The sequence below is a fragment of the Diplotaxodon limnothrissa genome, linkage group LG7 (assembly GCF_057381915.1).
Source record: "Diplotaxodon limnothrissa isolate DT_005_m linkage group LG7, D_limnothrissa_male_GT1.1, whole genome shotgun sequence".
NCBI classification, from domain to species: Eukaryota; Metazoa; Chordata; class Actinopteri; order Cichliformes; family Cichlidae; genus Diplotaxodon; species Diplotaxodon limnothrissa.
In genome coordinates, this window is record NC_140602.1 from 46,005,636 (window position 1) to 46,075,575 (window position 69,940).

At 41.0% G+C, this 69,940-nt stretch overlaps 7 protein-coding genes across 7 annotated transcripts; 6 read left to right on the top strand and 1 right to left on the bottom strand.

The window, feature by feature from the left end:
* The first annotated feature begins 3,414 nt into the window (after positions 1-3,414).
* On the top strand, positions 3,415-17,049 carry myo1hb (myosin IHb). The gene is made up of 32 exons (XM_085359762.1): positions 3,415-3,471; positions 7,213-7,374; positions 7,759-7,874; positions 9,017-9,215; positions 9,316-9,396; positions 9,553-9,732; positions 9,835-9,933; positions 10,014-10,127; positions 10,245-10,316; positions 10,401-10,520; positions 10,799-10,866; positions 10,953-11,058; positions 11,164-11,244; positions 11,320-11,411; positions 11,509-11,603; positions 11,794-11,840; positions 12,025-12,105; positions 12,194-12,299; positions 12,414-12,531; positions 12,649-12,762; positions 12,861-12,937; positions 13,019-13,087; positions 13,206-13,290; positions 13,412-13,574; positions 13,657-13,740; positions 14,314-14,407; positions 14,638-14,693; positions 14,802-14,937; positions 15,039-15,109; positions 16,457-16,554; positions 16,678-16,777; positions 16,853-17,049. The coding sequence occupies exons 1-32, from the start codon at positions 3,415-3,417 to the stop codon at positions 16,877-16,879; spliced, it is 3,168 nt and encodes a 1,055-aa protein (XP_085215888.1). The 3' UTR covers positions 16,880-17,049.
* Positions 17,050-19,887: 2,838 nt separating this feature from the next.
* LOC146628971 (sushi domain-containing protein 2-like) lies at positions 19,888-29,862 on the top strand. The gene is made up of 16 exons (XM_085359764.1): positions 19,888-19,977; positions 20,295-20,493; positions 20,654-20,805; positions 20,906-21,073; positions 21,164-21,338; positions 21,727-21,928; positions 22,873-22,958; positions 24,291-24,559; positions 24,640-24,774; positions 24,884-25,039; positions 25,865-26,113; positions 27,092-27,275; positions 27,635-27,729; positions 27,811-27,990; positions 29,578-29,674; positions 29,814-29,862. Exons 1-16 carry the CDS (start codon positions 19,914-19,916, stop codon positions 29,848-29,850), a joined length of 2,448 nt encoding a protein of 815 aa, XP_085215890.1. The 5' UTR covers positions 19,888-19,913; the 3' UTR covers positions 29,851-29,862.
* A 2,124-nt stretch (positions 29,863-31,986) lies between these two features.
* On the top strand, positions 31,987-33,986 carry LOC146628972 (heat shock protein beta-1-like). Its single transcript, XM_085358249.1, has 3 exons — positions 31,987-32,400; positions 32,497-32,560; positions 33,806-33,986. The coding sequence occupies exons 1-3, from the start codon at positions 32,016-32,018 to the stop codon at positions 33,984-33,986; spliced, it is 630 nt and encodes a 209-aa protein (XP_085214375.1). The 5' UTR covers positions 31,987-32,015.
* Positions 33,987-38,684: 4,698 nt separating this feature from the next.
* Positions 38,685-44,211, top strand: taok3b (TAO kinase 3b). The gene is made up of 7 exons (XM_085358250.1): positions 38,685-38,870; positions 39,015-39,143; positions 39,254-39,457; positions 40,654-40,893; positions 41,399-41,611; positions 41,732-41,914; positions 44,050-44,211. The coding sequence occupies exons 1-7, from the start codon at positions 38,685-38,687 to the stop codon at positions 44,209-44,211; spliced, it is 1,317 nt and encodes a 438-aa protein (XP_085214376.1).
* A 4,377-nt stretch (positions 44,212-48,588) lies between these two features.
* m17 (IL-6 subfamily cytokine M17) lies at positions 48,589-49,752 on the top strand. Its single transcript, XM_085358251.1, has 3 exons — positions 48,589-48,672; positions 49,029-49,177; positions 49,291-49,752. Exons 1-3 carry the CDS (start codon positions 48,618-48,620, stop codon positions 49,750-49,752), a joined length of 666 nt encoding a protein of 221 aa, XP_085214377.1. The 5' UTR covers positions 48,589-48,617.
* A 2,826-nt stretch (positions 49,753-52,578) lies between these two features.
* Positions 52,579-55,229, bottom strand: tescb (tescalcin b). Its single transcript, XM_085358253.1, has 8 exons — positions 55,166-55,229; positions 54,461-54,530; positions 54,255-54,335; positions 53,955-54,094; positions 53,800-53,861; positions 53,437-53,544; positions 53,313-53,360; positions 52,579-52,656 (listed from the first exon to the last, which is right to left on the bottom strand). Exons 1-8 carry the CDS (start codon positions 55,227-55,229, stop codon positions 52,579-52,581), a joined length of 651 nt encoding a protein of 216 aa, XP_085214379.1.
* Positions 55,230-56,281: 1,052 nt separating this feature from the next.
* On the top strand, positions 56,282-57,799 carry LOC146628976 (uncharacterized). The gene has a single exon (XM_085358254.1). It carries the CDS (start codon positions 56,594-56,596, stop codon positions 57,797-57,799), a length of 1,206 nt encoding a protein of 401 aa, XP_085214380.1. The 5' UTR covers positions 56,282-56,593.
* The last annotated feature ends 12,141 nt before the right edge of the window (positions 57,800-69,940 follow it).

Consider the following 69,940-nt stretch of genomic DNA (forward strand, 5'->3'; position numbering starts at 1 on the left):
TCAACAGCTAACAAAAAGTAATTGGAACTTTATTAAATCAGTGCCGTTGCTTTACATAATCACGTGAAATCAGTTTAGAATTTTTAAGTGTAACTTAAAAACTTTTTTCCAAACTGGTGTGATCATCCGCTCTCTATAGAGCACCAAGTAATTAGTTTGAAATGCATCTGCCTAATCAAAGATCAGTAATCGAATACCTGCACTGTAATTTTGTGGGGAGGAGGGTGAGAAGGGGTCTTTGGGTGGATAAAGTTACTGCATCCTTGTATTACATAGCTGCACACGCACACACAGTCATGCACACACAGTCATGCACACACGCATCTACATGCATGCACTATCTTCCTTAAACACACAGCATAGCTGTTCAACACTCAGGTGAAGCGCTGAATGAGTGTTTGCTGCCTGCTCCATGAAAGTTTAAGTAGACCAGTCCTTCCATAGCCAGGCAGCTCATTACAGCCTCATTACCAACAATGCAGGGACTCCAGCCCTGCAGGAAGCAGCAGTGCCACCCTCCTCCACCTCCACCTCCTCCTCCTCTTAAGCCAGTCTGTCCCTAGTTGTGTTAACAGGACAGCTCCAAGCCAGTATGTGGATTAAAGACCAATGAGCATCAAAGCAGAGAATCTATTACTGGTTACGTACCTGTGCTGACTTGAAGAAACTGCACTATGGAAGAAATCTTCAATTACTAAAACTGCTGTCCTGGGCTGTGTCTGCCCGACTTACATACATGTGGACTGAAGTTCAGTGACATTTGGATTTATCAAGTTCATCACAAAAGACTGACCCAACAATGACGCACAAGCCTTTGGAAGTAAAGGAGGTAACTAAACTTGGATGCAGTTGTGTCAAAGCCACAGTCATGCAGTGTTTGTATGACTGGAGCAGTAAAATTAGACAAAATGAGAAAAAAATGGTCTCTCTCTAAGGGTTAAAGATGTGTTATGATTATTATGATCACTCCAGCATAATAAAAGACGACTGTGTAATATCAAATATTTTATTGGCACAGAATATGGTGGTGTAATAGCTATCCCTGTTTTTTTGTTTCCCCCCCCTCACACAGCCTGTATTAATCTTCTTTTCAGCTGATGGAGCAGTTCACAGTTTTTTTTCTAATATTTTTTTGTTTTTTGGCAAAAAAGCTCTAAACACGCCTCATAAGACTTCCTCAGCAAAGTGGCACATTTAGTGCCTTGAGAGGCCGATACTTCCCCCAGGAGTGTAGAAAAAGACTAAAATAGGTTTCAAGTAAGATGTGGTGGATGTGTGTGTGTGTGTTTGTGTTCATGCATTTGCATTTCTCATGGTGTCGAGACATAAATCATATAAGGGTAAAGACATGTTTTAAAGTTAAAGTTACAGGATGAAAAGAAAACTTAATGCAGTTTTGAACAGAATCCAGAAATTATTACTAAATATGATGCTGTGCAACTGTAACCATATGCTGTATATGTTGTATAATATCAGAGGCATCAAAGCTACGCAGTACTTGCTTGCTCTTCTCTCTACCAATACGGGCAGTAAATACTGGACACTATATGCTAATCCGTATCAATATAACAGAGTATCTCCTCTGTTAGAGGACAAGGTGAACAGTTGGCTAAAAGGCTGTGAATTGTGTATTCACTTGTTCCGCCATAAACAAAAGGTTTGCTTACTGTCCCCATGAGTAATGCATTTTTAGTAAAATCTTTATTTGCCAGAAATGCAAGAACGTTTCCAAAGATAGCGCTGTGGCTTTGTGGCTTGTTACGGCTGCTTGTGTGAAACAGTACCAACAGAGGAGGTACAGTACTTGACCGGTGTGGTGGAGGCCTGTTCAAGGTCAGGTTTCTTTAGACACCTGGAGCCCCTTAAATGTGTGTTGCCCTGGGTGATGCACGGTGTCAGTCAATGGCCCACGAGGAGTGCTATCTCTTTCAGGAGCCTAACTGCCACTTTGTGGCTGGGTAACAGGATCCTGCACCATACTGGATAAATAGGGACAATGGAGCGCCCTCTCGGGTGATGGTCAACCAGTCAGATAAACTTTCCTGTTCAAATGTGATGTTTACAATAGGTGCTCATTTCATATTTCATACAAGCTTGCTGTGTTTTGTTTGTTTACACATTTTTTGTTTTGTTTTTTTAGTGTCCAGTTTGAATCAGATGACAGTGTGCCAAGAAAGCCAACCTGTTATCTATCGCCTCTTTGCTTTTTCTCCATCCTCTCGCAGCATAGTTCGGTTTTCCTGCCTGATTTGTGTTCAGCAAAGGTCAGATTTCCTTTGAGTGGCAGAAAATCCCTGCCCTGCACTTGCTGCCCAGTGAAACATCCAATAACAGATGCCTACAGAGTGCCAACAACAGGAGACTGCCCTTGCAGTTTCTGGTTTTACTACTACTGCTGTTATATTTCAGTCTACTGTCTTAAATCAGAGTCTGATAGAAACTAAACAGAAGCATATTTACAAATGTTTCTGATAAAAATATATATATATTTTTAAAACTGGAAACTGTTTTGCAGACATTTTTTCAGCTATCTTAATTTTGTCAATCTCTATTTAAAAAAACCTCTTCTACATGCTTTGCAGTCATTAAACCATATAGCTGACTTTGGTTAAGTTTAAATTCATTATTTTGCTTAAGGTGGATTCTCTCTGGTTACTCATTCTTCTTCTTACTGTCCAGTGAAATGCATGCTAGATTGATTGGTGATTCTAATAGTCACTCTGAGTTAGGCCTGTGTTATTGTGATGACTCAGCCTTTCACCCTATGACGTCAAGAATAGGCTCTGGCACCACTGCCACCTTAAAACTGGACAAGCAGCTGGATGGCTAAATGGATGTTGTTTACTGTGATTAGTATCTCCTCATTTTTGCTGAAGTATACCTTTGTGCAGTTTTTTTCCCCATTTCTTTTAAAGGATGGACGCAATAATCAAGTTTGTAGTACAAGAAAACTGAGGGACTAATTAAAGGAAGATTTTACAGGAATGTTGTATGTAACACGTTAGTTTAAAGTCTCACATAGTTGTTGAATTGGGTTGATTTTGATGCATCTACCCAATGGATTGCTGGAGAGATGTGGCATTTTAATCCTGAAGGAGACTACAAATTAAAAAAACAAAACAAAAATAAGATGTAACACTTCCCTTCAAGGGAACAAGTGTACCTGAAGTACATCACCAAAATACCCCATAACAGAAACACTGGGTCCTGACACTGTCGGGGTCAAGGGTTTCAGTCTTTCCTTTAATTTGTCACCCATGTTGCATCTATCTACACATGCCCCCGCACACAGATACATATTTGGAGCGAAGCTTCCTTTGTTGCGCACTCACTATATTATTGATGGTTTCCTATTGAAGGAAGCAGAGACTGTAATCTATCAGAGTTTCCTGTGTTCCCTTCAATAAAACCCAGATGTTCAGCTCAGTTCAGAAAAGGTACCTGGAGGCACGCACACTGAGGATCTTAGTGGTAAGCAGCTTTATGCGAACAATCTTTTCTCTGTTTTAATGATCTCATAATTACATAATTCATTTTATTTTGATGTGAATTTCTGCTGGGTCAGTAGATCAGCAGCTTGTTTCACTGGAGACTGTCAGTGTCAGTTACTTTGACTTAGTGACAGGTCAACTTGGCAGTGATGAGAGCTGAACTACTGAAGCGCAGTGCTGGACGGCTCTTTCATAACATCGCAGCACCGTAATTAAAGTGCATTGCTGATCGTTTTACCTCGCATAAAATTCGTTGTGCATTAAGCAGCGGAACATATCCTGTATTTATGCATACTAAAATAAATGTTACTACCCGTGGGCTTTTGAAGTTGATCAAATTTATATTTGTGTCAACTTTTGCTTAATACCTTTTTTCTTTTATTTTGTCTTGTGTTTTTAAAGAGGCATTTAGCATTACTATCAGCTTACTATTTAGGATACATGGATTTTTTGGTGCTCAATATATCCCTGTCATGAACAAGATTAATGGCTCTTAAAAAGAAACAGCAGCAGATTAGATAGTGGTGGCTGAATTTAGATTTATCATGAGCACAGAGGATGTGGCCAAGGCCAGAAATGGCTCTGACTGGAAGTCACAGATATAGGGACAAACATTCAGGAAATTAGGTGCCCATTGGGACATTTACCATATATCCTAGGCTGACAAGACTGTAAGTATGTGTGTGTGCATGTGCTCCTCACTGATGAAAACCTCAACAAAAACAGGATAATTTTTGAAGACACAAAGGAAAAAGGTGGGGCACATGTTCCATCCATCCCATCCAAACAGCAGGGATAATAATAACACATTATCTGTAGAGTAGCTTTTGTAATGTTGTTTGACTTCAGCTGCGTCAAATATACAGCCTGTGGATCACAACTGGCCAACAAGCCAGAACTGTCCAGTCAGCAGTGGCGTGTCTAGAAAATTTTTGTTGGGGGGGCCAGGTAGGGGCACAGATTTGGAGAGAGGTGGCAGATGTAATTGGCAGATAATGTTTAAAAATAAATTCTACCAACCGTTAACCATAATTCAATAATCCTGTAAACCTAATAACTGAATGCGCTTTTAACTCTTATTAGAATGAGATTTTAACCACTACGGTGCAAAGTTTTTAGATACTGCGTTGATAAAGTACAAGAGATACAATCAGTGCTTTGTCAGTGTTTACTCAGCATTCAAGGACAGCAATATTTGCATAGTATTTTTACTGACATATAGTGCACATATGTTTTGGGCAAAAACATTTTTAATATTAAAATATGAACATTTGTAACAAACAATTGACAAATTAGCCAATTCCAATGTAAAACTTTATCTGCCTGTTAAAAAAAGAAGATAATCTTCTCACAAACTGGTGTTTGATTTTGAAACAGGAAAAAAGTGGGGAAACAAATGAAAAGACTAACATTTGAATAAAACCTGAAAGCAAGTAAATACTTTCTATGCTGCCTTATCGTAAACTTTGGTAATATTGATAAAGAACAACACTGGCTGATGATGAAATACAGTCAGCTGGCATGGTGACACTGCCAGTATTAACCTGCAGGGCTGGACCGGGACAGAAAATCGGGCATTTTGACTACAGACCGGCCCACCAGGTATTAAAGCCATAAAGCCTTTGAATGAAAACAAATGCTGTTGTGACAGTGATGTACAGTCTTGTTGGTATATGTATGATTTCTATACATTTTACGTCAGATAAAAACTTTGGTTGTAAGATTTAGAGTTACCAGCTGTCAGCTGCTTAAAAAAGGATCCTGGTGTTTATTGTCTCTCAGAAACAGTTCATAACTTCCCTTCAACTCATCCATGTCACCTAAAAGGTAAACCTGTTTCTCCATCACCTGTTCAGCTCTGATGATCCAGTAAGGACATCTCCTGGTTTCATCTTCATGTTTCCCTCTCATCACATAACCAAACCGATATCATGACCAGCAGCTTTACAGCTGTGGCTCCAGCAAACATCAGCTGATACTAGAAATTAATATTAAATAAATTCTAACAACAGCTGATCAAGCTTAAACGTGCTGCTGTTGTTTAGAGCGACATCCGCTGGTTTCCTCTTTCTGGCGCAAAGTGGGCGATAAATAAACAAGAGAGAAAAGCTGATCAGCTGATCATTGATCAGTTTAATGATTGAAGTAGCAACAGGGGAGGCAGGGGGAGAGAATGAGAGAAGAAGAGGCAGCTGTGCAGCATAACGACAGAATAACTCCTTTGTGTCTTTTTTTCATTATAGCGAAAGTCCGGGACAAACTGCGTCTCTTCTCAGCTCAATACGAAACGTGTAATATTTTCTCTGAATGAGGGACCATTCCATTTTTTAAGGAGCCGTTGGCAACTCTACTAACTAACCTTATGAATAAAATAAAGTTCACTATCAGTAACATCATAGCACCCACCCAGCTGTATAAAAACTCCGTCAAGCTGGCTAGATCGCAGTACGAGTTATTGTAACTGACGGTAAAAAGTCAGCACAACGAAAATAAACTCCACCTAAACTTGGTTTATATCTGACCCAGATAGACTGCAGGTCATAACTTCTTACCTGGAGTTCAGTTCACCTGACACTCGGACTGGCGGCTGCCTCGGGTCTCTCCTCCTGCCTCCCCTTCCCTCATCCACCTGCTGGCCTCTGTGGAAGCTCCGCCATAGCCACCACCAAACAACTGAGTTATTTTTACACATCGACCTGCATCTGGCCAATCCACCACCTCTTATTGTTCATGCCATTACAAAAAAAAAATAAAAATAAGTCACCGGGCATATCCCCGGTATGCCCGATGGCCAGTCCAGCTATGTTAACCTGCAACCAAATCTGCAGCTCCATACAGCAATGTTACGACTTAGATTATATCTTATAACTCATAACTCTTATGTTAGCTGCCCTCAGTAGCATACTGTCTGAAATATTCGACGGCTGCAATAATTCTTTAAGTGTTATTTTTTCCTTGGTATTCTAATTTCACCGAAGTTTACTAAACTCAACAAACTTAATATTACTTACCGGGACATTGATTCTGTCCTCATTTTCTTTCACCGAAAAATTGTTTCCTGCAGTGCCGTCTTTCGTGCTTGGCTCTCCTACCTTTGCTAACGTGATGCACGTAGCGCAGAAGCCGATGCTGCATTCACTTACACTCGGATATCTCAGCTTCACCGTGAAAACATAATCGGACATTTGATATTTGATTGAATTTTATTGTTTTGCCTTTGGGGTGGCACCTGGGGTGGCCAGTCTGGTTGGGGGGGGTGGCCTGTGCCCCCCCAGGCCACCCCGCTGGACACGCCACTGCCAGTCAGGACAGCTGGATGGATTTGCAAAGCGTGAGAGGTGCAGTGCCCGAGGGGGGAGATTTTGCACGATTTTGCATGAGGAAACATTCTGTTGTAAATTAAAGATGGATCAGTCATTAGAGTGGTTGTGGTCGCTGTCAATTTAAACAGCCAGATGTGGGAATCTTCATCGGTTTTATAGCCTTCTTACTGATAAAGACATTAACCACCTGTCTCATCATCTTTCTACCAAGTAAAAGCCATGAAACTAAGCGCCAATAAACTGACTGATAAACATTGCAGATGGTTTTTCATTTGTTTTGTAAATTAATGGTTTGATAATACTGGCATTGGTGCTTTTGCTCACATTAAACTAAACTAAAATGAGCATGATACCCCTTTTGTATCTAATTTCACTGATGGGTTGCTTCTTTGGCCTAGAGCCTGGAGGAACGGTGTAATCGTATCCTGAGAAACATGGAGGCCTCCCTGACAGCCCGGGATCGCGTTGGCATCCAGGATTTTGTTCTCCTGGACACCTACACGAGTGAGACTGCCTGCCTGGACAACCTGAGGAAACGGTTCCACGAGAATCTAATTTACGTGAGTCTTTCCTGTGTGGTGTCATTTTGGGTAGCCTTTCACTTTCGCTTACTCTAATTAAACATTATGCCCTCAACCTTCAACCCCACAACGCCCTAATGCTGCGTTGTCTTCTGCTGAATCGGGCTCTGCGTGTTGCTGAGTCAGCAGCTCTGGTTCTTTTCATTTGCAGAGTGAGCACTATAAAGGTCAGTGCTACCCACTGGGTCATGACAAGTGATTAACTGAACTTATTTCTTTTGCTAAAATTACTTATCATTGTTAAGCTACATGGACAGCACATTGCCGGAAATCTTCTCATAATGTCACGTAATGTTCAAGGAAAACAATCATCAAAAGCAAGAGTTGCAGACCATAAGTTATTTTCCTTGTCTTTCTCCACAGACTTACATCGGGACTCTTCTCGTCTCAGTCAACCCATATAAAGAGTTAGACATCTACAGCAAGAAGCAAATGGATACCTACATGGGAGTCAACTTCTTTGAGCTGCCGCCTCACATGTAAGAGTTGTTTCTGGCATGTCATTTGTGTAGACTGTACATAAAAGATGTACTTAGCTACCGTGACGTCAGTGGTTTGTGGATTAGCACTCTGAAACTTCAGATTGGCCTTTTGACCTTTGATAACTTTGACTTGATCATGTTTTAGAGAACAGGGTGGTGTTTAAGGGATCAGCTAACGCTACCTAGTTTGGTTAGCAAGGCGCTTCTGTAGACTGGGTCGTAAACTGATATTGTTTCCTTCATGACAAAAAAGGAGCACAGACATTTCAAACTGCAATCCATACTATTTATCACATAGTTAAGGTTACAGTTTGGACTCATCCACCCTGGTACTGTGTATTCAAAAAGTTATCACAAAACCACAAACACTGCTGTGCTTCAGTAAAGTGGCTCCATTTAGCTGAAGGCAACAGCTAGTCACTTGTGCTGACATCCACCATCATCCATCCATCTGTTCATCCATCCATCTGTTCATCCATCCATCCATTTTCTGCCACTTGTCTAGGCCTAGCAGTATAAACAGAGTCCAGACCTCCCTCTTCCTGGCCACAAGAAAGAAACCCAAACCATTTTTTGTTCCAGGCTGTAAATGTGTTTAATTCTGTTCTAAAGCTTCGTGTGAAAATTCAGTTTCTTAATGATCAGATTTATTTGGCATGCCTTTATTCCATATTAAAATATCTCAGCAAATGAAAGAACAAATGGATTTATGATTCCTGGCAAATGAATGAATCCTACTGTCTTTGCAAATCCCTGACCTACCTGTAGATCACGCAAAGTTGACATTTGGTTGATAGACTTTAACCATCTTGACAATTACCGAATGGACATTGATGGCCCCCAGAAGACTGAACTGGATGATTGTAATACATTAATGTGAGATACAATATGACTAAATCAGCCTCAGTTATTGCATTTTCTGGTGATTAGTAAATACAAGTACGGTAAAATGAAATCTTGAGCACTGTTAACATGTAACTGGTAGAAATACCATGTTAGCAATATGACTGTGAATATGCTGACAATCACAAAAGCATTATAGCTCAGCTTCAAAGAACTCTTTGACTTGATGGATTGCCTCATCTTAAAAATAAAAAAATGTGATTTTGTTAGCCTCTGACCTCTCGCTGTGCTTTCAGTTATGCGCTGGCAGACAATGCCTTCCGCACAATGATGTCTGAGTTCAACAACCACTTCATCCTCATCTCAGGGGAGAGTGGGGCCGGAAAAACAGAGGCCTCAAAGAAAATCCTTCAGTTCTATGCTGTCAGCTGTCCAAGTACCAAAGTCCTCAACAATGTCCGTGACAGACTGCTTCTTTCCAATCCCGTGCTTGAGGTCAGTGTCCTGGATGTGCGTGGTAAAGCTTCTGCTATGCAAGATCCTGTGCAGTTTTTTTAAAACACAATTTCTTCCTTGTTTTGTTTTCAAATTTCAGGCTTTTGGAAATGCCAAAACCTTGAAGAATGACAACTCAAGCCGCTTTGGAAAATATATGGACATCCAGTTTGACCACCAGGTAGACAAATCTAAATCATGTTGCAATGCCTAAGGTGAAACCTTAGGTATTTAGTCTTCCAAATTATAAAAAACAAAAACAAAACAAAAAAAATAAAACTCGTGTCTAAAACCTTAGGCATTTACTACATGTTAAAGATTACCTTTTCACTTTCAGGGTGGTGCAGTTGGGGGTCACATTCTCAGTTACCTGCTGGAGAAGTCCCGCGTGGTCCACCAGAACCACGGAGAAAGAAACTTCCATATATTCTACCAGCTGGTGGAAGGAGGAGAAGAAGATCTGCTCCGCTGGCTTGGTCTAGAGAGAAACTGCAAGCACTACCGCTACTTGGTGCAGGTCAGGGAAATAATGCACTACATTCATGCTGCTTATAACCCCCCCCCCCCCCCCCCAAAAAAAGCTGACATCTTTACTGAACTTTTTAATTGATTTTTTCAGGGGAATTGTGCCAAAGTCAGCTCTATCAATGATAAAAGTGACTGGAAGACGGTACGGAAGGCCCTGTCTGTTATAGACTTAAGCGAAAGTGACATTGAGGTGAGGATGCACATTAAGTCTTTGTACAGTCTTTGTGTTGGAGATTAATTTAAAACCATTTATCTCTGGATTTCATACAGAACCTCTTTGGAATAATTGCCAGCGTGCTCCACATGGGAAATATAAAGTTCGAGGCAGATGCTCGAGGATACGCCATGCTTAACAACAACCAGGAGATGCAATGGGTGTCAAAGGTAAAATCCAAGAAAACAGCACGTAGTATAAACAATTTGTCCCCCTTCATGCAACTTACTGATGATACCGCGAAGAAATTTGATGCCACATGATTTGGTTTTCTATTCTGGTTGCAGTTGCTGGGGATTCCTAACCAGGTGCTACAACAGGGCTTAACCCACAGAAAGATCGAAGCCAAATCAGAGGAGGTAGCATATACATTAACTTATAAAATAATTTTAACTTGCTTGAAATGCTAAATTACCTTAATTGACATTATTCTGATCTTAAAGGTATTTAGTCCTTTCTCTGTGGACCATGCAGTGTATGCCAGGGACGCCCTTGCCAAAGCCATCTACGGCCGCACTTTCAGCTGGCTAGTCAACAAGATCAATGAGTCGTTAGCTAACATGGTGAGCAACAAAGCAACCCAACTTATTGTTCTCACAGAAAGAGGGAGTGATTTGGGCTAACAAGGTTAGGAAGCAGTCCTGAGGTAGTCTACTGACAGATTTTGAATCTGCAAACATCTGATTTGAATATCTGGCAGTCTTTTTGGGCACAGTGTAATTTTATTGGCTCAAAGTAAAGTCAGCACATGAGCTTGAAATGCTTTAGAAGTGCTTGTCTACAGCATGTCTGATCTCAGTGTTAAAACCCTGTCCTATTATATGTGCACTTCTATATAAAGGACTCCTCCAGGAAAACCGTGATTGGCCTTCTGGACATCTATGGGTTTGAGGTTTTCAGTGTAAACAGGTGAGATCATGCACAGAGAGACTGATTCTTCAGTAGAAAAGGTGTCAAATTAAAGACAGTGACAATGACTAATTTCTGTTTTATAGCTTTGAACAGTTTTGCATCAACTACTGCAATGAGAAGCTGCAGCAGCTTTTTATCGAGCTGACCCTGAAATCAGAGCAGGAGGAGTACGAGATGGAAGGAATCGAAGTAATACGATTATTCAGTCAATTTGCTTCACATATGTGGGCTCAAGAACAGCTGATTTACAAGAAGAAAATAATGTTCTTCTGTTTTTTTCTCTCTTTTACACAGTGGGAGCCTGTGCCATATTTCAACAACAAGATCATCTGTGATCTTGTGGAGGAGAAATTCAGAGGAATCATTTCTTTACTGGTAAAAAAAAGGCATCACATCAAATACTGTGCTGATGAACCAAAACATGCCATAATTCCCGCTGTCCTCTCATAGGATGAGGAATGTTTAAGGCCTGGAGAGGCCACAGATCTCACCTTCCTGGAAAAGATGGAGGACAAGATTGGTGGCCACCCTCATTTTGTCACGTGAGTTTTTACAGGTGACATGTGGTGAATTAATGTTGTCAACAAACAATCAAACTACAAGTATAATACAAATCTACACTAACTACATTTCCTGCAGACACAAACTTGCAGACCAAAAGACGAGGAAAACTCTGAAAAGAGGAGACTTCCGCCTCCTCCACTACGCTGGGGAAGTTACATACTGTGTTGTTGGTAAGACGTTAAATACTATTGATATTTTTTTTCTGTTATAATGCCACTGAATTAGTCAGTGTAACAACAGAAAAATGCTGAAATGCGTCAATAGTGTCATAAACCCGGCGAACTGACTACATGTTTACAGACGTACTACAGAGCAAATAGCTTCACTCTTGAAGCTTCTTTTTGTTCTTTAAACTTTCAGGATTCTTGGACAAAAACAATGATCTTTTGTATCGAAATGGGAAAGAGGTAATTTAACTGTTATGTAATTTAACCCAGTAAAGATGACAGTTTGGTGGATGGTGATTCCTCATTACAAAAAACGTGACTTCTAGTAACCCTATTAAATAATGCAAACAGGAACTGAAATGATGCCTACAAATGTGTAACTGCCTAACCTTTTAGATGCTCACAGTTTTCCTGTTCTCCTTAGGTTATGCGGCAGTCCAAGAACGCCATCATCAAACACTGTTTTCCTTCTACTGAACCGGATAGCAAGAGGAGACCTGAAACTGTAAGAGCAATACAAGATATAGAAACTCGGTGTCTCACCAATGTCAGTGAATTTAGGAGTAATCGGCCACTTTCCTGTGACTCCTCAGGTAGTGACTCAGTTTAAGAATAGCCTGGTGGGTCTGACTGAGATCCTAATGATGAAAGAACCCTGGTACGTCCGCTGCATTAAACCCAATGAAGCCAAGCAGCCAGGTGAGGCCTTGAGTATCAAAAATCTGGTATTTCAATAAAGAGACATCCTAGTCAGTCTAGATTTAATCAGCACATGCTGCTGCTGACCTCTTAGTGTTGTGGTGTCTCCTGCAGGACACTTTGATGACGTGTTGGTAAGGCATCAGGTGAAATACCTGGGACTGATGGAACACCTGAGAGTCAGGCGTGCTGGTTTTGCTTATCGTCGCAAATATGAAATCTTTCTCCAGAGGTAGCACGCTGGCACTCCTCTAACCTTCAGTTAGTTACGTTAATCTTTTTCATGCAAAATGAAAAACAAAAACAAAAATCAGGATTCTTTTGTCTTCTGCTAACCTTCTGTGCTCAGGTATAAACCTCTGTGTCCTGACACTTGGCCCAACTGGAAAGGAACTGCAGCAGAAGGTGTGAGGTGTCTGATCAAACACCTGGGCTATAAATCTGATGAGTACAAGATGGGAAGGTAGGCAGAACGGATGAGTATCATATTTCAGATGGGTACTGCTGACTAACCTGGAAAAAGACATTTTTGGAAATCTCTCTGTTTGCCTTCATCGCAAGGACAAAGATTTTTATCCGCCACCCGAGAACTCTGTTTGCAACAGAAGATGCTTTTCAAGTCTGCAAACACAAGCTGGGTGAGATATTGCGCTGAAAATGTATTTTTGTTTCTATAGTAAACATCAACAACCTTTTCAACCTTTTAACCTTTACTGCAGCAACAAGGATTCAGGCAAAGTACAAAGGCTACAAGGTGAAAGGAGACTATCTAAAACAGAGAGAGGCTGGTAGGCCATGACATTTGTTTATAACCTATTAGTTAATGGTCCAGAACCATCTTGATTTATCAGCTCCTACTACACTTAAAACACGTTAAACAAACAATGTCTTGTCTAATCAAAATAGCCACAAAGATTGAGACCTGCTGGAGAGGGATGATGGCTAGGAAGGAACGTCAGAGGAGAGCATGGGCTGTCAAGGTCATCAAGAAGTAAGTTAACATGTTTGACAGTTAAATGGCTGCTGATGCTTGCAGGTCGGTGTAATGGCTGTGAGAGAGCCATTTGGGAACTTTTATTAAGTGAGGTTACCGATCTATTGATTTGTTCCAGGTTCATTAAAGGTTTCATGAATAGACATCAACCGGCCTGCACTGACAACAGCGAGTACCTGGCCTTTGTGAGGCACAGCTACCTCACGCGGCTCAAGGAAAACCTTCCCAAAACCATCCTGGAAAAAGACTCTTGGCTCACTCCTCCTCCTATATTGCAGGAAGTGAGTGATATTTAAATGTCAGGCTGCATTTTTTGTAATATCACATAACAGAGCCCGTTCAACACTCCTGTTCATCCTCCAGGTTTCCCAGGTCTTGAAGAAGATCTACATTCGCCACATGGTGAGGAAGTACGTTCGAGGGATCACTCCCCAAAGGAAAGCACAGGTACAATCCGTCGTACGTGAGCAGGAAGTTCAATAAACGTATAACATAACCTAAACTTGCTCTGCCTGTCACCAGTGTTTTTTATACCTACATTCTTGATTTCTTGATTTTCTACATATTTGTCACACTTAAATGTTTCAGATTATCAAAGAAATCCTAGTATTAGACAAGCATAACTTGAGTAAATACAATTTTTTTTTTTCATTTATTAGGGCAAAAAATCTCTCCAAATCCACCTGTCTCTATGTGACATTGCTCCCAAACCTAAAACTGGTTGGATTAAGGTTCAGGCTTTGACTAGACCACTCCAAAACCTTTATCTTGGTTACTTTTCTGAGCCACCCAGAGGTTGACATGTTAGGCAGTGGCTCTCACTGTGGTTCAGTGAAGTCCCAAAGCCAAAAATATCGCTTTGTAATTCTTTCCAAACTGATACATGTCAATGACTTTGTTTCTCATTTCTTCTTGGGTTTCTTTACATCATGACATGATGTGTTATTTCTGGAAGCAGTTTGTGCAACAGATTTCCAAGGTTGATCTTAAAATACTCTCTGTTAAACATCTTCTTTGCAGCTGCTGTTAAAAGCACAGACCAGCGCCTTGTTCAAAGGGAAAAAAGAAAACTATCCCTTCAGTGTGTGCAGACCATTCGCAGACACCAGGATCTGTAAGACTACAGTACCATTAAAGTGGACTTACATGCATAAAATAGATAAGACTACAGTAGTTTATGTGATTTGAAATGGAAGACAGAATATATAACACTAATCTGCTACAGTTTGACGAATGCATGGACTTGTTTACTGGCAATTATTGTTGTTTCTGCAAACCCTCTCCTGCTGCTAAATATATGATGGACTGAGCGATTGCTGTTCTCACTGTTCTCACTTTGTTAAGGTGCACAAGATATAAGCATCAAGGTGCTTCAGATGATTCAACATGAGAAAGTCAAGGTAAATTATAATATTAGTATTTAGTCAGCACACTGTCTTTGACGTGTGTGTGGTTGTCTGTTTGTTTGTTTTTTCACCTTCTCTGATCTTTGAGCGGGACCTCCACAGTACAGCGTACCTGTGGTGAAGTACGACAGGAACGGGTTCAGACCTCGACTCCGGCAGCTCATCTTCACCCAGGAAGCTGCCTACCTGGTGGAAGAGGCTAAGATCAAACAGCGGATAGATTACAGCTCACTGAAAGGTAACAAGTGAGGAGATAAAACAAAGAAAACATTGTTATCTGCAGTATATAAACATACAGTTATTTTATCAGTATTTTAAGGTTAACCTTGTTTTTGCAAGGTGTGTCAGTCAGCAACCTCAGTGACAACTTCCTGATTCTTCATGTCACGTGTCATGACAGCAAGCAAAAGGTACCTGCACACCGCTGTCCACAGCCATCTTAAAAGTTTTAACATTATACCGTTTATACTCTACAGATGGGCAACCAATAAAATGAAAAACAAAACTCAAATGTTAAACCCTAAAGTGAGTGGATGTGGAAGATCATGCTGTAGGGAGGGCCAGGGAAGGATTACCACAAATCAGTACAAAGTTGTTCTAAGTGGTCACTGTTACCCTTTGGTCAAACATTTCTGTACTAAAGCAGTGGTCTCTTCCAGCGTGATAATGCCTTCAATCAGTAGGACACAAGAGTTCGCTAAATAGCTTAATAAATATGAAAATGATGTGAATCATTTAGTGTCTGGACTTCACAACCGCTGGCACCATTATTAAAACACCAAGGACATTTAAAAACATTTTGGAGTGTTTTTCTTATAATAATCACTTTCAGGTCTTTAAATTTAAGATGAAAAATATCCAGTATATGTACAAAAGTACTGGGCTAACTACACATTACAGCTTGAGGAGCCATGGAAACCCTCACCATGAAGCTCCCAGTGCAGTTTTTGTGCTGATGCTAATCCCAGAGGAGGTTTGGAGCGTTGCAGTTACTGAGTCAGGAGAACAATGGCAAATTTTATGGAACACGAGCCCCAGCAAACCTGCTCTGTAACTTAATACAGTCTGTCATGGATGAGTCACTGTTGATCCTTATGGAAGCTTGTTTCTGCATCTGAATTTTTTTCTTTGACTCAAAAAACATTTTTCCTACCAGTAAGTCATAATTTTGTATTACTATCTCATAATTTTAATGTAAGAACCCAAATTTTTATGGTTTTTGTCTGTTTTTTGGGGTCAGTTTAAAAAAAATTTCTCAGTAGTTTGAGTTAGTAATTCTCAGCCCAACACTCAGCCTAAATTTGAATTGGTAAGTCAAAATCTTAAAATAACAATCTGAAATTTGGACTTTTCAGTGACAAAAACAAACATTCATATTTCCTAAATGCTTCCACTTTTGTTTAAATACTTAATAAAGCTGATCTTGGGATATCTAGGAAGAAAGAAATTTCACTACCTGACTTGTTACAATGGTTGGGTCCTATTATCACACAAGTGTCACACTTGAATTCAGTGAGCTCTTTAAAACAACCTGTTATTTCACAAATGTTTGTAAAAGCTGACTGTGGTAAAGGAACTGAAAACACCTGAATTCAAAGATTAAAAGGTGTGGCCCGGTACTTTAGTCCATATAGCGTACGTCAAATATGTCTAAAGAAACTGTTGGAGAGACCATAAATTAAAGCAGTTCATGTCTGCCATTTAGATTCCAGAGGAAAAGTCACAACGTTTAACAGAGCACTGATTTGTCCTTTCAGGGTGATCTGGTTCTGCAGTGTGACTTCCTGTTTGAAGCCTTGACTAAGCTGAGTGTTATTGTTAACAAGCAGAACTGCATCCACGTGGTGCAGGGCAGGTACAGAGTCTGCATCGTGTGTGGCAATATTTGAATTTGAAATATGAAAGTGGTAAAAATCATAAATAATAAAAATCATAAATAATCATAAATAATTATATATATATATTTTTTAAAATGCAGCGTGCGGTTTGACATTCAGCCGGGCAGAGAGGGGTTTGTCGACTTCAAGAGTGGCCAGGAGTCGATGGTCTACAGGGCAAAGAACGGCCATCTGATGGTGGTGAGTCTGTAATTCAGACAATGACAACTTATTACTGAAAACACGAGCAACTGACTGAGCTCTTTGTGTTTTTAGGAGTCAACAAAAACCAAGTCAAGATGAAGATGCCAGTGCTGTGGGATTAATGGTGCTCCTTAAGCCTCAGAGTTGCAACAGCCATGCTTACCCTGTAATCCTGCTCAGTGGCTATTTACATTATTAAAGGCAACTTTATACTTTTGCATCTTCATTAAAATGTTATACAATGAAGTATATTCTGTTATTACCCAAATGCTGCCAATAACTTAGCTGTAGAAAGTTCTTACTTACAATGTCAGCAGCTCTCCGTGTTCATGATATTTGGATTTGAAATAATCTCTATGTAAACAAACAGATTCATGTATGTACACTGTATTATATATACAAAATATTCATAGAATTACTTGATAACAGTAAAGAAATATATGTGTGCAAAGCCATGACTGTAACATTTATAATACCTCAGTCATGTTGTACCTTTATATTAAAACATCCTTGTTGTGGCAATATTGTCAGATTATGGTTTAGTCTAGCAGAGGAAACTCCAATGAATTGTGCAGATTATGTTTATGTAGTACATGCTGCTATTACGCAGTTCTGAAGTACATTTACAGCACGCTAACTCAGTCAATACAGTCTCAGATACGAATTAAGCCACTCTCTAACCTGTTTTTCTTAGATATGTTATTATCAGTGTTGGGGAGTAACGGAATACATGTACCGCCGTTACGTATTTAGAATACAAAATATGAGTAACTGTATTCCGTTACAGTTACCGTTTAAAAAGGTGGTATTCAGAATACAGTTACTTTGTTGAAATAAATGGAATACACTGGGGTACTTTCCTGTTTCATTTTGTCGCGGGTCAGGACTGTTTCGGTTTTGTTTGACAGCTACGTTCTTTTGCTCCAGGCGGCAGCGTTACGGTTGCCATGGTTACAGGGCGACGCTCTCTCTCTCTGCGACTGTGTGTTTCCTGGGTGAGAGAGCGCCTTTTCGTTGTTGTTGTTGTGCTAAGCTAACAGGCAGAATGCTACAAGCATAGCTCTAAAGAATGTAGCATCATGGGCAGTGTAGTCCGTGCTGCAGGGAGAATGGACTGCCATACACGTTATGTGTCTGTGAGCGCTAGGAGGGAGAAAAAGGGGAGTGGAAAGGTACGAGCAGTCATCGAGCAAAAACGGGAGCTGGAAGCATGTAAATATAATAATAACCACTGCAGCCAAGAAGAGTGCCTGACGAGCCCAGTTGTAAGTAAGCTATTAAGACTCGACTGTACACTGTGTTCGTGTTTTCCTCCGAAAACAACAAGTTCCGTTGGAGCAGCCTTTCAACGCCTCTCTCTGTCTGTCGCAAGAAAAGTTGACCCACACAACAAAGTAGAGCTATTTTTCGGCTACCAGCCGACAGGGACCCCGCCGTATTATGCTGGGCTTACACTGTGCGATTTTTTCAGTCGCGCGATTCAGCTCCTGCTCAAACTGTACGATTGACTCGCAGGGGTTAGAAGTTCATAGGTCACGATGCAGGTCTCACACTATACGGCCCGACGCTCTGATGCGACCTGAGTGCTCACACTGTGCGTCCATAAAAATGAAGGTTATAACAGAAATTCTGTCGCTCGCTCTCCCTCTCCGTCTTTCACTCACACAGACACACCACCACCATCAACTTTGCTAAATTGCTAATGAAAAACATTGGTCAGGCAGCTTTGATAATAACTTATTATCAACACAATGATAACATCACGCAGACTGAAGAAGTCTAGGAGGCCACTGGACCAGCTTGACTTCCTGGTCATTAATGTGCGTCAGTGTGATAACTCCAAAGGCCGGAGCTCCCTCTACTGGAGGACTCATGACCCTACAGCAGTTTTACAGCTACTGCGTTTATAGTGGTCCCTCGCTATAGCGCGGTTCACCTTTCGCGGCCTCGCTGTTTCGCGGATATTTTGTGCGCAATTTTTCATGCTTTTTCTTTCCCTTTCTTTCCTTATTTTACAGCGCTTTGTGTTCTGCGTCCTGATTGGCTGTAGACCACTGTCAATCAATCTCGTGCGTGTCTCCTGCACAGTACAGAGCGCGTTCAGCTTGTCAAATTTACATAAATCTTTGATCGCTAGCAGTGTGACTCTGAAGTGCTGTACTGTGTGTTTGTAAGTTTTCTCCCCAACAAACACAACAATGTCGATGAAACATTTTTGCACCGTCAAAGGCACCTGCGGGTGTTTTTGGTTTCATTCTATAATACTGGACTTAATTTTCTACAAAGGTTTGAACTTTGAGAGTGTTTAAACAAGAGGGAAAAGCGTGAAAATGTTCATGTCTGTCTGAGAAAAGTGCATAAAGTGTGTAGTGAGGGGTTTTACAGCCTTAAAACATCTATAATAATTGTAAAAAATAAAGTTGGCTACTTCGCGGATTTCACCTATCGCGGGTTATTTTTTTAGAACGTAACTCTCGCGATAAACGAGGGACCACTGTACTATAAAACTGTCTGTCTGTGAACTGTGGTTCAAGATTCTGGCACATCAGGATGCATAAAACTGTTTCAGTTAGTTAGTAAGTTAGTTTAATTGCAGGCTGTGATGTTCATGTGGGTTCATGCCCCCAAACCCAATTTTTGTATTAATCATTTGTAAACGTGTAAATATGAAATAAATAGCAAGATACCATTAGCAAACTCTTTGTTTATTCTCCCTTGATCAGTTATTTATTTTACTTTATTTCACGCCCTCTTGCAGAGGCACTTTGCCCCACCACTAGAGGCCCGCACTAGAGAACCACTAACTAAAATACTCTATTGTGTTTTATTGAAGATGGTTAACATTTGTTCTTTTATATCTCCATATCTGTAGATGCATTGTATCTTTAGCTAAATGTGACTATAAATCTTTTCAAGTGTGATTAGTGTGACGCGAGACATCGTTGAAAGGAGGCACGTGAAGGTTAAGCCTTAAATGTTATCCAGTTGTTGATGATTAAACAGATGCTTGTACACGCAGATTATCAAAGGTCCAAGGTTTAGAAAAATACTGAGCATATATATATGTGGGACAAAAGTAAAACAGCAGCCAGGAGTGTGTAGTCGAAATCTTGGCTGACAGTTTGGCTCTGTCATGATGGGAAGGTTCACAGCTGTAATAGTTGCCCTTCTGTTTTCATGCATCTCCAGCACGTCAGGTAAGTGCACTGTATGATATATATATATAACAACATCATCAAGAAATGTGCGGTCTCTGGTTTTCAGTCATGATGTAGTGAGTAGTAAATTTGCAACAACAGTTCTCACAAAAAAGCCTATATATTTTAAATGATACAACTTTACTATAACAAAATAATGTAAAACTGATTAAAATATTTCGTGAATCCATCATAATGTTCGATAATGAGCCAAATCAGCTGAATCAACACTTTAATCCACATGTTAGAGTGGAATATTTTGCCTTTTCTTTCACACAAGACTCCACACCTGAGCTTCTGTCATTTATTTTGAACAGGACAAACATGTGAAAAGAACTGTGGGAAAAACTTGGACTCATGTTCATGCCACACTACATGCACATCTCTGGCGAACTGTTGCGCAGACTATAAAGAGTACTGCGTGGATATATCTCCATATTCTGGGTCTCTTTTCGGTGGCACAGATTTTATTATACTTGATGCAAGTTTCGAAACGGCTTCAGAGATTGAATGCAGGTAAGACATCTGTAGTTCTGTAGAGCTTATAAGTGAACATTTTATTCATGTAAAATAACCGAATCCAATGGACTTTCATGGACAACTGTGTTATTTATGTTAACATTAAAGAGTTTAAATACAGATCAGAACCCTGCTAATCATTCTTTTATTATGGCAGGTTCAATGGCAACATTAGTACGGTGGGATATGTGGATGACGGAGGGACAGGCCATTGTATCTCCCCGCTGTTATATGAAACAGGATGGATTCCTTTTGAGATTTCATCAGACAATGGCACTACATTCACTAGAGCCGGAACTTGGCTTTCAGGTATAATACCCGCTAGATACTCTTACGGGTGTTATTAGAACCCATCAGTTTCCATTTGATATGGAGATCACATTAACCATGATTTTTTGTGCTGTTGCAGTTCATACCGGTAAGCTAGATTCTAAGTTCAAGGCGATTCTGGACAACTCAACAAAATGGCAGTACTATGGCACACCTAATGTTGGAGGCACTCTTGAGATGACGTGGAATACCTCTTTAGTAAGAGCAGAAAAGGTCAATATAGAGCTTTGGGGATACAGGGAAACAGGTTGGTGAAATTCTCTACATACACTTTATAGCTCACATGAGTTTGTTGACTGGAGAAATACATGATTTTAACCACAGTGTTTCTCTGTAGGAGAGCCCTATACAGAGTACTGGCTGGGTGAATGGCATTATTTATACTCTCTTGCAAAGGATCATCCTAATAATGGCTCCTTCAGCTTTTTGCCCAAACCAGCAGAGAACAGCTTTTCATCTTCGGAGCTCGGCTCTGTGCGCGTCAGCTCCAGCAGCCATCCTGACGGCATGTGGTACGTGCAAACACTCTCTGTGGTATATAGGCGACTGTTTTAATGATTAAGGATTTTCATCGTCCAAAGATCAATATTTATTAGCATTTAGTGTTCCACTGTGTGGCGAATGGGGATAGGTTCCTTTCACCCTCCTTTTCTAAATGTAAAAAAGCCTCTAGTCTTTGGTGTGTGCTTTCTGATATTTCTAAAGTAATGAATACACATATTATGTTTGATTATACACAAAAGAAATTATACATGGATATAAATTTCACCTCTGCCAAAAGAATGCCCTAAATCCTACAAGTTGAAGCCTGAAAAATATTTAAGTCTAAAAATTTAATTTCTACATGTAATATCTCTTTTACAATTGAGGTGTACAAAAAGTTCTGTTGGTTATGCTCAGGAATGTCCAGGCAGCGTGGACCGAGGATCACGCTCTGGCGTGGCATCTGGAGGAGAATTTCAGGAAGGACTCAGCAGGCTGGGCCCTGGATAAATGTCTGGCATGGGATGAGCTGGAAAATCAGCTGCCCAACTTCCTCAGTGAGATCATAGACTGCCCCTGCACGCTGGCTCAAGCGAGAGCAGACACAGGCAGGTTTCATGTAAGTGAGAGGAGCAGAAAATAAAAACTTGGTTGCACACATTTGTAACAGCAATGCAAAAACTGTACTTTTTAAGTCCAACTGCTAAGGAAGAAGGGAACAACTACAGACAGTAAAAAGGAAGCACAATGGAGAACGCATGAGAACCTAACAGACAAAACAAAGAACACAGTCAAACTGAGGCTATAAATACACACGAGGTAACGAGCTAAGTGGAAACGGGAGGGAAACTAAACACAGCAAAACACAGTTAAGGTAAATAACAGGCAGGAAGTAAAACCAAAAACAATGCATGGGAAACAAAGTAAAACATGGGAATAAATAGAAACACTGAACACAAATGAACTGAACACTGGACAAAGAGATGAAGAGAGACACTGGAAAAAAAACCTCATGCATAGAAGCTGGAACTAAAAAAAGCCTAAAAAATATATTTGGGATTTAGGGGACTGAGAGATCATCAGCAGTTTAGATTTTTAATGCAGAAACTAAACGTGTGTAATTACTTCACATGTCTATGATGATTATCAGTAGCTGTTATCGTTTGTAAATGGTCATTGCTTATCAGTTTATGAAGGTCTCTCTTAATTATTTATGAGAACATGAAAGCTGAACATTTCAGATGTTATTGCCTCACAAATAAGGATGTTATAATATAATCAAAAATTTGTATGGTTTTATTGTTCATGGAAGAATTAAGCTTCTGGACTGGGTTACAACACCTCTACCCATCATCCACAGCACTTGCTATTTTCAAACGGGAAGCTGATCTCCTTACTTCAGGTTGCACAATAGAAAGTTATTCACAAACTGCAACATAACATCTCCATTTTTTCAACAATAAGCCAGACATGGGATATGTTTTCAAAGTTACAGTGAACACGTGATCACAGTGAATTGCACATTTGGCTGCCAGGTCACAGACATTTTATCTTTCTCCTCAGACTGACTATGGGTGTGATATAGAGAAAGGGAGTGTGTGCACCTACCATCCTGGGAGTGTTCACTGTGTGAGGGCTATACAAGCCAGGTGAGTCTTCTGGTTAGAGTGGTGCCCAGAGTTCAAGTATTTTAAACCCCACATATGCATTCGAATTAGGAAAATACGTAGCATATGTGCAGAATAAAGTTTTTTTTTTCATTTTAAAGTATTTGTTTTAAGTTAAAACAAATCATATAACAAAATAGGGCTCATGTTTTCACTTGTTTATTTTTATATTTGGGCTGATAGTGAGCAGTAGTACACTTTGTGCTTTCATTACCATATATCCACTTACTGTCAGGGCGCTGCAGTTAAACATCATGCATTACACCAGTTAAGTTTTGATGTAGGTACTAACCATAGCCCATAACCCATAATTATAACTAACTAGCTAAATGACTAACTATAGTCCTACTCAATAAATGCGCAACAGTTGGGGTGACTGTGGCTCAGGGGGTTGGGAAGTGCATCTGTAACTGGAAGGTCGCTGGTTCGATCCCCGGGCTCTCTGTCCTGGTCATTGTGTCCTTGGCAAGACACTTTACCCTACCGCCTGGTTTTGGCCAAAGTGGCCGATGGCGCGATATGGCAGCCTCGCTTCTGTCAGTCTGCCCCAGGGCAGCTGTGGCTACAACCGTAGCTTGCCTCCACCAGTGTGTGAGAGTGAATTCAGAGTAATTCTTATTATGTTAATGAAACACACACATGTATATCATCCTCGCCAGATACAGTCAGTGTCATGCATTCCGAGAATATAATATTTTCTATTATATCCAGTCTAGACTATGTCTAGTCTTTGTGGCAAAATCTTTATTTATGATCACACGCACACCTCTGTTGTACAGTAGCTTATTTTTGAGGTTACTTTATTGATCAAACATTGCAAACAAACTCCTACTCACTGTCTAACTTGCACTTGGTTTGTTTGAGTTGAGTTTTTGATTTTTCAACGTTGGATCAGTTTGTGTCGCTCCTATGCTCCTGTCTCATTAATTAGATTAGTGCAAAGTTTATTTCTGTTGGTTACATTTTTAAGATTGCACCTAAAAATACACAAAACGTTTTGTGTTTTGGCCTAAAAAAGTGGTCATCATACTGTATGTATTAGAGAAACATAGTCTTGCATTTGGATTTATAAATACATATTTAGAAAATTCTCAGAATTTCCTTTTTAGCTTATTATTTATTCACGCATGTAAAAAAATGCCAACACTCTAGAAAAAAAGTCAGATATGTTAAAAACAGTATCATGCAGTATTATGTTCTTGTTATAAGCTTGTGCTGCCCACTAGAATGACTGTGGAGTCTTGTTTAAATTGGTTTTTTTTGCCTTTGGCTTTAACAGATTTTACTGACACTGTTTGGGAAATTTGTCCACAGTCCCAAGTACGGAGCAGGACAGCAGTGCTGCTACGACAGCACCGGCGCTCAGGTCCTGGCAGCAGACTCGATTGGGGGTAGTACTCCAGACCGAGCGCATGACTGGGGTTCACCTCCTTACAAGAAACCTCCTCGAATCCCTGGACAGTCTCACTGGATATACGATGTCCTCAGCTTCTATTACTGCTGCCTCTGGTCTGACAACTGCCATTACTACTTCAAACACCGGCCCTCCAGTGACTGCAGGCGTTACAAGTCCCCCCAGTCAGGTGAGTTAGCCCTGGTATTACAGCGTGTTTCACAAGATTCGTTTTTAGTGTCTTTATTTTTGTTGTGTGTTTAATGTCAGCTGTGGTCTTTGGAGACCCTCACTTCATAACATTTGACGGCACTAGCTACTCCTTCAACGGCAAAGGGGAATACACTTTGGTGACATCAGCGGAAAAGCAGCTGACAATCCAAGGCAGAACAGAGCCTGTGACGGGTGAGCCAGTGAACTTTAACACTACCACTGTGAACAATGCTCCACAAATGCTGTCACTGAAGAAGAAAACTATTACAGCAGTTTATTTACCTGATTATACCACTATTAGAAACAACCAACGCCACAAAGCTGTCATCTGTTGCTATGAGAGAAGCGTCCTCTGACATCATCGAGGTACGGCTGGTCAGTGGTAACAGTGACCTCGAAGTGCTGCTCAACCAGAAAACGCTCTCATTTACTGAGCAGACCTGGATGGACTTATACGGTGAGAAACTGATTTATCTTATTCCTCATGATGAAACAAACTGGTTTTATTTGGAACCCTTTTAAAAACTGTATTCACTCCAAACATTTTCTTTGGAAGTGAGTGTACTTGTGGGCTCTCGTACTCTTGTAACATTGTGTTTTCTATTGTGCAGCTGATTTTACTTTCAATATCAGTTTGCTAAAAACCCAGTTTTACGCTTTCTTCTGTAAAGATTTGAATTCACAGGTTTCACACGGCGAAATCAAAAAGTTCATACTTGTGTGGAGAAAAAACATCAGCTTCTGTGTCGAAGGCCTTGAGGCCTTGCGTGTACAGCTATGACACTGACTATTATTATGAAGGAGCATGAGGTCTAGAGCCTGACCAGGAGCATCTTCCTTATTATTTCAACATGTACAAGTTTGTGAACAGTGAAACTGCTCCCCATCAGTGCTGACCTCTTCTGCAACGTCTTGACATATGAAGGACAACAGCCAGCCCAAATGTCCTCCACTGTGAGGCAAGCCATTGTGGAGATCTGCAAATGTGCAGTGGCTCGCAGTGCATTGAAACAGCAACGCCAACACAATATTTGCTCAGTAGCTGTCCTTTAAAACTCATGTGACTCCTGTATGAATTTCATTTTGAACGGTTGGTGTTTGCATGGAGTGACTTAAATGTAAGAGGCTCAAGGCAACCACCTCGAAAGGGATAACAGCCATATACTTATATCAGGTGCTGTCTTATATGTTATATAAGTAAAGGCTGAGTACTTCTTCCAACACTGCAGAAATCTATAAAGCACTGTTTTAATGGCACAACCTGTCTTTTATTCTCTCGTAGGTGCATTTCTGTTTTCTCCTACGTCTACAAATGTGACTGTGATGTTTCCCTCTGGAGCCGGGGTGGAAGTCAGACAGAGAGAGGGAACCATGACAACCACTGTGCTCCTGCCAGAGGATTTTAAAGATGCCACTCTTGGACTTTTGGGAAAGATGAATGGTGATGCCAAAGATGACCTTGTTTTCAGCAATGGGAGTGTTGTGCAGAACTCCAGCAATCCAGAGGAGCTGTTCAGCTTTGGGGCCAGCTGTAAGAAATCGCTAAACCTTTACATCACTAATTTGTGGGAAAACTGCTATTGTTACTTAATTTTTCTGAAGGAAGGGTAACAGTTGGCAAATCTAAGATTTGAGGTGGTTGAAAGACAGAACAGCACTGGTACAGGGATAGAGTGGTTTTCATTGTCGCCTCACAGAATGGAGTCCTGTGCAGGGTTTCCTCTGGGTACTCCAGTTCCTCCCAAAGATATGCATGTTAACGGGTGAATCTGTCCAAGTTGCACCCATGCTCTCAGCCTGTGACAGCGAGACCTTTCCACTGTGATATCACAATAAACATAAACATAAAACCTGAACATATCTTCCAGGTCTGATAAGTGTGATCAGTGTCGAAGTGCTTTAAACTTGCCACAAGGGGGCAATAGCTGTGGTTACAACGATACTTCCTGCCCCTGTAGAAGAATGTGGAGATGCAGCTTACTGTCCTGACCGCTGTAAACACTTACCTGAGAAGTTTATTGACCCAGTCAGTTTTTGTTAGGCAGGAGTGTAGAGTGCAATGCTAGCTTTCATGAAAACAGCAGAAAGCTTGGTTAGCAAAGTGCATCGCACATAGACAGATACTGACAAAGTAATATAAAAATAAAACTCTGAAATTTCAATCAAGGAAACTGGAACACAGACTTCTTTAACCGTCGGTTAGTGCAGTCAACTAGACATCAACCCTAACGTTTATGTCATTATTTAAAAGAAATCACCCCTGTTGCTTTGATGGCAAAATTAGGCAAAAAGACTAACCTCAAGTGGTCATCCAAGGAACTGCAGTTTTGTGGTAGGTGGTGGTTGGTTTCATTTTTAATCCCCAAAAGATGTCACATGAATTAAATCCATCAGTTTTTTTGTGATAATGCTCTCTGTCAGGGGTTGTGTCTGCTTTAATACTTAGAGCATGTTTTTCTATGATATTTGTGGTGGGAAATGAAGGTAAAGCTCTGTTTTTGTCTTACAGGGGCAATAGCCAATGAGTCTGCCTTGTTTACCTATGATTCAGAATACTTGTTGGAAACATATTACCGTGCCCCCAGACATGACACCAGTTTTATTCCAGTGTTTTTGGTTCCTGAGAGTCCAGATGATCCACTCGCCAATCAGGCAGCAACGATATGCTCCGGAGGAGGCTCTCAATTCTGTAGGTATGAGTGAAAACTTTGATTAGCCTTCTATTATTATAATAACAAACTGAATGTAAGTGTAATGTTTTTATGAAGCATATCTGCTTCAGATATGTCAGTAAATGTTAAACGGTTAAATAAATGTGTGCTAATTTTGCACATAAAGTTTAATTCGGCTACTAACACACTGATGATGTCACACGTACAGTGCATCAATTATATTATCCTCCACTGGGTGTAAAAACTACACATTGACTGTCTGCCACACACAGGAATACATGAGAAATACTGAGTAGCGTTCTGGGAAATAATATGGTATATGGCACAACTTGTTAAAAGACATAAAATCTCATTTTCTGATCTTTGCTTATGTGCTGTAGGTATGACATCCTGGTAGGTCGTAGTCCAGGAATCGGAAATGCTACGAGAATGTCTTTCCAGAGTCATGTTTCTCTTGTAGAGGATCTAAAACCAGGTAAAAAGCTTTAAAAATTATCCAAAAGATATTCCATTGTTTATTATGTACCACTTGGTATGACATTGTCATACTTTGCAGTATTATCCTGTGGGTGGCTTTCACCACCTGATAACGGGAAAAAGGAGGGAACCACCTACTTACAAGGAGCTAAGGTGCGGCTTTCCTGCAATGAGGGCTACAATCTCAAAGGATCAGCAGTGCGACTATGCCAGGCCGACGGCCAGTGGTCTGGAGAGGAGACACGCTGCGTGGCTTCCAGTATGGACACATCATGACATCAATAAATAGCAAGATTTTGATCTTCAGAAATCAACAGATGATTGGTGACAAAGGAGTGTGAAATGCACAAAAATATCATCAAATGACTTTCATACAAGCGTGTCAAATTGTAAAAACAAAGATTTAGCACGAGGATGGATCTGATCAATCATATTACATGCCTAATTTTAAAAATTGCGTCACTGGAAAAATACCTCAGAAGAAGTAGCAGCACTCTTACCTTTTTTTTTTTTTTTTTTAACCACGGGCCTCCTTTTCATTACTTATTTACTTATTTAGTAGTTACAAACATGCAGTGCAAAGAGATGTTAAGAGACGTGCATCTTCTTACTTCTTCAACTGTAATATATTGCCGGTATTTCTTGTTTGGATTTGTACTATAAACCTTGCGAATAAGCAAAAAAAAAGCTCAGCTTCAGCGCTCACACTTGCCCTGTAACTTCCCAAGGAAATATTGAAGGCTTTTAATTGTTACTCATAGGATTAGACATTCAAGATGTGCATTTATCAGCACCCAGTTCAATCAGATAATATGCAGGCAATGATCTAAATTTGATGAAAAACAGAAGTCTTCACAGAAAAGGCCGAATCAAAGAATGGGAAAGATTGTGCATGCATCCCGCTCTCAAAGGAATGAGGACTAAACCGAAAACCTAAATTAACAGCCCAGTTTTTTGCATAGAAAAAGTAAAAGCATCGCATCACGATCCTCTTAGAGATACCAGTTTGAATTTTTCTGGTCACAAAAATTAAATATCTGGAATTGATTTTCCACCATATCAGCCATCAAAGGGGAGGGTGATTCTCCTCATCTGTACAGCAGCAGATAGAATTTTTTTTAGAAGAAAAATAAAAGCTGAGGACGAGCAATAACTCTAGTAACAAAAGAGATTTCACTGAACTCATATAATGCCCGTCAGGAGATTATTTTCTAACCTACAAACTTTCAAGGGCCAAAGGTTTACCAAAGCCATTAGGATTTATTGTCAGGCTGTAGATCTTTCTATTGATAATGACGCATTTGGCCTGCTGATGTTCTTACATGAAAGGTCAGGGTACAGTCAGGATTTCTCATCTGTGACCTGCAAATGTCTGTAATAGCAATTTACAGAATAGTTGCTGAGATGCTTTTGTCTGAACAAAAAAGTAAAAACAACAACAATACAAAAAAGCAAAGTAGAAAAGTGAAGGAAATTTTGGCCAGTCTAGTGTTCAAGATCATCCTTTCATGCACCGTTGCATCATTTTCAGTGCCGTTGCTATTTTTAGATCTTTCCAAGAAGTCTCGTTGCACTTGATGTGTGCTGGAGAGGACAAAAAACAAACACACAAATATACAAAATCTGTACTGTGGACATGATACCCTCGTATAAGACTTGCACCCTTTTTTTAAAAAACATATAAAGATCATGTTTTCTACTTTGTTTTTCAGCTAAATCAAACTCTGAATCATGTGGTTCCTGTTTGATTCTTACACACTTAACAATCAAGTCCCATTTTTTCCCCATTTGTCCTGGATAACTTGACTCAGTGGGAAAAGAGTCTCATTTAAATCTGTGCCTTCAGGTAATACCACAGGGATTGTGGCTGGTTCAGTCATCGGAGCGCTGACGCTAATTGTGATCATAACAGTAATCGTGCTCCACTCCAGAAAACGTAAAAGGTACAGTAAGATATTACTTAATCTTATTAGTGGATGAATAAAGTGATGATATGCACTCATTTTATCAGGATTATGTTATAGTACCTGTTGCTGAGTGAAAGTTGAGTTAACTTTTATTTTGTATCCCTTTCAATTTCAGAAAAGATGAACACTCAGCAGAAACGGAGAGTCATTAGAGCTTAGGGGAGAATCCACAATGACACAGCTATAAATGTAGATTAAACATTAATCTAGCTAAACAGGTAATGGGTAAAACATTAATCTAGAAATGGAAGAGGCTATGTCTATTTATTAACAATGTCCAAGACCAAGTCGACTGCATGTGAACTGTTAATACTATAACTGCTAGCTTCTATATACTTCCAGCCTCCTGTCTACACTAATAAGTTGACTGCTGTTGTCGTGATTCTGACTCCCAGGTATTTCAGGCAGAGCTGGACACACCAGGCTCCTGTGCTGGCTAAGTTAAATTATGGTAAACAAAAGAAAACGTTTGATGTGTTAAACAAGTGTCTGCCCCCATATTTAAGGCTTGATTAGCAGCACGTAGTTGTGTAACACTATTTTTAAGCACTCCCAATAAGATAACTTCTCTTCATAGTCGCTGAGTTGCTTTTGTTGGGTTTGTTTAAACAGTATTTGAAGCAGGGCTGGATGGAGTTATGTGTGTCCCCCTTATAGATGTCAGGTCTCTCCTACTGCCATTGCAAACTTTGGACAATTTAAAGTTTGTCAGTCCTCGGGCGACCAACTCGTTGGACTCGGGGCTCCAACAGTTGCTTTGTCTGTTGATTAGCTGCTCCTGTGGGAACAGGTTCCTCTGCACAGTTAGTATCTACATACAGTGCAACACATTTAACCTCCGTTTGTGTTGAAAAGTCAAACTGTGTTGCATTTCTTTTGGGTTTTGTATTGTTTTAATGTCATTCAGTCATTCAGTAAAATACAGCACCCAGTTTATTAGATAAACTGATGAACTCCAGCAAACTGCTCCTTGCCACTCCTCTTATGTCAAAAACTAATATAAATATTTGAACTATTGTGTATGTAGAGAAGAAAACGCTGCACTTTCTTGGTTGTGTATTTCTTAAATGTTAATAAATTCTCTTATACAGTTGGCTGTTTTTAAACTGTATTAAAATATAATATGAGAAGGTGAATCTTATTCTTGAATCAAACTAACCACAGTTTTTTGGCACACACATATGACTCAGACCCAACATCACATTGTTACTGTGAGTTTCTGAGCCTTTTGCAGTGCTGTACATTTACACTGGTATGGTGAAAACAATATTATAACATGTTAAGAGCAACTAAATCCAAGACGTGGCATCTTACAGCTCAGGTGTATGCCTAAGAATGATTATATTTAGTCCTGATTGTTTTAGTCATACCTATATATGAGTACTAATAATAACTTTCTGTATTTATTCTCAGATGATCCATAAATGTAATGTCAACTTTCCAGTCCTTAAAATACACTTTAACTGCCCTTTGGGGATAATTTGACTTCTTGCTCTTAAAAGATTTCAGATATTTCCTCATTAATAAATTCATTAGTAAAGTTCCACCTCAGATGCCTGGTTGATTTATGAATCTCAAGCTCGGTTCATTATTTGTTCAGCATATCACCCTTGTTGCCCAGATTCATCTGTGCATGTGAAATTCCTCACAACCACTCCACTGCGTCAGTCTCTCAGTCTGTCGCTTTGTCCTGGCTGTAAACACGTCTTTAGTTTGTGGTAAACAACAGTTTGTCTCACACGTTTATCGCGTTATTGTTCTCGATTTGATCTCATCTTTTCAAGTCAATCTTGGGTTCAGAAAGTGAACGTAACACTGTTGTTTACTGTGTTACTCTGAATGTACGTGCTGTTCCCTCACGCAACCCAAGGCTGTAGTTTCTTTGGACAAAGAGCACCAGTATGTGACAAGACTGCAGAGGCCTCTGCTGAATAACCTTGCTTCCAGAGTCATTCACCAACAACTTGCCACAGACACTCCAGAGATATAAATACAAATGATTAGCATTATCCCCTCCATGTCCCGGGCAACCGAGGAGTAACTCCCAGCTCATCTCATAAATCATTCTCATCCTTTGGATCACTCTTACTGCCACGCAAGTGTTAAAATGACCCACCCGGGTATTTAAAGTGTGAGACTGGACCATGCAGATGCCAAAGAACGCCTTTCCTTGGACCTCCTGCGCACTTTCTGTTAGGCAATAAAAATACAGCTGCTCTGTTGTTTGGATCTTGGTGATCAGACGAGACTTGTTTGTCACAGTGGAGTGAAACTCTTTGCAGACCGGTTCCTTCATATTGATCTGATTTTCTAGGATATGGGTGAAGAAAATAAAATATTATCCCGTCCAATTTTCCGCCGAGATGTGGAATGGGATCCTTTTCCAAACTGGACACAGCCGAGCCGTATCTTTGCTCAGGATTTTGGTCTTCCACCCTTCCTGGAGCCCGGTGATCTGGACTGGCTAGACTGGGCGAAGAAGAGACTGGCATCTTTCTCATGGCCAGGGTACACACAAAGTCCCCTTCTCCCCCCATTTATTGGTATGCGACCCACAGACCAGAAGGGATTGAGACAACTGACAAGTGGAGTATCAGAGATCCAAACAGGGCCAAACAGCTGGAAGATTAATCTGGATGTTAATCACTTCTCACCTGAAGAGATCACAATCACAACCAAAGAGGGCTATTTACAAATATCAGGTAGTGTCAGTTTTTTTGATCATAAGATAGATTTATGATGAAATACGTGATGAAAAGTGTAAAAAACACTTTTGTTTGCTTCTTTTTCATTTCAAGGAACCCACGAAGAAAGACAGGATGAGCATGGACTGGTTTCAAGGTGCTTCACTCGTAAATACAAGTAGGTTGTCAGAGAACACTGTGAGTCATTTCTATTTATCTTTTCTTGGAAATTGGGAAATAGCTATAGTGATTTACTAATCAATCAATCAAGCCTTTATTTTTCACATGCAATGTTACACATACATGTTACCTGCAGTGAAAATTTGACCCCTTCCGACCATAAATGCATTACATCACATTGGGAAGACAGATCGGAAACAGGTAGGATGGTAAGAAAAACAATGAAATACAATACATGAGGGGAGACAAGGAGAAAAAGAACTCCTCTCAGACTGAGCTCCTACAGGAGAGCAGTTTGAGAACAGAAAAAAAACCCACACCTCAGCACAGAGAAGCACATGAAACTTCATATCTTCACACCATAAAAACACGTGCGTATCGGGTATGGAGTTTGCCGATGTGGACAACAGCCCCATTAAAACATACATGCAAACATTAAGTATATAAGAGTTTTCCGTTCAGAGTTTTTATCATTCGAATGAGCTTGAAAGTCAATATTTAGTATGACTACCTTTATCTGTCTACACAGTTTGAAGCTTTCTGAGAATTTCTATAAGCAGTTTTAAGGAACAGTTCTCCAGGCTTCTTGAAGGACATTCAAAGCTCTTCTTTGGATGTTGGCTGCCTTTTGTTCTCTTCTCTGTTAACATGAGTCCACACTGCTTCAATAACATTTAGGTCCGGGCTCTGGTGAACACGCAAATCAACAGAAGGATCAGTTGCACCCGTTAGGTCCTACGTTTCGTCTCTGCTGGATTTTCCCCCTGTTTCTTAAGGACATCATTTTCAGATACCGGTCTTCTGCTTTAGACGGTGTTTTATGCTTGCCACTTCTTCTTTTGTCCTCCAGTTTTTCAATTTCCTCAACTTTTTTAAGGACACACTGCACACTAGGCTGAGATGTACCAGCTTAACAAAGGAAAAACTTTGAAAGACCTTCAGAAACTATTGGATGGCTATTGCTCAAGATCACTTTCAGAAATTATAAGAAAATCTGATTCCTTGGAAGGAAACTATAAAGAAATGAGGGGTGGCACAATACTTTTAAACAGTATGTATAGCTTACAGAAGGTGAGGATATCAACACATACACAGATGATTCTGCAGCAATAATAGAGTTTGTATATATATATATATAGGTTGTAATCTATTTAATTAGTCTCTCAAAATGTGTTAAACATATATATGTTACAAATACACTGTTCTGTTAGTTGCTTACCAACTTTCTTTTCATTTCATTAAGGTTGCCACAGGGGGTTGACTTGCAGCAGATCAGTTCATCCCTGTCTGCAGATGGAGTCCTGTCTGTAGAGGCCCCTGTGCCAGGGACCTCAAGCAGCATCCCAGGCAATGAGATTGTCATACCAGTTCAGATCAGACAGAAGCAGGATGAACAAAAGGATGAACCAATGAGCAGAGCTTGATGTAGCTCAGGTTATGTGTAGCAACCTTTGCAGCACTGACCTAAAGAGAAAATGTAATTGTTTTAGCATTGCAAATTTACTAACCAGGCTGGTTTATTTCCACTAGAGAACATTTCATACTGTTCAACATAATAATGTGACACTTCATATGTTTTCAGATCAAGATTAGATTTATGAGTTTGACCTGAAACTTGATATGATGGTTTCTTGACGAAGCAGCATTATAAAGCTGTCCTGATATCACATAATCCCTAACAAATGAAAATAACAAACAAACATCATCCTCTGTTCATAAATGCATTCTTACTTTGGCAGATTGCAGGATTAAGAGAATTCAGTTTAATCTGTAGTAGCTGTGCTTCTTAAGGTATGCAGAAAATTCTTGTCAAACAGTCCACAAGAGGGCATTGAAGTTCTACTTAGAGTCACATTAGGGAATTTATTTCCTCCTCATGAGACTTCTTTCATCATGTAGAGATTTATAAACAGCTCTTCTCTAAGACCACCTATTCAGGGTACGCCTTCCAGGTTAGAAGCTTGTTGCACAGTATTCGTTTTTAAAAAGATTTATAATACATACATAAAACAACGAGCAAAAGCTACAAATAAAAAAATAAAATAAAGCTATTCATCAACACTAAATGGAAAAAGTGATGTGTAATGTTGCTTTTCTTCTCCAGTCCATTTAAGATAGGGCCATGCCAACTTAGGGTGAGTCAGGCTCTTCCCAAACGTAGCCAAGATTTGTCTGCTATGGGACTCTTACGGCAATGTGATGGCTCGCTGTGTGCAATTTGTGAGGCAATCTGTAGGGACATCCCCTAGCTCATACTGTGGGAGGACAGACTTACTTCTCTTTAATGGTCTACAGACCAAAAGGTTCATAGGAGACGAGCAGTGTTGCTCATAGACTCCATTTAAAATTCTCCATCAGTTCACAGCCTTCAGAGCTCGGCAATAATAGATCCCGACAACACGTGTGGTCATTGTCATGTTCTTGGTGATGTTGAGCTTGCTACAATAAATATTTCTGCACACATTTGGGTGTGACTTTTTTTTCCTGAGTAAGAGTTGCACAACACAGTGGCAGTTTCATCTTGACTTGAAAGTGTCTAAAAAAGTCTGTCCCCATGCTGAAGTCAAGGGTGACATCTACTGTTGAAACAGAATACTACATGACAAATGTTTGGGGTGAAAAAACAGAAGGCACAGTGAAAGTACGAGATTTTGACATTTTTGTGAGCGTCATTTGATCAGTAGAAAGCGGCAAATCAAGTGTCACAAAGAAACAGATGAATGGCAGTCAGCATGCTTTTTCTGAAATAGAAAATACTGTTAATTATATGTACTTAAGATACAAATTGTGAAAAGAACTGTACATTTGCAAAGTCCTTTACTAGCATTTACTACCAATGTGTAAAGCCAGTTCAAAACTAGAGAAAGTCAACATTTAAAAAATAAAATTGAAATCGGCTGCCACTCATATTTGTTTTTACCATTTTTTTAAATACTTGAGTTTGGTTTCTGGCATGATTGTCTGTTAACTCCATCATGAGCATTATTGGAGGGAAGGGTAGATCCTGGGATTTACCCAGTGTTAATGCTAACATGTAGCTAATTTGGTAACAAAGTGCATGCGTAATTCAAATATTAAATATGATGCTAACTTTAGAAAAAACAAGCTAAAAACAAAATGTACTAACAGTTGAAACAAATCAGCCAAATCTTTGGGGTCTTTTACCAATAAACTCTAAAAGTTGTTTCAGCTGCTCCCTTGTCATAGGCATGCTTGATTTGGCAGTTTTACACCAGATGTCCTTCCTGACGCAACCCGTTTGGAGTTTCCAAAGTGGAAGTAAACTATTGACCTTTTGCTTTCTAAGCAAATTTATCAACCACTAAACCACTGGAAGCATCTGCAAATGAACAGGAAAAAATGTCTCATCTTTCACTTCTTTCACACATGGCAGCCACACCCCTAACAGTGCATAATGCTAGCTAGCTTGATTAGCAAAGTGCATTCATAAACTGTATGGTTACAATGCACAGACACATTAGTGTTTAACAGGCTTATAAAAAGTAAAAACTTCCTGGATGGTCTGTAGCATGTATCAAGCCCTAGTATTAGTATAAAGGTCATAACACCTGCCAGTGTTAGGGCACGTGTCAGTCATTTGTTTTAACCATTTCTTTATTGTTTTTTCAGACCTAGAAGATAAAGGTACGCAAAACCAACTGAACAATGGTCAGAGGCTCACATATAAACTAGGATACATTATTACTTGAATTAAAAGTGTTCATAGTACAACTGTTATTGTTAATATGCAGGACCAAAAAGGATTCAATATAACTTTGCGATTAGACTGATAATTGGTAAGCAAATTTTCTGAAAGACACCTGCTCTATCTACATCTGCTGTATTTCTAAGTGTATCCCTTTAGCCACCTATTGAATATTGGAGGTGTCTCAGACTTCCAGGATTGTATCAGAATTTTGTTGGTGGCTGACAGCATGATAAGAAAATTACTTCAAAAAGTCTGTCCGTTAGGCTGAACAAACGGCTGAGACAAGGTTCCTAGATTGGTTGAAGATTTCAGACACATAGTTAAAGTGATCATCTCCACACTCTCTATCACCAGCCTTAGAGTTGTTATGAGGGGAAAACTACTCACAGAGGCCAAAACTGATTTCTTTACCAGGTGGTAATCATGCCTTTAAATGCTCTAAAGTTGAATATTTTAACACGGGAGCCCATGGGGATCGACTCACTTCTGGAGCCAGCCTCCAGTGGCCACTAGCGGAACTGCAGTTTCTGGCGCCTCTTCTCTGGAAGGTTGCCCCTTCAGCACCACGGAGAGGGACCCCCACCCACCCCCAAATCTATGCCCTCTGTCTCCCTCCAGCATCCACATGGAGTACTGGCAGGAATAATAGCACCCATCAGTGTTTTTCGTTACTCTACCTATACTGCAAATTACAGACAGCTACAGAATTGTTGCAATAATTAACATAATTAATCATTTACTTCCGATGAAATAAAATCAGACAGTTTTATTCAAAAGGCGTAAAAGTCATTATAGAATTTTAATGCTGTCTAATGCCCCACTGTCTCTTCATTATGATTTCAAGAAGATGCTCTGATGATAATAACTGATGCGAGTACCTTTACGAACACCTGCATATGCATGTTTGAACATCTCTTCTTGTGTGAAATGACTTCACCAGTGTTGAGATGTGCCAGTAGTATTGTGGTGTCTCTTTAAAGGAAGGGGGAGTGTAGAAGAGGGACAGAGCAAAGAGATGAATAGAAGGCACCAGAACCACCTACCATGACCAAGTGCGCTGTAAATGTAGGACAGAAATTCGAGTGGAATACAAACGGATCGTCGGGCGACATATTCGAGGGAAAACCATGTTTGGATGTGCCTTATCTGATTCAAAGCATTTCAAATATGGCACTACATGCGACCACAGGAACGCAGGGAAACTATATTTCCTCCCAAACATCTCTGGCATTGTGAAACGGAAAAGAAGAGTGGCTGTAAAAGACATCTCTGTGCCGTCTTTCTCCGATTATCATCAATGGTAGGCATTGCATAATTCACCCGTATCCACCGGAGCCATTCGGTTCCTCCTCTTTGGAAAGAGGGGGACGCCAGAAAAAAAAAGAAAAAAAAAGAGCGACTTCATCTAGTGGCTGCCTTCTCGGTGCTGCCTGCAATTGTTTGGCAATGCCCTTTTCTCTCTTAGCAAGGACTTGCAGCCAGTAGCGGGGGAACAAGCAGGGGAAGGATGCATTTAAGGCTGGATTTGTGCTGCATTCAGGGCGATTCGGCAGTAATAGCGGCTCTAGCAGAAACAGCGAGTGCGGAGGGCCTGGGAAGTACCCAGCCCCACTATCTCCCCCTTTTCCTCCCTCCCTGCAGGACCATGCTTGCGTGAGGGATGAGGCTGTGCACAGGGACACCAGGCCAGAGCTGCGGCCTACTTCTCGCAAGAGCCGGTCTCTCGACTGCAAGATCTGTGAACACATTGCCACCATCAAATCAGCATCTTTGGTACGCAACTCCCTCTCACCGCCGTTTGCGTAGAGCAAATAATACTGACAATAATAACAATAAAAATACGAGTGTGTTTGCGCGTGCGTGTGTGCGCTAGCTTGTGTGTGCGTGCTTGGCGGCGCGAGGATGAGGAGGGAGGGAAGGGATGTCTGTGTTCTCAGCTGTACATCTGTAGTCATGGCAACCAGATCCTGTTAATGGATGTCATTTTTTCCATCCTCAGCTTCCCTCTCTGCCCCTGCTTTGAAGTGTGTGTATTGCGTTTATGTGTAATCCATGTAAATGACCGTTTGATGTCTTTTACCAGTGAGATTTAGTTTATTTGCTTTTTTTTTTTCTCGCTGATTGTAAAAGGTTGAATTTTCTCTCAGTCATCTTAGATTGTTGTGCTGATTCCTGAATAGTGGCATCTTACAAATTTCGGATGATTAAACAAACAAACAAAAAGATGTTGTTATGGATTTTTGCTGATCTGGCTTCTGATTGCTTTTTAGTTTGCAGTTTGTATTTTCTGTACGATGTGTGGCTTCATGTTTCTGGCTGCTCGATTTCTTTCACTTCCTGCTTCCCATATTCTTCCATGTAGGGCATCAGGTAGATCGAGGAGCATGAGCAGGACTTTGAGCTGCGGGTGCAGATGTCTGGGTATAAGCGCATGCGGCGACAGCACCAGAAGCAGCTGATCGCCCTGGAGAACAGGCTAAAGGCCGAGATGGATGAGCATAGGCTCCGGCTGCAGAAGGAATTGGAGACACATGCGAACAACACTTACATTGAGCTGGAAAGACTGGCCAAACGCCATGTTGCTCAAACAGACAAAGAGGTACAGCCTCAGCAGCAGGTGTTATTTGTGAATGAGATGAAAACTAAAGAGTGATGTAACTCACTCTGAGCTGCACTTGTGTCTACGTAAGGAAGGGATTCTATAAAAAGGTGATAATCTGATTATTTGAATGTGTCTTCACAGATGAAGTCAGTTGCAGCAGAAGAGAGGAGGATCCAGCAGCAGATTGTTGCTCAGCAAAAGAAAGAGCTGACTTCTTTCTTAGAAAACCAGAAAAAGGAATACAGGCTTTGCAAAGACAAGATCAAGGAAGTAAATATCATCAACAAATAAGTTTATGAAGTTGCACGCGAAGCATGTGTTCTTTGAGAAAATCTTCGCTTTGTCCAAAGTCCATTCACACGGTTTGTGCTGCGTTGCAGGAGATGGACAATGACCCTTGTATACCCAAGGAGGAAAAGCAGGAGCGTCTGTCGAGGCACAAAGAAACAATGCAGCGCTCTCAGGCTGAGGAGGAAGCTCACCTGCTGGCCCAGCAGAGGCTGGTGTACGATCGCAGCTGCAGGGCTCTGAAACGCCGGAGTCTGCTCAGGAAACATGAGTTTGAACAAGAGCAACTGAGAGAGGTACAGTAATACAATATCCTGATGTTACGTAACATTGTGTGCCACCAAGACTGTGAATGAGAGGGAGGATGGTGTAACAGTGAAGCTGCAGAGAGAAGAGCAGAGGGTAGATGAGTGTAAATGCCTGGGGTCAACCATCCAAAGCAACGGACAGAGAGGTGAAGAAGAGAGTGCAAGCAGGGTGGAGTGGGTGGAGATGAGTGTGAGAGGTGATTTGTGACAGAAGGATAGCAGCGAGAAAGAAAAGGAAGGTTTACAAGATGAAAGCACGACTTGCTGTGATGTATGGTTTGGAAACATTGGAGCTGAAGACGTTAAGATTTTCACTGGGAATGACCAAGATGCACAGGATTAGCAATGAGTACATCAGTGGGAACGCTCAGGTTGAGCAGTTTGGAGACAAAGTTAGAGAGGCAGTCAAGCTTGAGAGGGTTTGGACATCTCAATCTTGCAATGCAGGAAGTGAGGTCTTCCTCTCTTCTTGCAATGCAGGAAGAGAGGAAGACCTCAGAGAAGGTCCACAGAGGAAGTGAAAGAGGACACGCAAAGGGGTGGTGTGACAGAGGAGGATACCAGGGATCGGGTAGGAAGGAAGACAATCCACTCTGACGACCCTTAAAGGGAGCAGCCGAAAGAAGAAGACTATACCACCATGAAACAGCGTTCACAGTCACCCGCTTTTGGGATGATTGTTTCTGTTTTCAGAAGCTTTGTGGACACAACAACTTTTTGTAGCTTGAAGGACGCAACTAAGAGTTATTTTTACTGTTAGTAATTTCTTGGATAATGTATACTTATTTACATTAATGACAATTATAGATCATAGGATATCATTCATAAAGGGATATCTGCTGGTGCACTCACCAACGGTATAAAAACTCTGAGGCATTAATTTAACAATTAATGATAACAACCAAGAAAAGGTTAAAAAACTCAAAACTCCAGGTGTTGTACAGAGTGCAAGGGTTTTTCTTCCACAGTGGAAAAGGGTTTCCCAGGGAAGTACTGGCATTGTAACTGCATGTCACTTACATAGTTTTCATGTATTTCAGCAAAGAGAAACACATGGAGATAAATAGAAGTTTTAACATTAAATCAAAAATAATAAAAATTTAAAAAGAAAAAGAAGAAAACCTGTATTAAGAAATATGACAAATTAATACTGTCTTTCAAAATGGTCCATTTTCGTGTCCCAGGAGCTGAACAAGAAGAGGACCCAGAAAGAGATGGAACATGCCCTGATGATCCGGCAGGATGAGTCCACCCAGGACCTGGAGCGCAGGCAGCTGCAGATGCTCCAGAAGCTGCGCATCGAACTCATGCGGCTGCAGCACCAGACAGAGCTTGAAAACCAGGAGGAGTACAATAACCGTCGGCAAAGGGAACTGCACAGAAAACACACTCTGGAGCAACGACAGCAGCCCAGAAACCTCAAGGTGCCCGAGATTTACTCTTTGCTGCTATTCTGTGTGGTGGAGAGTTTACATCCCATGAACATCTACATAATAACCTGATGAAGTCATGCGTTTACGCTGAAGCTCTGCAAGTGCTGTGCAATGCATTCATAGCATTCAACTTGACTGAAATATTTAGCCTGGTAGTCACCTGTAGAAAACCATTAAACACGTTGCCATGAGAACTGCTTCCTCCAAAACATGCGTGTTCACAAGTTTAAATCTCGTCTCTCTTTATCTAATAGCACAGTGGTCAGAAGCCCACTTATGACAATAAATGTTCAAGGGCGCTGCAAACAAATTATTTATTTATTCATACAACTTTATTTTGTATACTTTGAAAGGGTAGACTGAGCAGTCTTCAGGCTTTGAATCCACAAGCCTAATCATTCAGTTGAGTTATGAACAACCAACTGAACCAGCTTTAAATTTAAATATACCAAGAAAAGAGCACGAGACTAACATTCAATCATTATCTCTGTTGCAGACACTGGAGATGCAGATCAAAAAACAGTTTCAGGACACATGTAAGGTGCAGAATAAGCAGTACAAGGCTCTTAGGAACCATCAGCTAGAGGTGTCTCCCAAAGGTGACCATAAAACCATCCTGAAGGCCCTGAAAGAGGAGCAGACACGCAAGTTGGCCATACTGGCTGAGCAGTACGAGAAGAGCATCAACGAGATGATGGCTTCACAAGCGGTACGCAGCAGTTTGTTATAAACAGTTGAAACGGGGCTCGTTCGTCAACACAAGAGCCTGGAATTTCAACAGCCACACTCGCTGATGTTTGTCGCTAACTCTGTCTCGCCGTGTTTCTAGATGCGATTAGAAGCGGAGCAGGAAACGGAGTGCCAAGCTCTGAAGCAGCAGCTGAAGCAAGAGATGGAACTCCTGGACGCTTACCAGAAAAAAACCAAGTCACAGATGGAGACCCAACATGAGCGCGAGCAGCAGAAACTTGAGCAGAAGGTCTCCATACGGAGAGCGCACCTTGAACAGAAGGTACATTTAGCATCAAAGCTATTCTAAAATAAATCCAGCATGATACCATATTCTATGAAAATGATGCCAGATAGGTAGGTAGATAGATCTGCGTCCAGAGAGACGATTTATCAGCTGACAACAGCATAACAGTGGCGCTCTAGTTTGTAGTCAAGTGCACCGTGGACATGGTAAATATGCTTATTGTTTTATTCATAATATAGGAAAGCCATGACATGGCAGGGCTCTAATGATGACAGCGTTGTTCTGTTCACCACTTTTGGTTCAAACTGAAAGATCATAAAAAGTAATTTCATAACATCTTGTGGAGATAATTTGGTGGTTGTTTTGAGTCTTCTTCTAATGACACTGTGAAACTGCCTTTATAGTTTTGAATGAAGTACTGTTTTAGATAGTTAAACCTGGGTCACACATTCCTGCCTCCTCAGGCCAAGGAGGAAATTCTCTGGTTTTTATTTGTCTGATACTTGAAATGACAAAATGCCACACACTGTACATAAATGACGGCATCTGGATTCTCTTTTTTGCTAACTGAAGTTTCTCATTTTGTCTGTTGGTGTTTTACTTTTTTGAAAACAGACAACACAAGTGAGCAGTGAAAAGATAAGAAGACACTACACAGACACATGTATCCCCTCCATTATCATCTATTTTACAATAACTTGGACCATAATTTGTAAAATAAACATCATGCTGAGGTGCAGTCCAGGGTTAGGCTGATAAAACAAAATAAATCCATCAAGTGGGCAGTGATAGAATTATTTTCATGTTTAAGAAAAGAAGTCTTCAGATTACACTTTGCTAAAAAACATCACAAAGAACCTGCACAGTGCTGAAAATCATATAAAACGGATGAAACCAAGATTAACCTTTACCAGAATGATGGGAAGAGAAAAGTGTGGGTGAGTGAGAGAAACAGCTCATGATTCAAAGCAGTCCACATCTTCTGTCACTCATGGTGAAGCCAGTGTTATAATACGTGCATGTAAGGCTGCGTAGCACTGGGTCACTAATGTTTATTGATGATGTGACTGCTGATAGAAGTAGCAGAAGGAATTCTGAAATGTCCAGATCTATACCCAGCATGGGACCCAGAGTTTCCAGTTTTTGGACCTTTAAGGACCTTCTTTCGTTTTTCTGTTTGCTTCTTAGATTGCTTAATATCTACATTTTGATTTACAAATACTTCCTTACTTTTATGAATCTTCAATTCTGGGTTCCAATATGTTTTTTGTTCCCCCATTATGCCCTATCTCCTCCTATGCCTTCTTCCCATGTCTAGTTTAATCTAGTTTCGTTTACTTTTTCATTTCCTATGTGTTTTTTTTGTGTGATTTGTTTTGTTTTTCTTTCCTCCTTTGGTCGTGTTGTCTTGATTGTCTACACTGCCTTCAATGGGCAAGTGTTTCACTACCCAACAGTTTTCTGATATTAAATATGAACCTGAAGCCAAAAAGACCCATAAAGACCCAGTTTTTCATCAAAGGAACAAAAATATGAATTTTAATGGAAATGTAGTAATAGGTTTCTGCAACATCTTTATATACAGTAAACATGTTGAAATTACTGACAACAATTATGATGCAACAGCTGAATTTTTTTGCGGTTGATTCTGATTTCCAGTTTTCCTCCTACTCCTACTTTTTTTCCAATTCAATTTCTTACTAAGAACTATGATTGACGGCATATATGAGGAAAAATAAAATTTTCTTCAGTACAGGATATTGTAATTATAATAAAAGAAATGATTCAATTTTCAATTTTGAGGCGAATTCAATTCCCCTCAAAGTGCAGTAAGTTACGGGATCTTCACCTTTACATATTTGACCTTACCAAAAAAAAAAAAAGCAGATACAGTGGATTTATGTAACAAAACTTACATTATTTTTCACTATGTTTATAACTTAACCATTTACGAGGACGTCAACGTTTTTCTTTTTTTCACTCATGGCAGCTTTGATCCTTTGCTCATACCGAGGCAGCTGGATTCCAAGTTTTGGATAGCTTTAGCTCCTTTGCATATAGGCAACATTTAACCAGTGCTTGTTGCATCTCCAACCATAATGCCATTACAGATTAAAAAAAATAGGTAAAATGAATCTAATTCCATTTACCATGCTGTGTTTTCATTGCAGATTGAGGAGGAACTGGCTGCACTTCAGAAGGAACGTACCGAACGGATTAAGCACTTGTTGGAACGTCAGGACAGAGAAATTAATGCTTTTGACACAGAAAGTAGAAGCCTCGGCTTTGGAAGCCTGGGATCTATAGACTTCCCCAAAGAAGACAACAGATGAAAGTGGATTTATCTCTAAAGGACAACATATCCGTGCCCTTTTCACGTCCACTTGACCGTTTGTCCCACCCAGGGTGACAAAACTGGATTACTTTTCATTGCTCTTAGATATTGCATCTTTGAATTGGGGTGTTGCGTGCAATGAGAGCCTCTTTTGTGAAACTTTAAAGGGGGGTGGGGGGGGTAAAACAAAAGAATCTACACAACAACGTGTCAATAAAAGTCAAACCTAGTCAGTGTAACTCAAAAGCCTATGTGTCTGAAATAAAAGACTCTTTCCTCCATGCCATTTTCTCCTTTTGGTATGAATTGAATAAATCAGGAAATTTTAGTAAAATGGGCACTTTGGTATGTTTAAGTAGAAACCCATCTTGTTCATATGAGGCTTAATGTGTGTTACATGGAGGGACATTGTGGAATGTGAGCTACGGATTCCCCCGTGGTGTTAAGCTGCTTTGTTTCGGTTTTGTTTTGTTTTTTACTAGTTTCATTTTGTTCTCTTTATTTTATTCTCTGAATGTGAATATTACTGTATGGGGTCACTGGATAGTCAGAGTTTTTTTTTATTTTTATTTTCCCGTCATACTTCCATTTTGTGCTTATGCATACAGTATACTGTGGACCCTCACTTTTCTAGGCAGTTCTGATCTTTTCTTTCATTTGATATGTAGACTCGATTGGCATAAGCTTGATCAGCCCATTTATCTTATCACAACTCAAGATCCCACTTGGTAAAACTGCTTATTATTGCATGCACTTTAAGGACAAATTCAGGTTGTGAAGTGAAGCATGAATCTGTCAGAGATTTTAGCTGTTTGTAAATAAAAGTGGTCATAGCATTTTTTTAGGCCTATGGATACTGGACATAAGCGCCATATTTGATATGATAATTTTCACAAATGCCTTTATTTAAGTTGTGCCTGAAGCAGATTTTAGTTACGTGTTTGTTATATCTATATTTTACCTACTGAGGCCGGCACCATTTTTGTTTTTGAGTTCATCTAAACTTGTGAATCATTTAATGTTCACTAATCAAAGTTCTTGTAAAGGAAAATGGTGAGAATTGTGCTGTATAATTTTTGATATCAATATTTGTACATGAGAACATAGCTAGAATATACAGAGACACTCGTCTGTTACTGATACCAGAGTCTAATGATAAAGATTTTGCTTCGTTTTCTTTCGTTTTATAATATAGAGAAATGGTCATACAATAGCTCAATATATTGCTAAGTCAAATCACTAGACTTTGAGATTGTAAAGATGGAGGTGAATGGAACCACAGACTTTATATATCAGTATCAGCGACGCCACAACAGCAGACAACAGCATGTGGGTCTGGATTGCATTCTCCTTATTACTGTCTAATGATAAGATTTACATCTTTTTTTGCCATCTTTGTTATGGTCATTGAACAGGTTGCACAATTATTCCATTTCTACTGAATGGAAGGGTAATTGTTTGGTGCTTAATTTCTAATGCCACTTTTAGCCTTGTGGGTTTTGTCTTGGAGAGACGATTGATTTTTACAAAATGTAAAGCATTTTGAACCCCACCCCCGCCCCCACTCTGAGTCAAAACACTACTATGTTTTTCAAACACTCATGACATATTTAGAGTACCCCATGCAGTGAAACCCTCTTAAAAGAAAATTAAGTATATGTATGGAAAAATAAATGCTATTTTATCATGGGACAGTTTTTGGAACATTGTTTAATGTGGTGGTCTTGAATGCAACCCTGTTACATTTTTTCTTTTCTTTTCACGTCAGAGCCACAACTTGTATTAATGTTTGGTTATGTTCCTCACAGGGCTGAACGCTAGAAGACGCGCCCCGGGGTACAGCAGACGAACGCGATGGCATTCAGCGTCGGAACGCAATAGCACTTAAATGCTCTTGTTTTACACCTAAAATTCTGAATTTGTTTTCTAAGGTCGAACGGCTCCACTAAGATTTACAGTCTTTGACGTTTTCATGAACTTTCTGAAATTTGATGACAGCATTTCTCATATGCAGTAAGGCCTTTTGTCTTGGTCATGTGTAACTGAAAGCTTTGTGGACACAATTTTTTTAAAAAGTGCTGTTGGGGTGCTTGAATAAGTTTGTTTGTGAGCTGCAAAACAATTACAATTTGTGTGACTTTTATGTTACTAGAAAGATGTATTTAGTTAGAATAAAGGGGACTTTCCTAAAGAACTTTATTCACCATTTCCTGTGCAGTTCAAAGACAAAAATAAAAGAGATTCTGTTGAAAACAAGGACTCTCAATTATCATCCTGCATCTCATGTCAGAGTGCATTTCTTATCATTTGTGGTTAAATTTTCTTGTAAAGCTTTGTCATGTGGTGCAAATCGTCTCACTTTTGCTTTTCTTAGTGCATTATAACCACAGTGACCTACATCAAATCAAATAAAACGCTGTTTATCATAATTTACTGTAGGTTGCAAGCATGCAAACACACATTTGTTAACTTGTGAAAACAGAAACCTGAAGTTGGAGCAAGAAGTGAGAGAGAAGTTGCACTGCAGAGCGTCCAGGTTCCTCACGTTTCAGGGAAAGCCTGCTTGATTTAGGTAGTGAGTGTGGTTTATTTTTTAGCATGCCTCTACTTTATATGTGAGCAGGAATCTCACTGTAGTTTCCTTGAACTGCCGACATCTGTTGCAGCAGTTGCCAGTCTCGCCGCAACCCCTCTTTAATCCCCTGGGGTAACTGGAAACCCCCTGAAGGTGGCAAAAGAGTGGTTAGATTTTACCTGAAGTAGTGCTGACAGGGATGTGGCGCATTGAGTTCCCCCTCATTTTTCTCAAGTAGTCAGTAGTTCAGCAATAATACATCTAGGGTATTGAAACCAAAATGTGATAATCAACAGAAAACAAAGGGATGGTGCCAGCTCATAATGAGGTTTTTTCACTTTCAGTGAAAAGTTTACCTGTTGCTTTTACCTCAGAGGAGATTGCCACTTTTCTGTCCTGCAGACCTGCAGTCTGACCTGCAGTCTGACCTGCAGTCTGACCTCTGACCTGCAGTCTGACCTGCAGTCTGACCTGCAGTCTGACCTAAAATGAAACCTAGTGATGCAGATAGTGAGCCAAAAAGACGTCATTGGGTGTCTCCAAGCAGAAGTGTTGGGGGATGACTGTACGATTAGCAACAACAACAAAAACAAAAAAAGCCCAGTTTATGTTATTTTCATATTTTCCCATCCTGCGAGATGTCTAATGTTTACTCATAAATCTCTGGAAGACACGCCACACTAGCATGTCACAGTGAGATCATCCAGTGTTAAAGTCAGCCCATGCAACAGATCGCATGCTTTACCTAAGCAGGCCCAGTCCTTTTACGCACTCAGAAAATTTGTGATTGAGAAATGTGACCTGTTTCCTGTGACCCTGCCGGCTTCCTGTGCAAACACCCGCTTGAAAACATTGTTGCAAAAAGACACGTGGTCTTAGGAGGGGATTTAGGAGTAAGAGATGAAATTCAGGAGAACTATTTACCAAATTTAACAGAAGGTAGAAAAAAACCCACAATATGAAACAGCTTTCAAAATCCCCCCTCACATTTGTGGTCCAAACAAAAATAACATTTCCTCAGCACTTACCTTAGAATTTGTTGGTTATGTCAGGGTGAACTTTGCCAGGTAGCAGCAGGACACTTTAGTCATGTGGTTTTGTTTTTGAATCATTGGGGTCATGCCTGCGCCAGCGAAGCCACTGAAAGCTAAACACAAACTGAAAGATCCTGAGTAATATCAGACTCCTCCTGCGTGAATGCCTATACATAGAAAATAAGAAACGTTAAGTTTCTTTTCAGATCTATAAAACAAACAAACAAACAAAAAAATTATCAACACCCAGCTTTGCACAGACAGTGATGAGCTCACTTTTACCTCCACACACCGACAAGTTTCTCACCCTTGCCATTTAAAGAGTGGTAGGAAGCAATTTGGTGAGCATGTGTGAAAAGTGTAGGTTGACCTCAGTCCTGATATGATTTTCATTCATGTATGACACTGTTTTCTAAATTCTGCAGGTTACTCTTTCAGTTTTCTTGAAATGTATAAATATAAGTGTTTATTTTCCATGCACAAAAAAGGAAGTCCTATTTTAAATGCCACAACCCTATGTCCATACATGTCCTAACGAGCAGACAATGCCCCAACATGCCTATTAAGGGAGCAGGCATTTAGATACATTGCCCACTTTGCTTGTTATAGGCGTAAAAAAAAAAAAAAAAAAAAATGCACATGTGAACGAAAGGAGGAAATTCTGGGAAATTTGGTTGCCTCACAAGTGCACGTCATTTCCTCCTCTGACAAATGTGCGGTTTCTGTCTTTAAAAAGTTTTAAAGCAGTGTGATTATGACAAGTCCGCACAATTTGCTTGTGATACCGAGAGGAGAATGAATGGTCATGTAAAGAATATGCATTTTCAGCAGTTCATGGAAACAGCAGCAAGTAAGTTTTATAGTTTTTTGTCTCCTTTTTGTGCTTTAAATATAAAGCACTGAACACTTTTGCATCTTTTTTTGCCAATAGGGATGTGGTTATTTTTAGCGATTTACAGCTGTTGTGAAACTAAGAGCAGTTTGCCGTTTTCTGCGTCAGTAAAGGAAATTACAATGCTTATTAGTTTCTTAACATAATGCTACATAAAGTATTGGAAATGGCACCGTAAGCTTTTACTTGCCACATATTTGGTGTACAAAAAAAATAAAAAAATAAATCTCTTTTTTGGTTTTTATGCAAAGATCCCCTTAAACCCACCAATGTGATGAAGGATAACCATAACTGACTAGCTCATTTCTCCTCAGCATTACTGTCTCTCTTGCTGCTTGTGACTGTTGATTCAACAAAAACTGTGGCATTAAGCACGAATCAGCAGTGTGGGAATCTCCTGCAGCGGACTTTGAAGATCACCAGAATTGTACACAAGGAATCTGGTGACCTAATCAAGACATATGTGAGTAGACTACAGGCACAAAACTGCTCTACTTTACCAGTATACTGGCAGATATGCTTGTGCACTTATAAGCTATGTAGGCTGATTCCTTTCCTTTTTCCCCTTGTTTGCAGAAAGCCGCTCAAGGGGAAATGTCAGAGCTCTTCTGCAAGGTGTCGGTGAACGACATCCCTGATCCCAACATCTCTGGGCTGGATCCCCCAGCAAGGATAGCAAGCATCTACACGCATCTCCAAGCTTTCCTCCCACATTTTAAACGTGTATACAAGCAGCAGACAGACTTACAATCGCCTGGCAGCCCTCTCCTGAAAGAGCTCACCAGAGTCTGGGGTCGCACTGAGAGTCTGGCCAGTTTCATGAACACATTTTATCAGAGCCTCTTCCCAAACCTGCCCATACCTGAGCCGGCAGGGGGGCCGACAACACTACCACCAGCTCAGAACGTCTTCCAGCAGAAGGTGTACGGCTGCGTGGTCCTGAAGACCTACAAGGATTTCATGTCAAACGTTTCCAAAGAACTGAGGAATCTAAAAAGCAAAGTGTGCACGAAGAGGACACCAATCAATGCATTCTGAAGATGACCAGAAGGTGGCCTTACACAGTCAGTTTCCTGAGAAAAACAAATGTAAGTGTAAAAGTGGCTGGAGTGTCAATGCAAGCTTATTTATGGTATTTAATATTTATTTTCTTTTGTGTTAATTGTCATGCTGTTAAGGAAATGTTATGTCCATGCAATATGTATTTAATTTGCAAAATGCCATTGGGAAAATCCTGTGTTGATGATGTAAACTTATTTGCGCTACACACAACAATTAAAAGAATACTTTGCATCTGTACTATGTGGTCAGCATCCATTTAATCATTTTTGTCAGAGACCATCTGAAAAAAAAAAAGCATGGAGTTTAATACAATACTGGTGCCTACTTCATGGCAACAATCTAAGATAAAGTGATGTTTCTACAATAATAATTCTTCTTCCTTTGCTTCTGACAAGTTAAGATGGAAACAAAAAACATTGCAGCTTGTGATCTGCACAGAATCAGTCCATCCAGAGGGGTTAAAAGAAAATCAGGAAGCTGCTGAGACGCTGACTGCGTGATATCAACTCTGAATGACGCATGTGTTCAAAAGAAGGCTGCATCAGATAGGAAAGATTTCATGAAACTGGCGGGCTGTCTGGCTAGTCACAAGGTGTGGGTGTGTGTGGTTCAGATAATAGTTGTGCACTACATTAATAGTGTGTGCTGTGTATCCTTGTGTGCCTTAAAAAGAAGAAACTGCAGCTACAAAAAGGAAATGTGTAAGTATACACCCTTTGTAAACCCCCCCCCAAAAAAAAACCAAAAAAAAAAAAAACCCACCACACAGATAATGAACAGGTTCTCCAGAGATGTCACCTCTGTACACAGTGACAATAAGGATATATGCTGGAGTGAAGTAATTCTTAGCTAAACTTTCCTCAGGTCACAAGCTGTCGGGAAACTGGAAGTAGAAGGGGGATTCACTCTGGGTCATGAATCAAGTTCCCTCTTATAACTCTGGCTTATTTAAGGCACAAACACAGAGGGTACCTCAGGGCAACAGTCATTCTCCAGTCTACATTGTAGTCAAGTTGTTCCGAAAATATCTCTTGAATCCCCCGATTAACCCACGACTACTGCCTACTGGGTGGAAATCAGTAGTGTCTGTTATTTCACTGACACACAGGTCATGCTCAGCAGACATGGTGACGACAATGTGGGACCACTAAAACACTGAAGCCTTCTTAAATTAGACGTCACCAAACAGAAGCGACAAGTATCATCACAAGTGCAGCTTTGTGAAGTTAAAGGCCAAAGTTGCACAGTGACATATGCTTCTGTGGCAGATCGGTGAATCTACACGAGTAATGATAAAGTTTTATTATCTGAAGCATCTTCTATAGATGAAGACACAAGTTACCACAAGAGAAGCAGGTGCACGGCCATGATCATTTTATATGCTTTGACATGGTTTGACCTGTGGGGGGCAGTATGGACCAGGGGTTCAAGTCATTTAAAGTCATGATGCACCACTGCAAAAAACATTTCTAAGACTAACATCCATTCATGTTAACAAACTAGGGTTGTTTTTTTTTAAAGGTATTTCAGTTATTTTTCATATTTTAAGCCCTTTTGGTGTTGTGACAGTAGAGCTACAGACACATGGGGAGAAAACAGGATGAGAAAAATCAAAAGAGGTCATTTTTCAGCCACACTTAAAATAGGGATACCTTGGTTATTGTATGTGGTTTATACTGTAAACACTCAGCCACCAGGAAAAATCTGACTTCCTATTTTATGCGTTCCACTTTCCTAAGTTGCCAGCTATTTTTTTTAAAGTCTTGCTTTCTAGGATTGCAAACGTAAGATTTTATTCCCCGATTTTAAGTTCCTCGTTAATGAGTAAAGCTGTAAAATGATGCTTTTGTACATCAGAACGTCACAGTCTCACACGAAGCCCGTTAGCTTACAGACACCAAACAAGGTTTCTCTTTGATCTCTGACTAACCTTGTGTTGTGACGTCTTTTCATCATTAAAGAGAAGTTGCCAAGTATAAGTATCGGAAGGAAATTCTATACCACAGACAAAGCAATTAATGAAAACCATTTCTATGAGTCATCCATTCTCAGGGTACGTTGACTTTTCTGAGAAATCCTGTGATCACGTTAGTTCCAACATTTAATGTAAACAGACTGTTTCCCTCTACAGCCAGTTACCATAAAAGGGAGTAATGACCTCTGCATGACGAAGCAGAATTGACATGAAAAGGGGTTTGACTTAAATGAAATTCACATCATGAATTTCTTCTTAAATGTTAAACCGATTCTGCCGTGAAGTATTTATTCATGCAGAACAGCACTCCCATTTCCTGTTATCAAGTATCCACATCATGAACTGAAGTCAGGACAGTTTCATCGGGTCATTTATTGTGCAAGTACAACATGAAGAGCATGCACCAAGAAGGTTCATGTTTGTGACATTAATAAAAGGCTGTTGTCTTAATAGAGACATATCCAGATACATTTAAAGACAGATCTTTATATCCCTGACTACTGAGACTTATTGATTTATGGCAATAACATTTTTAGATGTTTATCAAGCATCCATACTTGCATGCATAGAGTCATATTGTTGGTTAGCTAGCACTGGATATTTGATTAATATTGCTTTGTCCAACTGCTAGAAGTGCGTAGTAATTATCTCAAGTATTGCTAACAGTCAGATTACTTCAAATACATCCAGCGTGTGTATATATATAGTCTTAGGATTTGCATAGTTATTCAAACATGAATAAGGCTTATATTCAGTGCGAGCAATAAACTTAAACAGACAATACAGTGAAAACGTCATTTTGCACCTCATGGTTCAGCATACCGACCTCACTTACACAAAGTTGTCGTGTCCATATTCAAAAAGCGAATGATCATTCTCGATTCAATTTCAAATCTTTCCAGCAACTGCAAAACACAGATTTACATTCAAACCTCAGTTATTTAGTACCAGTTTCCAATTTAAATGCAAACTGATCAGTTAAAAGAAAGTTAAAGCGTACACATATACTCATCAGCAACTTTTTTAAGGCACACCTGATCAAATGCTCGTAATAACTATGGCAGCACCTCGGTGCTTTTAGGCATGTAGATATGGTCTACAGATTGCATGGGTTCACCAAAAACCAGACAAAGGACTGGAAAAGCGTCGCCCGGTCTGATAAGCCTAGATTTTGTCCATGACATTTAGATGGTGAGGTCAAAATTTGGTATCAATAACATGAAGTGCCTCGTACTGACAGCTCAAGCCTCTGATGGTGGAATAATGTTGTTGTGGGTATTTTCTTGGCACATTTTGGTTCCCTTCATCGCAGCTGAGTAACATTTAAGCACCACAGAGCCCCTGAGTATTGTTGCTGACCATATCTACCACGGTGTACCCATCTTTCAGTTCTTTTCAGACTGGTTTCCTGAACGTGACAATAAGTTCACTGTACTCAGATGGCCTGTACAAAGAGTTAAGGCCATCCTTAAGGCAAACCAAACAGAAAACTAGCAAAGTGTACCTAACAAAGTGACCAACGAGTGCATATTGTTTAATAATGTGCATTATGTGTACAAACCTTGAGGAAGTGCTCAAATGTGATGCCCTCATAGAATTCATCAGGCTCCTGTGTGCCAGAAAGTGAAGTTGTTGACTTTATCCAGACACCTTAATGTTATCTTGAGATGCTTTAGCTTACATACCATGTGACCCACTGAAATACTGGCCACCTCCAACATGGCTGCATCAGCAATGGATTTGGCTGTTTCCTTCTCCAGTGTCCCACTCCGAGATAACAGCTCCTCCACCACCTGAACAGACGTGAACAACAGCTGAAGTAAGATATCACTTCTGTAATGCTGTAATCGCATCATCCTGTCTGTTACTGGCAGCCAATCAGTTGCGTTGGAGGAAATTGAGCTAATAACCCCAGCACTAGAGTTACATGTAAAACACAAAGATAATTTACTTTTACAGTCAGTATTTTTAAACAGCTTAAAAACTCAGTTGAGAATGATCATAAACTTAAGGTGACTGTGCACGATCATTTCTTCCCCCGAGCTTACATGTCTGTATTCCTCTAGAGTTATTATCCCATCGTTGTCTGTATCGTGCATGTTGAATAAAACTGCAGAAAAACAAACAAACGCAGGTTTGACTTTGTGTCATCTTCAGGTAAAAGTCAAGCAGTCGAGTTCATGCGATCTATACTGAGACGTACATCTCAGTTTCTCTCTCCTGGTCTTTCCACGCTGCTCTTCTGTCATGTGCGCCGATGGCGGCCTAAAATGGGACATGACCACCACGAACTCTTCAAAGCCAATCTCCTGAACTTTTCCCTCGCCATTCTGATGGAAGTTTCTGAAGAAAACAGCAAATCAGATGCTCTCAAATGCACTGACAACAACTGATACATTAAATCTACAATTTCTTCCATCATTTTTCATCCTAAATGTAAGAATTGTTTATGATTTTGAAAAATACAAGTAAAATGATTAAAGGCAATGGTTAATTACTGTACCTTCTGTCAAAAAACGCCTCTATGATCTGTGCGCGGATGGGATTGAACGCTAGGTCGTCGATTTCATTGAAATGATCTCTCCTGAGGGTTTAAAATAGACTTTCAGGAGTAGCTCATTCATAAGAGACACAACCGTAGAATCCTGTAGAGCAGGTTTCCCGCTCCAAAGAATATTTGTTTCAAGAACAAATGAAATATCAGCTTACCGTAGAGTCTCTTCATTGTGACTCAGCTGCTTAAATCTTTTATGCAGAACTCCAATCTGTTCAAATGAAACTGAGAAATAAGACGGAAACTTTAGGACAAACTACCTGTAAAGATTGCACACCAAGATTAAGTTCCACTAAAATGCCAGTTCAGCTGTCCACTTTCAGCTTTCAAAGCAGCTAATTTGGATATTCACGTTTCATGTAAAACAGTTTGGTTTGCCTCTCATCTCTCACACTCACCTGTTTAGAACATACAGGTGAAACCATAAGGTCATTTAGGAAAGTAGAAAACTGGAGTTTCAGCTTTTGGGTGTTTACTGTAAATGGCTGCTGTCAAAGCTTTCAATAGAGTCCGATCTATTATTAACAACACCTCTCTTTGCAAACCGGGTAAAGTTCCACTTCCATTCACTTGCACTTTAAATTATTCATCTGTAATGCACCACAACTACTGGTTTATCTTATACACAGTGATGACTAACAGGTAACTGAATGGAAACACCAAATGTTGAGCATTACGTTGACATGGACGTATTTCCCCTTTAAGACTGCCTTAAAGTAAGAATTAATTAAAATGTTATTTCCGCCGCAGTGAGTTCCTGTTTTTGTTTTGCATTTTTTACGCAGGCTGATTCTACACGTCTGATTGAAAATGAAGCATTTTCAAGTAATGCAAACAACAGCCCGGTGATGACTACTCACAGCCCGTCTTTTCCGCCAGATCACTATATTCTGGCCGTCCAGGTGAGGACTGTAGTGCACCCATTGCTCCAAAAAAGATCTTCCCTGGTCAGCCCGCTTTTAAAGGGAGTCTCACATGAACTCAGAGTGATTCAAAGCGGATTTCGTGCTTCCAGATGATCCATATCCACCTGTGTGTTTCTGTGACAGAGCCTGCTCATCTGACGGCTCTTTTCCCCCTGCGTGCTCGCCAAGCAGGTTTCATCCTCTGCAAACAGCGCATGCCACTTCCGCAACGATCGTCTCGATGACGACACACTCTTAGGAACAACAGGGTGCACTTTAAATGACCAGTTTTACATATTCAGAGGCCGCGTGTGAGGGTTTGCCATGAAGTGCAGAGTAAGAAAAAATAGACAAGTAGCCTTCACATACTGTAGCGATTTTTTAAATATATTTCCAGACAGGCTTTCTTTACTTTTGAATACTACTGTACATCTGCCCTTTGCACAGGTGGATGGATCCACATGTATAAACCCACCTGTTGCAACCAGAGCAGCCCTCAGAACATAGTTGCACACCCAGCCTAATTTTAAATATTTCCATAATCATGATGTAACAGTTGCTATCGTAATGCAGTGTATCACCACATGGCGGCGCCTCCTGTCTCACGACTGGTGTCACCCCCTTTTTTGTTCTTCTTCGCACTCCTCCTGTAATGGATGCTCCCGTGTGTACGCGGACTAGTGTGCTCTTCAGTAATGTGTGGTAGAGGTAGCACTTATTTTTGATATTGTAAATAAATGAGTACTTTTTGGAAAGTCAGAAGCTGTTGCTCATTCGCTATCCACCTGCACACCTCCGCGGCTGGCTTCATCTCCACCGCACGTTACAACTGGCGCCCGAACTTTTTCCCCTTGGACTTCAGACGATTTTTGCATCCCGCCGAGGATTCTTCTCTTCTAGCACGTGAACTGTCTCGGAAATCCCCCAAGTTTTGCGGACGCTCGGACGTTTTCTCCAGCCATGGCCGCAGCCTCAGCTCAGGTGGGACCCGACTAATTTCTGGATACCGCGGTGTGCCGCTGCTCTGCTTGGGAGAAAGAAAAAGAGAGAAGCTGACTCCGCGACGCGAATGGACTCCGTGGATTTGTTATTTGGACGTGCTGTTGGTTTCGTCTTCTAAGGATTAATTCTTCTGTGGAGAGCCTGGACATGAACATTTCTGCTGGCTTTCCATTCCCCTTTCCCTCTGCTGAGACTGACTGTAGCACATGTAAGTGAGAACTTGGCCGACTACAACCGTTGGTGCTGGTCTTCGGCTCAGTATAACGAAACGATTTAAAATTAATCTTTGCATTTTTGTCTTTCTAGTCTGATCTGACTCTTTTACTACTATATCAATAACTACACTGTGCCCTGGAGCGGCTTAATTTTTTTGAAATCACAATGGCACACTGCCCAGACGACTCTGACTCAGACATGGAACTTACCTCGTTACCTATGTGCCAGATAGTTGAAAATGTGACTCCTAGCCTTAGCCAACAAGTGGTGGAGTTAAGAACTGAGGTGAATAAGCTTAGTGATTGTTTACGTGACTCACTGAACATACAGCAGAGTTTACTAAGGCAGTGGGACCAACTCACAATGGGGAGCTCTCCCCCTCCTGCAGTCCCACAGTCTCCTGTTTTCCCAATGGCCACATCGACACCTCATGTTCCTGCGAGAGACAAAACTGAACCCACCAACAGTACCAATCCGTTCCTGCCCAGCAACCCATTTCAACCTACAAATCCTTTTCTCCCATCTCACTCACTTGAGCTCAGCAGCACTTCCAGAGTGATTGCGGCAGCTTTACATCACGCAAAACTGGAGCCTCCTGTGTATGCTGGGGACGGCAAAGTGCAACCTGAGGACTGGTTAAATGCAGTTGGCACATACAAAGCCTCATTGAACCTAACCGATGGGCAATTGCTAAACGAACTGCCACACTTTCTTGCAAAAGAGCCCGGAAAATGGTTCAAGGCATTGAGCTCCCACATCACATCATGGGCTCAATTCTGTCAACTGTTTAAGACAGTTTTTCTGTCCTCCGACAACCAAGAACGCATCCTGAGAGGAATTTTGGATCGTGTTCAGGCTCAGGACGAACCACTCCCAACCTTTGTTGCCCACATGTTGAGTGAGTTTGACAAACTGAAGAGTCCTCCACCTGAAAAAGACAGAATCGACCTAATTAGTAAACATGCTCTTGAAAAATACAGAGTTGCCCTGTATGGCGCTAATGTCACTTCTGTAATGGACCTGCTGCTACGTGCTCATGAGCTTCACTCAGTGCTTGGACCACAAAGACCACAGCCTGCTTTATGTAGCAAAGACAACTATAAGCCTGAACCTTACTGCTTCAAATGCTCTCAGCCAGGGTTCACCACACGCACCTGCCCAAACTGTAACACCCAACCTCATTTGCCACAACGAGCCTCGAACACCGCTAGGCATGGCCCAGTCCAGCCATTGCCGGCACCTGGCCCCTCTGACCCTGGCCATGAAAAGGTGGAATTAAGCAGCACCACATCCCAGCCACAATACAGGCAGTCGGGAAACTACAGGGGGGGGAGGACATTTCACAGAGGCCAACCTTCCCCCAGTTACTAACGGAGCCTCACACGCCCGATTCACTATAGGGTGGACACAGTCTTGGACACTTGGAAGACAATTTTTCACAAGTCCACTGGAATACCCCACTAAGAACGAAAGTGAACTTCAATGCTTCATCTGTGGATGCTACCCTCGACACGGGTGCTTCCCTCTCGGCTGTACGAACAGATCTCATTCAAGTAAATGACTCTCACCCTAGAAACACAAGTGAGTGGAATGGTCCTGCAGTTAACCTTGCCAATAATGCTCCCTGTATCCCTGACGGTGTTATTTGGCTCAATATTGGATTCATGAACAAGAACTTTTACCAGCGTTTTGCAATAATACCAGATTTGTCCTCTTCTTTCATTCTGGGAATGGATTTTATGGCAAGAGCTTCTGTTTCTATTCACATTCCCACTAGAACCGTCTACATTGAGGACATCCCCTGCCCACTCGCAGACGATGAAGAGGACCTTCAAAATGATTACTCACATTCACCTGGAACACTGATGTCTTTGGACTTGGTTCGCTCAGACTTAACAGCCAAACTGTCTGAAGCAAGTCTCTCAGAGAACAACAAGGATGCTTTACTCAATCTGTTCAGCAAGTTTAGCTCCTTGTTTGATGGTCAACTTGGTCGAACGGCTCTCACTGAGCACGCCATAGAGACTGGCAATGCAACACCTGTCAATCTCCCACCCTATCGCACGTCACCTGCTAAGAAACGTGTGATTGAAGAACAAGTACAACAAATGTTGAAGGACAACATCATTGAACCTTCCACAAGCCCTTGGGCAGCTCCTATAGTCATTGTAAATAGAGCGGCCACGGAACCAAGGTTTTGTGTGGACTTTCGAGGGCTCAACCAAGTTACCTGAAAAGACTCTTATCCCCTGCCTCGTGTAGATGAGTCTTTGGACTTTCTGGCAAGAGGAAAGTTTGTCTCGACATTGGACTTAGCGCGAGGCTATTGGCAGGTTGCTGTAGCAGAGGACTCGAAGCCTAAAACTGCCTTCATCTCTCACTGCGGTCTCTTCCAGTTTCGGGTGCTGCCCTTTGGGCTCTGCAACGCACCTGCAACTTTTCAGAGACTCATGAACTCTGTGCTTGCTGGCCTCATTTACAAAACGTGCGCAGTCTACCTGGATGACATTGTTATCGCCTCACCTACCTTTGAACAGCACTTAGTGGATCTTGAGGAGGTGCTGGGCAGACTCCAGGCTGCTGGCTTGTCATTGAAGCTCAAAAAGTGCCAATTCTGCCTCGATGAATTCACCTTTCTCGGGTACCGCATCACATCATCAGGTGTTAAGCCCGATCCAGACAAAGTAAAGGCGGTTAAGGAGTTTGATACCCCAACCTCAGTGAAACACGTCCGTCAGTTCCTTGGCTTGACTGGCTATTATCGACGCTTCATTCAGAATTATGCCCGCCATGCCGAACCTCTTCACGCCATCACCAGAAAGGACAATGCTTTCCACTGGGACGACAGCTGTCGAAGGGCCATGGACACTTTGAAGGATCATGTCACATCAGCCCCGATCCTGTCATTTCCAGACTTCAACCGTCCCTTTTCCATTCACGCCGATGCATGTGACATTGGTCTTGGGGCAGTGTTGATGCAAAAGGATGACAAGGGTCGTGAGTACGTTGTGGCTTTTGCTAGTCGCTCCCTTCACAAAGCTGAACTCCCCTACTGCACTTCAGAGAAGGAGTGCCTCGCTGTGATATGGGCTCTGGAACACTTCCGCCCGTATGTTGAAGGTGTTCATGTTACTATCTTCACTGACCACAACAGTCTCAGGTGGCTCATGTCTCGTCAAAACCCAACGGGCCGACTCGCCCGCTGGTCACTTCGTTTGCAGGACTTTGATTTCACAATAGTGCACAAACCTGGTGCACAGAACAAAGTTCCTGACGCACTGTCACGCAACCCTTTGCCTCTGACCTGTGACAGGCCGACTGATCTTTTACCAGATCATGCTGTTATGGGCAGCCTGGACATTCGTACTCTGCCCCCCGTCATTCTGGCTGACCGTTCACAATTGAGACAGCTGCAGTTAGACGATCATGTCACAGGTCCACTCCTCAGAGACATTGAAGCAGACTCTCTGAACAGCTCGGACAATGCCACCTTGTTACAGTATGTTGTGTATGACTCTCTTTTGTATCACAGAGAACCCAAGTCCACATGTGCTTTGCACCCTTTGAAAGAGCTGAAACTGTTTGCCCCTACTTCCATTAGAGGCACCTTGCTGGACTATTACCACGACCACCCCACAGCAGGTCACTTGGGTGTTTCTAAGACATTGGCTAGACTGCGTTTTAGGTTTTTCTGGCCCAAAATGGCAGCTGATGTGAAACACTATGTGATTTCATGCTCAGTGTGCCAACTCACCAAGCCAAGTCAAAAAAAAGCAGCCGGTCTTATGGTTCCCATTGTCCCCCAGAAACCCTGGGAGTATGTGGGTGTGGATTTTGTTGGGCCACTTCCCCGCACCCCCACTGGTAATGCTTATTTGATCGTGTTTGTTGACTATTTGACTAAATGGGTTGAAGCCAGTGCTGTCAAAGAAGCTACATCTCAGGTAGCAGCTGGTAAATTCGTCACTGACATTTTTGCTAGACATGGTACACCCACTTACCTGATTTCTGACAGAGGGTCTCCTTTTGTGAGTGAGCTTTTTGAACATGTTGTTTCTGCATTAGGCTCAGTGCACAGACTCACTACGGCATATCACCCTCAGACAAATGCTACTGAACGCGTCAACCGGACTCTGAAAACTGCAATCCGCGCTTATGTAGGTGATAAGCACACATCATGGGACAAGTTTCTCCCTCAGATTTGCTTTGCTCTGCGCACCGCCCCTCATGACAGTACAGGTTTGACTCCTGCCATGATGCTTTATGGTCGTGAGTTAGACACCCCGCTTGACCTTATCACTCAGCCTTCTACAGCAGGTGTTGATGAACCGGGTGTGCCTTACCCTGAGACTCTGAGAGCCTCCCTGCAGGAAGCTCACGACCACGCCAAAGCAGCTTTGGACTATAGCCATGACAGACAAAAACATTACTATGACTTGAGACATCGACATGCCACGTTTCGTGTTGGTGACCTTGTGAGAGTTAAGACACACCCCAGGTCAGATGCTCAGTCTAACTTTACTGCTAAACTTGCACCACTGTTTCAGGGACCATTGTGTGTATCTCAGAGACTCAGTGATGTTAATTACAGGCTCACTTGGGTGGACTCCGGTGTGGATGCAGGTGTTTATCATGTTGTGAACATGCAACCGTTCCATACCTGGGACTCTCTCACTTCCAAAGAACATTCTGTTTCATCGCCTGCCGAGAGAGAGACCGCAGAGGGTCTGAACTCTGACTCTCAGGCCCACCCTGGCCCCCCTGCAGACACTGACATTGGCTCTGAGCCATTCCCCTTTGATTTACCGGACATTGACTCTTCTTCTGGTGTGGGCGCTGTTCCAGAGAGTGTTTCACCCAGATCTGTCCAGCACCCAGCTGCTGGTGGACATTACAATCTCAGGCTCAGACGTTGCCCCAGAGTTACGTCTGGCTGGAGCAACAAAAGATGGACTAATGATTTTCACACAACCAGGCTTGATCTGAAGTGAAATGTTCTGGTTAAACCTGTTTGATGCTGTCTTGTTGCATTGCTACTTTGAGTCATGATATGTAGATGTTTCTGTTTGCTCTACTTAATCCAGTTTTATGGCTCTTTAGTGCGTTAAGGTTCATTCTTGGCATTTACTTTAAAAACAAAAAAAAGGAAAAAGTGAAAAAACTAAGAAGACTGATTTTCCACTGTACATGTTCGTCTTATTTTCACCAATTTCATTTTTAAATGGTCTTTTGCCCTGTGTGTGCACTAATCTTAGCTGTAACCTCTATGTATAGGGTACTGTTAGGTGTGGTGTGTGCTTTTCCAGCTGTGTATGGCTGAGGACAGCCTTTTTCTCACCAGGGGGGACTATGTAACAGTTGCTATCGTAATGCAGTGTATCACCACATGGCGGCGCCTCCTGTCTCACGACTGGTGTCACCCCCTTTTTTGTTCTTCTTCGCACTCCTCCTGTAATGGATGCTCCCGTGTGTACGCGGACTAGTGTGCTCTTCAGTAATGTGTGGTAGAGGTAGCACTTATTTTTGATATTGTAAATAAATGAGTACTTTTTGGAAAGTCAGAAGCTGTTGCTCATTCGCTATCCACCTGCACACCTCCGCGGCTGCTTTCATCTCCACCGCACGTTACAATGAGCATAACATTTATTGTGTTAAACTACCAGCAACATCCCACTTTAGGAACCTGAGTTAATCAGCTCTAGAGAGAAATCTGCTTTAAGTTACTTTCAGGAAAAAGTTTAAAATAACCTACTTCAAACTGGGAGTAAATGGCTGTGTGCACAATTATTAGGCAAGCTGTATTTCTGAGGATTAACTTTACTCTGAACATCTGCATTTCATTTGGTCATTTCAAAATGTTAATTAAAATCCAAAATGGATACCCCATCTCAGTTGTTTATTTTCATTAGTTAAAGTGAGAATAATAAAAACAAACAACTCTAAATTTACAAATAAACATTTCTGATATTAAAAAAGAATTCAGTGGGGGCTGTTTTAGCTCAGTGGGTGGGCAGGCGACCACATGCCACATGGCCAGAAAGCAGTGGCCCTTTGCTACATGTCTTCTTCGCTATAATAAACCCAAAAATGCAAAAAAAAAGAAAGAAGAAGCAAAAAATAAATAAAATAATAATAATAATAATAATAATAAGAAGAAGAATGATATGATAGATCAACAAACTGATAAGTCCATCTATTGAAAATCAACCTTTTTGTGCCACAGCAGCAACAGCCTCCCAGACACTGTTTAGAGCCGTGTGCTGTGTTCCTTGTGTCTTGTTCAGTGGTGATTGTGTTTTAGCCTTCCTTGTCTTGGCCATATCTGTGAGCACTGAATCTACCACTCCAGGTAGGGTCTAATTCTGGAATATGATAGCTTCACGTTTGATTGTTCTCAAAACTTGGGTGTTTCTTGCAATTCTGTTGACTGTTTGCACCAAAATGTTTGATGGTTCTGTCATTGCACCCCAATATCTTTGCACTTTCAGGAGTGCTGCATCCTTCTAAAAGACTTCTGACATTTGTTGCCATTTTACTGTCAGTTAAATCTTCCTCTTTTCTTTTTTTTAAGTCCATTTTGTCTGAGAAAAAGAAGCCACCTAATAATTATGCACCCCTTGATATGAGGTGTTGGTCTCCTTAGGCAGTACTCTCCGTCATTGCACAAACACACATCACCTGATGTGCTTAAATCAAATAAGTGTTCATGTTTAGAGTATGAAAGCTTAGAGTATGAAAATATGCATAAAAATTGTCAAAAGATATGTGCAAAATACTCACTTGTCTAATAATTGTGCACAGTGTGTAGACCTGTGACAGCTGGGATAGGCTCCAGCTCCCCACAACCGTGACCAGGAGAAGCGGTCACGAAAATACAACATCAGGTGATTTTTCTACTGGAATTCCCCTCATGTTCATACAAAACGCTATTCAAAGGATTGGTGGGAGGAATATCAAGGTCTATGCAGGGACATTACACCAACTGGGGTTGCTCAGCTTCTTAAATAACATGGTCCAACTTCTCTGAACAGTTAGTGTCTGTCACAGTTCATGAAAAGGAGTCAGAGGCAGGACACACCTAATACAGTTTCAGAAGGTTTTAATGAGCAACTCGTGATCTCATAACAAAAATAGACAAAAGATCTTGTTTTTAACTGAATGTTCACTGAACACTGGGTCAGAGTTTAGTTGCTATAGCAGTTACGAAGACAGGATTTCTTCAGAAGCAGAATATTCAACTCTAGCTTGTTATTTAATAAAGATAAGTCTTCCGAAATTGTCTCAAAGGCAGAATTTTTATTCAGGTAAGCAGCTAGTTAGTTAACACTGAAACGCCAAGTGTATCATATTTTATTCATGAGTTTTGGAGACCTCTACATCATCGGTGCAATTTTGTTTTTAACCCCGACCCAAATATGTGTTATCGCTTGTTTGAGATTAACAAATCTTGAGCATAAATTAGACAGAAATACCATATTTGCAGAAATGACTCAAAAACTCATATATACAAATTGATCCTTTGACACAGGATCTACTTTAAGTTTGTTTGTTTCCAGAGTGTGCGTGAGAGAGATGGTCAGAACAGTACAAGAGGAAGAGACAGATTCTTGGAAGACTCCTGAGATCTGAACTGGTCTCAAAGAAAAAAAATCATCTGTGCTTTTCACAATGTCATAATGCATTTACGGGGTCATATCATTTTGGTTCAGTCAGTTTCTGTAGCTCTGTAAAGTAACTCAATTACTTGAAACACTTCACAGACATAAACATAGTTTACCTGACAGTAAGTTACTGCCAAACTGATTTAAGCACATGTAGTTAATTACTCGTCAACAATGAATACATGTCAGGCTGACCTGTAGAAATATGTGTTACATGTTTACAGCGGTCACGTCTTTTTCCAGTTTCTTGTAACTGTCTAGTCATGTTGACTTAAAAGGACCAGAACAACCTCTCAATTTAACGCTAGTACCGTAGCCTTCATTTATATTTCACATTACACTTTTTAAATAGAAGCAGAATGATTCCCAAACAGTTTTGGGTTTTTTTCTTTTGCTCTTTAAGGACTTTCTTGTCGATGTTGTTACAAAAACCTGATACCCAGAGTTGACTCTTGATCCTGAGAAGACCGAAAACCACAGAAAAGTTGCTAAATGAACTTTGAGGTGTGGCTTCTGTTTAAAACTGTTGCGTCCTGCGTCAGTTCTAGCCTGGTTGAAATATGTTTACAGTTTGAATTCAGAGCCGAGTGGTGATCGCCACATGTGATGAACCAACTTTGATAACAACGAAAGAGCTGATAATCTGCATCCACTGTCAGATCCAAAAGACTCCCTCCAACACTTCTAATGGTTTCTTTGAACAACACCTGAAACAGAAACAAACATGACTGTATACTTACTGCATTGCATGTCTATAGTACTGTTAGTAGCATGCTACGCAAGAATGTCGTGGATCGAGCCACTCCTATCTGGCAAAACAGCTGCTGTGTGATCTTCCTGTCTGCGGTCATGTTTGAATGTTGCTAACCACAGATCATTCAACAATCAGCAATGATTTCCTGCCCTGTGTGAGTCATTAGAAGAGTGTGAACTCGTGCTCAGACATGTAGGGAGTCTTATTTATGCATCCTTCATAAGAAGCTGGGAGGAGTTCCAGGTTATTACAAGGGCATATCGTTCCATAACCCACATGATCTTGAAGGGCTCAGTCAGTAACTGTGAAGAAACAGAAGTCTTTTGTTTTGTTTCATGGAAGTGTGTTGTGAAAACAATGCAGTACAGTGGAAAAATGCACTCATACATCTGGTTTCTGGCACGCTAGATTTATAATGTGTGGCAGGATGAATGTTATCCTTCGGTCCAACCCACTTTCAGCCTGGCCCATTAGGGGGCGCTGGTATAAATAGTGGCCATTTGAGTGTCTCTGCGTCGCTTGCCTGTGATCTCCTTTTTGGTCACCTGACTTCCCCTCGGTGTGGTGGAGATCATTTGCGGGTTATTCTTCTGAAGCCCCATCGCGGCTGGTCGTAGCTATAGAAGCCTCCTCTGAGCTATTCTGCTTACGTTCTGTGACCCGGCTTACTTGGTACGTAATCAACTTTTGTTACGCTCTCTGCCTTCTATTGTTCTTTTATAGTAATTATTTATTATGTTTCGCAGGAAGTGTGGGCCTTAGTTTTGCGCCAAGCTACGCGAACTGAAGTGCTGCTGTTTTGCCTTGCTGTGCTTTTACCGTCTGTTCCCGTTGTGAGAATTCTTTCCCTGCTGCTGTCAGCTTTTACAGTGGACGTCGGCGTGGACAACGGCCATATGCATGCCGGTTATCGGAGTCAGCTGGCGTGCATATTGATTGACTGTTAACTTATCGTCGTGTGGACGGCAAGTTGGAGCAGTACGGCGATTCCGTTTGCTCCAGATTTTAGAGTTTTATCCAGATTGTATGTTGTTTTATTGCTTTTTGATTTGTAGTTTGGATTTTCTGTTACACCACTGGTGGGAGGCCCTTTTTCTAGCTGTAGATCACCAGTGTGGTCCTGCAGTTGGGTTATCCCCCGGTGCTACACATTAGTTTGTTGTAATATATTAACATTTTCTTTGTTTCTTTTATTCAGATGCGGAGTGCCGACGTGGAGGAGACTAGGGTGCCTTGGTGGTGGGATCCCTTGAGTGTACACACCTGCCTTGTCTAGTTTATTAGTGTGAGTGTGTGATAGTGTGTTGCACTTGTGTTTTGGTGTGTTTTCTTTCTGTGTGTGTGTGTGTGTGTGTGTGTGTGGGGGGGGGGCATCCCTGCCCCTCCACTGGTAAGCCTCAGCTCTGAATACCTTTTTAAGCATATTTGAATATTTATGATTATGTTTTTATTCGGTGTTTTAAATAATTACCAATAAATTGTCAATTTGTTTATTATTGAACCTCGTCTCTGGATTGAGTATAGCGAACCTAAGTGCCTTTTTGGTGATTTAGTGTCATTTCCAGTATTCTCTGGGTGAAATTCCCAGGGTGGCGTTGTCGTTCTTTAAAACTGAAGAGTATTTACTTTATATCCCAACCTCGTCTCGCCACAAATGTATCTGCTTTGATAGGAAAAAAACGTTCATTTTCACATCATCATGACAAGCTGTTGATTAAAAACATGCAGTACTAACATGCACCATGTGGTGGCAGCCTTTTGCTAGCAATGGACTAAACTCTTGATTCCTGTGATTGTGTCCCCCCCCCCCCCCCCCCACAATCACTGTAAAGGTTGATTTTATTTATGTATTTTAGCATTAAGTGCATTTATGTCACACAGTGTTTACTCTTTATGTAAATTTGAGGCTTTTTCACTCACTCATATCTTCATATCTTGTCGTTCGCTCTGCATTAAATACACTGACTGCTTTGTTAATCACAGGCTACCTGTTTATTTTCTCTAATGTGTCAGCAAGTTGTTTTGCAGCTGTCAAGCCGTGAACTGTTGCGTTCTCGAGTCATGAACAAAAGCTGTCACTGCTGATGGTGAATCAATGGGCATCAAATGGACAAGAGCAACACAACTGAACTACCTGACAAAAAAATATTCTGATATTTCTTGCTGCTAGCCTCTGTGCCACATTGGTCTTTGCTTGTTTTCTGACAGTGATGCAAACTGGAGGTCTCATAAATTCACTACATCTGTATTTCTCACAGCATCAAATGTCATCAAGTGTCTTCACAGTAGGGAAACTTTTAAAATTTTTAAGCCCCTATAAGTTATTAAATTACTGAAGGTATTGAAAGATTGAATGATACCATAGCATGAACACTGGGTATTTATCAGATCCTAGAAAATGTCATCAGCTCCTTGTCAGAGGACTCAAGGCCAAGTGTGTGATTCATAAAATGCAAACAACAAATGTGCTCAGATTGATCAGTCTGGGGTTGCTAGGAGATCATTTGCTGACTGTATGTATGTGAAGCCACTTGCTACTCTGGTTTATGGCTCAATCTCACTAAAGTAAAAATAAATAAATAAATCTGTGGTTTCTAGGTGATTACACTGGATTTTCTTGCTGTCAAGGACTGATTGCAAGTAGGGTGTTGTGTGCTCAGTAGTTTGATCGCAAGGTGATTGCACAGGTTGGAGGCAACCTGTCTCCAAACAGTCTATGGTGTAACAGAGCAATTATTTGTGTCTAACTTATAAACGCAAACAGATTGTGATGCATCTCTTTACAATAAGGGACTCGACTCACCTTGTTGCCACATGTTTGTGTTCTGGTTATATTGCTGCATAAAAACAAGGTTGCCAAATCAGAATCAGAATAATTTATTGATCCCTGGGGGAAATTATTTTTTGTTACAGTGCTCCATTATAAACCAACATTAAGACAAGACAGACAATACACTAAGAATAGTACAATATATACATATATATATATACATACATACATAAGTCACTCATAAATAAATAGCTGAAAAAGAAACGTGTAGTTGTAGCAGTAACCAGTGTGTTAAGTGGATGCGTTGTACAGGGAGATGGCCACAGGCAGGAATGATTTCCTGTGTCGTTCAGTGGTGCTTTTCGGTAATCTCAGTCTCTCACTGAACGAGCTCCTGTGACTGACCAGCATGTCATGGAGTGGGTGGGAGGTGTTATCCAACATTGTCTTTATCTTGGACAGCATCCGCCTCTCCGACACCACCTTGAGGGAGTCCAGCTCCATCCCCACAACATTGCTGGCCTTACGGATTAGTTTATTGAGTCTGTTGGCATCTGCGACCCTCAGCCTGCTCCCCCAGCATGCAACAGCATAGAGGATCGCACTGGCCACAACAGACTCATAGAAAATCCTCAGCATTTTCCGGCATATGTTGAAGGACCTCAGTCGCCTCAAAAAATAGAGACGACTCTGGCCCTTCCTGTAAAGTGCTGTGGTGTTTTTAGCCCAGTCCAGTTTATTGTCAATGTGTACTCCAAGGTATTTATAGTCCTCCAAATACTGCCGATTTTCCACCAAACTGCCTTCCGACAGCAGCTGTGTCACTACTTATGGAGGAATTTCTGTTTCAGACATTTTTTTTTTTGCTGATTTATCACAGTTCTTCCCTGTATTATCACAAACAAATTGAACACAATTGCCAACTTGACCAAACTCAATCACAAACTGATAGCAGACTGACTCTGTCTTACTCCCTTTTGAAGATCGGAGCTAACTGAGTTTCTTTTTCTACAAAAGTGACAATAATTTTGGTTTAGCCATGGTCTCAAACCACCGTTTCCCCTAGTGTGACTGTAGTGTTAAAAAGTTGCTCTATACATGAAGGTTATCATTATTTGTTCTTATAAAATTCAGCTTGTATTAACAGGGTAGGCAGAAAACAGTTTCTCTGTATAACCAGAAGAAGTTAGAAGTTATTTGCCCACAAGTAACCATTCCCATAGTTTTTAAGTCTGTTGATTTAGCTATGGCCTGTTTCAATGAATAGTAATAAAGTCCTTAAAAAACTGAGGTTTAATTCTCTAGTCATCGGTGATGTTTGACAGCTGAGAGTAAAGTTGGATGTTAGGAGTTTACCAAGAGAATAAATGAATGTGTTCATTTTGAATGAATGTGTTCATAAATGAATGTGTTTATTTATTCTCCCTGTGCAGGGGAGTTGATGCATCTCATAGTGAACAATCAATCAGGTTTGGAGAACAAACAAAACAATACATTCTTTATCAGTCTCTGCCCTTGAAATGTTCTTTCCTATAAAATTGTCTCACTTGCTGTCTGCTGTGTTTGTGTGTCTTGTAAGTATTACCGAGCACACTACGTTTGATGGCTTGAAATTGATTTGAATAAAGTCGGGGGGGAAGGGGCGGGAAAGCGTGGCCAAGGAGAGAGGGCAGGCTGCTCCTGCTTTGCATGCACGGGGGCTTCTGTGGGAGAAGGAGTTGACAGGGCGCCGCAGTGCTGCTTCCAGCTCTCAGACAACAGCTGCTCAGAAAGAGGAGACGTGCTGAGGGTGATGCGACATGTCTCGCTCTTTTTCCATCTCTCTTCTCACCTGTCTGCCTCTTCCTTTCACCAAACAGACATGCGCCAGACACGCGTGCAACACACTGTCTTCCCGACATTCACACAAATACGTCGTCACGGTCGTGAGATTCATAAGAAATTGGCAGGGTGCCTACACACACACAAAACCCTCAAAATAAACCAGGTACAGCCGAGTTTTGATGGAATATGTTATTTGTTCCTCTCACTTGGACAGGTGCTTATGAAGAAAAATCATCAGCTCTTTAATGGAAATTAAACCGTCCTCCTCAACCGATTACCAATTGCTGCTGATCACAGATATTCAAAATGACAAGCTGTTCAATGAGCATCACAAATCCATGTTTTGTATTTATTTATCTTATTTGGTTACTTGACAGCTTTTGATCATTTCCCACCAGCAAGGAAAGGCAAAACAATTCCCGCGGAGTGATTTTTCCACACAGCACAACACTCTTATCCCTGTTGTCACCTTCCGACCTTGGTCCGTTTTCCACCCTGTGCAG

Excerpts from the sequence above, each read along its gene's own strand:
- myo1hb (XM_085359762.1), top strand. The coding sequence starts at position 3,415 with ATGTTCAGCTCAGTTCAGAAAAGGTACCTGGAGGCACGCACACTGAGG. Across the intron at positions 9,216-9,315 it reads TTTCCAATCCCGTGCTTGAG|GCTTTTGGAAATGCCAAAAC; the intron begins GTCAGTGTCCTG and ends TTCAAATTTCAG. Across the intron at positions 9,733-9,834 it reads ACTACCGCTACTTGGTGCAG|GGGAATTGTGCCAAAGTCAG; the intron begins GTCAGGGAAATA and ends TGATTTTTTCAG.
- LOC146628971 (XM_085359764.1), top strand. The coding sequence starts at position 19,914 with ATGATGGGAAGGTTCACAGCTGTAATAGTTGCCCTTCTGTTTTCATGC. Across the intron at positions 21,929-22,872 it reads CAGACACAGGCAGGTTTCAT|ACTGACTATGGGTGTGATAT; the intron begins GTAAGTGAGAGG and ends CTTTCTCCTCAG. Across the intron at positions 24,775-24,883 it reads CAGAACAGAGCCTGTGACGG|AAACAACCAACGCCACAAAG; the intron begins GTGAGCCAGTGA and ends TACCACTATTAG.
- LOC146628972 (XM_085358249.1), top strand. The coding sequence starts at position 32,016 with ATGGGTGAAGAAAATAAAATATTATCCCGTCCAATTTTCCGCCGAGAT. Across the intron at positions 32,401-32,496 it reads GGGCTATTTACAAATATCAG|GAACCCACGAAGAAAGACAG; the intron begins GTAGTGTCAGTT and ends TTTCATTTCAAG. Across the intron at positions 32,561-33,805 it reads TGCTTCACTCGTAAATACAA|GTTGCCACAGGGGGTTGACT; the intron begins GTAGGTTGTCAG and ends CATTTCATTAAG.
- taok3b (XM_085358250.1), top strand. The coding sequence starts at position 38,685 with ATGTCTGGGTATAAGCGCATGCGGCGACAGCACCAGAAGCAGCTGATC. Across the intron at positions 39,458-40,653 it reads AACAAGAGCAACTGAGAGAG|GAGCTGAACAAGAAGAGGAC; the intron begins GTACAGTAATAC and ends TTCGTGTCCCAG. Across the intron at positions 40,894-41,398 it reads AGCAGCCCAGAAACCTCAAG|ACACTGGAGATGCAGATCAA; the intron begins GTGCCCGAGATT and ends TCTCTGTTGCAG.
- m17 (XM_085358251.1), top strand. The coding sequence starts at position 48,618 with ATGAATGGTCATGTAAAGAATATGCATTTTCAGCAGTTCATGGAAACA. Across the intron at positions 48,673-49,028 it reads GTTCATGGAAACAGCAGCAA|CATTACTGTCTCTCTTGCTG; the intron begins GTAAGTTTTATA and ends ATTTCTCCTCAG. Across the intron at positions 49,178-49,290 it reads GTGACCTAATCAAGACATAT|AAAGCCGCTCAAGGGGAAAT; the intron begins GTGAGTAGACTA and ends CCTTGTTTGCAG.
- tescb (XM_085358253.1), bottom strand. The coding sequence starts at position 55,229 with ATGGGTGCACTACAGTCCTCACCTGGACGGCCAGAATATAGTGATCTG. Across the intron at positions 54,095-54,254 it reads GAGGCGTTTTTTGACAGAAG|AAACTTCCATCAGAATGGCG; the intron begins GTACAGTAATTA and ends TGTTTTCTTCAG. Across the intron at positions 53,862-53,954 it reads CAGGAGAGAGAAACTGAGAT|TTTTATTCAACATGCACGAT; the intron begins GTACGTCTCAGT and ends GTTTTTCTGCAG.
- LOC146628976 (XM_085358254.1), top strand. The coding sequence starts at position 56,594 with ATGGCACACTGCCCAGACGACTCTGACTCAGACATGGAACTTACCTCG.